This window comes from Pollicipes pollicipes, unplaced genomic scaffold (genome assembly GCF_011947565.3).
Source record: "Pollicipes pollicipes isolate AB1234 unplaced genomic scaffold, Ppol_2.1 Scaffold_4740;HRSCAF=5597_pilon_pilon_pilon, whole genome shotgun sequence".
NCBI classification, from domain to species: Eukaryota; Metazoa; Arthropoda; class Thecostraca; order Pollicipedomorpha; family Pollicipedidae; genus Pollicipes; species Pollicipes pollicipes.
In genome coordinates, this window is record NW_023596545.1 from 19,236,785 (window position 1) to 19,300,283 (window position 63,499).

The window sequence follows — 63,499 nt, forward strand, 5'->3', positions numbered from 1 at the left end:
AAATGTTTTTTTTCTATTCCACACGTTCTCTTTCCCATATTTTTATGTGCATTCACTCACATAAGACGTCTAATGGATGTCTGCGAAAGCGGAACAATAGCAAATCACGTCTCGTTAAGGACTGCTACATCCGGGCAGATAAAGCGCACGAGTAAAGGAGCTTTTAAAACACGGATTTCATCGCGCAACAAAACCAGTGTCCTCATCTGCCCTCCGACCATTGCTTCTCTGGGTCGCCGAGCTCCGGCTAGCACGTGGGTCATGGGTCCACTGGACCAAGTCAGTGACAAATGAGAAGAAGGAGACCAATCGCTACCGCGGAGATCAGGCCATTTGTGGCCAAAGTTTGTGATACAGATGTACCCAATATCGCAGTGGAGCTGATGCCCGCGTTTTCTGAACTGGTCACCGGCGCAGCCATAAGTCTGCTGACAGCCATCAGTCACCGATGTGAGGTTGAGGCTGTGGGCAGCTGTCGGTCATCGGTCACGAAAGGCGTTGTTTCGAGAACTTTATCAAGTTCGGCACCCGTGCTATCTGTTGGCGAGATGGGACGGCGCACTTTTGATGACATTAAATGTTGCTTTCGAGTCTCCAGCTGATGTCAACGCACCGGGCACGGTCTCTGTACTACAACTGCTGTATTGGCGTTGGACGTTTTTGCTGTTGTATCGCCAGCACTTGTGGTGGTATCATTGGGTCTTGGAATATCCTCAACTGTTGCAGCGCCATCAGATATTGATATGACGTCCAGCTGTTGCAGTGTCATCACCCTTTGTTTCTGTGTTACTGCCAGCTACGGCAATACCATCACGTTATTTCTGTTCCCAAACATGTTGTGGCGCCAGATGTTGCTCCTGCGGTCTTCCATGTCGTGCTGCTCTACTGAAATAGCCGGACGTGAGATGTTAAGTGCTATCCCTTGACGTTGCCCAGTGCGCCGAGAGGTGCTGCCACTGCTGCAGACTAGTCAGATGTTACTCTTCTCGTGCTTCCAGCTCGTGAAGTGATGCGCCGCTACAGTGCCCCGCTGGTGGCAGCGGCGGTACCTACACCAAGCATCCAGCTGCTGTGCTGATTGCCTGCGCTGGTAGGAGCGGTGTTGCCTGCACCAGGCATCCAACTGCGGCGCTGATAGTCTACGCTGGTAGGAGCGGTGTTGCCTGCACCAAGCATCCAACTGCGGTGCTGATAGTCACAGTCGAGTGGCATGCCGTTTCAGCCGCGCCTCTGGCTGTTTGAGTAGGGTCAGATCTTGAATCTGTAGTGACGACTGTCGTGAAAAAATCGACCCGGACATACCAAGAGATGCTGTCTACAACAACGTTTGATCACATAATATGATTAAACGTTAGACCCGTGCTGCCACCGCGTTTTGTGGTGAAGGCAGAAGTTGTGTCTGCGACAACTTTAACTGTTGTGTTGGGATCGGACATCAGCCCTGTGCGACCATCAGCAGTTGTGGTTTTGACATCTCTCACCGATAAAGAATTGGCCGATGGAAGTGGTAAAATGACTGCGGAAGCCAGCCCTGTACCATAGATATTGTTGCTTACTACGATGGGATAAAACAAGGAACGTACGTCACTTTCAGCTATGGTGAGATATAATTTTGACCGTGTAATGAAACTGTTGTTGTAGGGATGTTGTTGTAGGGGATGAGGCATCAGCAGAAGTTTTAAATGTCAGTACAAATTCCGATGTACCTGCGGTGTCGGTCCTAGTTGCAACAGGTTCTGTTGTGCCTGCAGTACTGGCATCAGATGTGGCTGCAGGGCTTGTCGCTGCGACAGTCCCAGCTGCAACCGGTCCTGTACTGGCCGCAACAGGGGCCTCAGATGCAGTCACAGAGCCTAATGTAGCTGCTGCGGTGGTCTCAGTTGCTGTTGATTCTGTTGTCACCGAGGTGGCGCCCTTAGATGTGGCCGCAGTACTTGTGGTGACACTGGTGAGCTCGCGTGCGGCAGGTTCGGTGGCAGGACTTGCCACCTCCACCGCAGTAGTCCCGGTTGAGACCGGTTCTGTTATGCCCACAACAGTCGTCGCAGATGTGGCGGCAGGACTACTTGCTGCCAATGTGGGGGTCCCGGTAGCGATAGCTTCTGTTGTGGTTCCAGCAGTGACCAGCAGTGTTGTCGCTGATGGGACCTCAGCTGATGGAGTCCCAGTTGCGAAGAGGCGTGTTGTGCCCAACGTATTGGTCTCAGATGTGGCTACAGAACTTGTGGTATCTGCGCCGGCAGTACCAGTTAAAGCTTGTTCCGGGATGTCTACAGCAGTCATCTCAGATGTGCTTACATGGACGACGGTGGCCGCTGAACTGGTCGCAGTTTCCACATGTTTGGTTGTGCCTACGGTAGTAGTCTCATATGTGGTTGCTGGACTTGCTGTCGCCAGTTTGGTAGATCCAGTCAGCGCACGCCCGTTTGTGCTCACGGAAGAAATCTCTGATGTGGCCAATGGTTCTAGCGCAGCCACAGTGGTAGTCCCGGTTGTAGAAAGCTCGGTAGTTGTCACGGCAGTGCTCTCAGATAAGGTTACAGGGCTTGTTGTAGCCGTGGAGGTGCCAGTTGCAGCAAGTTCCACTGCATTTGCTGTGGCAGTATCAGAGATGGTTTCAGGGTTTGTAGCATTTGTGGCAGTGACAGTTTCAATAGGCTCAGATGTGCCCATAGTGGTAGTAACAGAGCTTGCTACAGGATTTGTGGTGACCACTGTCGTAATCTCAGCGGATACAGGTACATTTGCGCCCACAGTGGTCCCATTAGACGTGGCCACAGGACTTGCGGTGGCGGCAACACTTCCACTCGCAACAGGTTCCGTAGTTTCCAAAGCTGTGGTCTCAAGTGTTCCCAAAGAATTTGAGGCAGTCACTATGGTCGTGCCAGTTGCAAGAGGCCCTGTTGTATCCGAAGTTGTGGTCTCAGACGATTCCACAGTAGTGGTGGCAATCTTCATTGTCACAGATTCGGTTGTGCCCGCAGTCGTGATCTCAGATGTACCCGCCGGATTTGCGGTGACAGTGGTGGTACTCCCAGTTGTAGTGGACTCAGTTGCGCCCGTGGTCGTGATCTCAGATGTGTCCGCTGGAAGTTCCGTGGCAGTGGTGGTGCTCTTAGTTACAGTAGGTTCAGTTGCGCCCGTGGTCGTGATCTCAGATGTCCCCGCTGAACTTGCTGTGGCAGTGGTGGCGCTCCCAACTGTAGTGGACTCAGTTGCGCTCACACTTGGGATCTCAGATGCACCCGCTGGACTTGCTGTGGTAGTGATGGTACTCCCAGCTGTGGTGGACTCAGCTGCGCCCGTGGTCGTAATCCCAGATGTACCCGCTGAACTTGTTGTGGCAGTTGTGGTACTCCCAGCTGTAGTGGGCTCAGCTGCGTCCGTGGTCGTAATCCCAGATGTACCCGCTGGACTTGCTGTGGCAGTTGTGGTACTCCCAGCTGTAGTGGGCTCAGCTGCGCCCGTGGTCGTAATCTCAGATGTACCCGCTGGACTTGCTGTGGCAGTTGTGGTACTCCCAGCTGTAGCGGGCTCAGCTGCGCCCGTGATCGTAATCCCAGATGCACCCGCTGGACTTACTGTGGCAGTTGTGGTACTTCCAGCTGTAGTGGGCTCAGCTGCGCCCGTGGTCGTAATCTCAGATGTGCCGGCTGGACTTGCTGTGGCAGCAGTGGCATCTTCAGTCGTCGCAAACGGTTCAGTAATGCCCGGATTAGTGGTCTCAGATAAAGCTACAGCACTTACTGTAGCAACAGTAGAGGTACCAGCTGCAGCAGGCTCTGTCGTATGCGCAGCAGTGGCCACAGACGGAACAGATTCAGTTAAGACCACAGTAGTTCTCTCGGATATGGCTACGGAGCTTGCCGTAGCCGTGATGGCAGCCTCGGCTGCGACATGTTCTGTGGTGCTCACGGCAGCGGCATTAGAGCTTGCTTCAGGACTTGTAGCTGCTGCGGTGGCACCAGGTTCAGTGGGTTCAGTTGTGCTTACAGTGGCGGTGCCAGGTACTGGTGTAACCTCAGAAGTGGTATCAGTTAGAACAGGCTCAGTTGTGCTTACAGTGGCGGTGCCAGGTACTGGTGTAACCTCAGAAGTGGTATCAGTTAGAACAGGTTTAGTTGTGCTTACAGTGGCGGTGTCAGGTACTAGTGTAGCCTCAGAAGTGGTATCAGTTAGAACAGGCTCAGTTGTGCTCTCAGTGGTGGCCTCAGTTACAGCTACAGAACTTGTGACGGCGTTGTCACCTCCAGCCGTAACATACTTCGTGCTGTGCACAGCAGTGGTCTCAAATGTTCCCAAGGGAATGGATGCAGCCGTTGTTGTAGTCCCAGTTATAAAAGGTTCTGTTGTGTACGGAACTGTGGTTTTAGCTAATGTTACCGAAAGCATTGTGCCTGTACTAATCTCACTTTCCGCAGCTTTTGTGGTGCCTAAGATAATGGTATCGGACGTCGATACAAAATTATTTGTGGATGCAATCATGGTCTCAGATGTGAAGGTGGCGTCTAATGGTGTATCCCCCACGGTGCTACCAGAATTTGTGGTTTCACTATGCAGCCTTGATACCGGGCTTCCTGTTATTGTGGGGTGGGCAGACGTTGCACCTGTAGTACTACTGGCTATTGTTGTGGAATCTGAGCTGGAGCCTAACGTGTCATCAACTCGCGCGGGATCAGACGTTGCCCATATGCTGTTCCCACCTGTTGTTACGGTCGTGCTTACAGTTGTGAAATGAGAGGTCTTTGCAGGAATCGTTATACCTGTTGAGTCGGTCCCAGTTGCACCAGCTCCTGTTGTGCCCACAGCAGCGGTATCAGATGTGGATGCAGGTCCTGTTTCTGTCGCGGTGGTTTCGGTTGCAGCGTGCTCTGTGCTACCCACAGTAGTGGTCTCAGACAGGGCTACAACACTTGTCTTGTCCGGCACGGTAGTTCCAGTTGCGACTGGTGCAGAAGCGGTCGCAGTAGAAGTCTCAGAAGTGATTGCAGGCATCGTTTGAGTCGAGGAAGACGTCGTAGTTTCAACAGGTTCTGTTGTTCCCACAGAAGGGTTTTCAGAGGCTGCAACAGAATGCATTGTCTCCACTGTGGTTGTCCTTGTTGAAACTGGCTCTGTCGCATCTTCAGTAGTAGCATCGGATGTGGCGACAGGGCTCGTTACAATCACAGTGGTAGTCCAGTTTGCAACAGATCCCATTGCTCTCTCAGTGGTGGCCTCAGATACGGTTGCAGGACTTGTTGCCGAAGTAGTGCTCTGAGCTGCAGCTGCCTCTGTAGGCCCCTCAGCAGTGGTCTCAGATATTGTTGCGGGTCTTTCTCCAGCAGTGGTCGTGGTCCACGCTGCAGCAAGCTCTGTCGTTTTTGCAATTGCGGCACGAGGGCTGGATGCGAGACTTGTTGTGACCGCTACGGTAGCAGTAGTTTCCACATCTTCAGTTATGCCCCCAGCAGCAGTCTCAGAGCTGACTTCAGGAACTGGTGTAGCCCCAGTTACAGTCTCAGCTGTGCCTACAGTAGTGGTCTTAGAAATGGCCACAGGACTTGTCGTACCGATGGTGATACTTTCAGATGTAACAGAACCCGCATTGTTCACAGCAGTAGTTTCAAATGTGGCCAAAGGACTCGACGCATCCGCTGTGCTAGTCCCACCTGCAGTATGTCCCGTGGGGGACCCAGTTGCATTAGGCTCTGTTGAGCCAACAGCAGTGGTCTCATATGAGGCTACTGATCCCCTTGTAGTCAGAAATGTGCCTTCAGCTCCAACAGGTGGTGTTGTGTCAACAACAGTGGTCTCAGATGAGGCTGCAAGACTTGTTGCCCCAGCAGAAATCCCAGCTGAAACCTGGCCTGTTGTACCAACAGTCGTAGTCACAGGTGTAGCTGCAGGACTTGTTGCCTCATCAGTGGTCCCAGCCAAAACCTGGCCTGTTGTACCCACAGCAGTAGTCTCAGGTGTAGCTGCAGCACTTGTTGTCCCAGCGGTAGTCCCAGCCGAAACCTGGCCTGTTGTGCTCACACCAGTGGTCTCAGGTGTAGCTGCAGGACTTGTTGCCTCAGCGGTGGTCCCAGCCGAAACCTGGCCTGTTGTACCAACAGCAGGAGTCTCAGGTGTAGCTGCAGCACTTGTTGCCCCAGAGGTAGTCCCAGCCGAAACCTGGCCTGTTGTACCCACAGCAGTAGTCTCAGGTGTAGCTGCAGCACTTGTTGTCCCAGCGGTAGTCCCAGCCGAAACCTGGCCTGTTGTCCTCACACCAGTGGTCTCAGGTGTAGCTGCAGGACTTGTTGCCTCAGCGGTGGTCCCAGCCGAAACCTGGCCTGTTGTACCCACAGTCGTAGTTACAGGTGTAGCTGCAGGACTTGTTGCCTCATCAGTGGTCCCAGCCAAAACCTGGCCTGTTGTACCCACAGCAGTAGTCACGGGTGTAGCTGCAGGACTTGTTGCCTCAGCACTAGTCCCAGCCGAAACCTGACCTGTTGTACCCACAGCAGTGGTTACAGGTGTAGCCTCAGGGCTTGTCCCAACAGTAGTCCCAGCCGAAACCTGGCCTGTTGTACCCACAACAGTGGTCTCAGGTGTAGCTGCATAACTTGTTGCCTCAGCAGTAGTCCCAGCCGAAACCTGGCCTGTTGTGCTCACACCAGTGGTCTCAGGTGTAGCTGCAGCACTTGTTGCCCAAGCAGCAGTCCCAGCCGAAACCTGGCTTGTTGTACCCACAGCAGAAGTCTCAGGTGTAGCTGCAGGATTTGTTGCCACACCAGTTGTCCCAGCCGAAACCTGGCCTGTTGTACCCACAGCAGTAGTCACAGGTGTAGCTGCAGGACTTGTTGCCTCAGCACTAGTCCCAGCCGAAACCTGACCTGTTGTACCCACAGCGGTGGTTACAGGTGTAGCCCCAGGGCTTGTTGTCCCAACAGTAGTCCCGGCCGAAACCTGGCCTGTTGTACTCGCAGCCGTAGTCACAGGTGTAGCTGCAGGACTTGTTGCCTCAGCAGTGGTCCCAGCCGAAACCTGACCTGTTGTACCAACAGCAGAAGTCACAGGTGTAGCTGCGGGATTTGTTGCCTCAGCAGTGGTCCCAGCCGAAACCTGGCCTGTTGTAACAACAGCAGCCGTTACAGGTGTAGCTGCAAGACTTGTTGCCCCAGCCGTAGTTCCAGCCGAAACCTGGCCTGTTGTACCCACAGCAGAAGTCACAGGTGTAGCTGCAGGACTTGTTGCCCCAGCACTAGTCCCAGCCGAAACCTGACCTGTTGTACCCACAGCGGTGTTTACAGGTGTAGTCCCAGGGCTTGTTGTCCCAACAGTAGTCCCAGCCGAAACCTGACCTGTTGTACCCACAGCGGTGTTTACAGGTGTAGTCCCAGGGCTTGTTGTCCCAACAGTAGTCCCAGCCGAAACCTGGCCTGTTGTACTCGCAGCCGTAGTCACAGGTGTAGCTGCAGGACTTGTTGCCTCAGCAGTGGTCCCAGCCGAAACCTGGCCTGTTGTACCGACAGCAGAAGTCACAGGTGTAGCTGCGGGATTTGTTGCCTCAGCAGTGGTCCCAGCCGAAACCTGGCCTGTTGTAACAACAGCAGCTGTTACAGGTGTAGCTGCAAGACTTGTTGCCCCAGCCGTAGTTCCAGCAGAAACCTCGCCTGTTGTACCCACAGCAGAAGTCACAGGTGTAGCTGCAGGACTTGTTGCCCTCAGCACTAGTCCCAGCCGAAACCTGGCCTGTTGTACCCACAGCAGTGGTTACAGGTGTAGCTTCAGGGCTTGTTGTCCCAACAGTAGTCCCAGCTGAAACCTGGCCTGTTGTACCAACAGCAGTGGTCACAGGTGTAGCTGCAGAACTTGTTTGAGCTTTTGTAGTAGTGGTATCCACAGAAACTGATCCAGTTGTGCGCAGAGTAATAGCCTCAGATGTGTTGACAGGAGCCGTTGAAGCTTCGGTTGTGGTACCGACTGCAGCAGTTCCTGTAGTGCTCAGAGTGGTGGACTCAGATGTGGCTGCAATGTCCTTTGCAACCGTGGTGATGCTCGCAGTTGAAACGAGTTCTGTGACATCGACAGCAGTAGTCTCAGATGTGGGTGCGAGACTTGTTGTTGCTGCTGTGCTTGTCCTGGTTGTAACAGGTTCTTCCGTGCCCATGGTGGTAGTCTCAGACATGGCCACGGAACTTGTTAAGTCCGCTGTTCTAGTCCCAGTTGTAACCGTTTCTGTTTCGTCCACATCAGCGGTTTCAGCTGTTTCTAGAGGACTTATTGCTGCTGTGGTGGTGCCAGTTGTAGCAGGTTCTGTTGTACCCACGGCCACAAGACTTGATAATGTTGCAGTGGCAGTTTCAGCTGGTACAGGTTCGGATGCATCCACAGTACTGGCCTCCGTTGTGGCAGCAGGACTTGTAGCCCCAATGGCATTCCCAGTTGTAACAGGTTCTACTGGGCTCATAGAAGTCGTCTCATGCGAGGTAACAGGCCTTGTCGTTGCGGTTGTGATTCCAGTCGTAACAGACCCTGTTGCGCCCATATTAGTGGTCCCATACACTGCATCAGGACTTGTTCCTGCAGCCGAAGTCCAATTTGGAGCCTGTTCTGTGGTTCCTACAGAAGTGATCTCGGATGTAATTACGGGCCCTGCTCCAGCATTGGTAGAAGTTGCAGTTACAGCAGGCGTTGTTGTACCAACAGTGGGGGTCTCGGATGTGGTAACACGATTCAGTGTAGCAGCGGTGGTACTTCCAGTTACGGCAGTTTCGCTTGTATCCCCAGTAGATGCATCGGGTATTGTTGTAAGACCTGTCATCATAACGGTGAAAGTCTCTCCCGTAACAGATGCCACTGTATCAACGGCAACAGCATCAGTCGTTGCGGGCTCAGTTGTAACTACAGCAACGGTCTCAGAGCTGACAACAGAGCTTATTGTTGCTCCTGTGGATGTCCCAGCTGCAACAGATTCTGTTGTGGTCACAGGAGTGGCTTCAGAGCTGGCTATGAGAGTTGTTGTTGCTGCTGTGGTGGTCCCAGTTGCACCACTATCTGCTGAACCAACAGCAGTGGTGTCAGATGAGGCGGCAGGACCGGTAGTAGTTGACGTGCTTATGGCGGTTGTATTCACGGACGCAGGCGCCGTCGGAGAGGGCGTCACGGGAACGATCTCAGTGTTCAGCTCCGCTGATGCTGTCGTTCCTGCAATACACGGTTCACTCAGACCTGTGTTGTCATTGGTATATATGCACTGAGATGCTCAAAATCACCATCATGTTCAACGAAGCGTCTATAATTCATTTTGATCAACTATATCACAATAAGTGTATTGGTGTTTTAATGTATTTTATGCATGGTCTCTAAAGGCGGACGTCGCATCTTTGATTCAGTTTGCACTCAGTTCATAAATCTGGTGCGCAGACCGAAGCATTTTGCCAGTAGAGAAGGACCACACCGTCCCGGCATGTAGGCGTTGAATATAACGATGATGACGGGAGGAAGCAAGATGGCGCATGATTGCAGTTTCCATTCCCAAACGTGTTCGGCTGGACAGCTCTTACTAGTTCAGGTCCAGTAACAGAATGTTTTTATTATTATTATTGCAGTGCCTGAAAACAAACTGCAAGTGGATTTCACTCTAAAACATAATGTAAAAATAGTCTAGCGATCACGTTTCCACGTTTGTAACCACCTATGCCAATCCCAGTGTAGATATTCTGATGTTCATTAACATCTTAAGAAGATCCGTACCACGCATTGCTTTTTCAAGATAGCATTGCTGGGATTAAGATTCAAATTAAGCAAGAAATATGACCCCCATGCACAAAATTAGTTGTTTTAAGTGCCGTGTGAGATCTTTATAGAGGTAAGATGAAGTGCTGTAAAATATAATGTAATGCATTACAAAGAAACGTAGATGCTGCGAGCAGGCGCGCAGAATCCAAATGTTTACTGCAAAGTCGTGGAAATATATTGCAAGGACGGCACTCTTCGACATCAATGCTCTTTCTAAGCATTGTTTGTTGAAAGCCATAAGCTCACCAGCCTATTAAGGCAATGCTGTTGAAACGACAGCGATATGTTATTGGACCACGCTACGCTATAGCGCGCCCTGCCCGTTTCAGCCACGAGGTAATTCTCATCTGAAATCCAGTCCTGGAATGTGACGCCATTGAGATATTTGGTGGTCCTCTGAGACGCAGCACGCTTGCGAGGTCTTATCGCAAGCATGTCGCGAGCGCTGCACATTGTTTGCCATTTTCAGGCACCACCTCGTTTAATCGTAGGCTCTAGTGACGTCACAGAGGAGACACTTCTGAGATCGGGACGGTTTTTCCTTCTTACGTGCGGCATTGTTTGAGCTTGGCTCGCTTGGCCAGCGCTCGTTTGTTGCAGAAACTTTTACAGAAACAGCATCCCCATATTATAAAATAATGGTAATTTATGTCAGAAAAGTTGGCTTCAAGGCAAATGAGGAGAAAATCGGACCACCGGAATCTGATCGGCTTGCAGCAAACAAGCGTATGTCATCACCATCACCGTTCCAGCAATGCCAGTAAAATTGCCAATGGTGATGTCGAATGACATGATGCAATTTATACCTGGATATTCCACCGGACTGTGACTTGTTTTCAAAAATTATCCTTAGTATGGTCACCATAAAAAAATCGAGGACCATTTGCGTAGTTCCCGCCGCACACAATAACCATTTCACAAGGGGTTTCTGTTCTGCACATGCACTGACGTAGCACATTGGCAAACATTATGGCCAGCACTGGGCCAGTTCATTTTAGTGATTGAGTCATAAAACCGTAAGGCCCGCATCCCAGGTTTTTTTGAGAAAAATAACGCAAACGGTACCTCAAACACATCTTGTTTGTTTATGGCTATGAAAGTTAGGTTTAAAGGTGTCTTTCCCGTCCTCGCATTGCTCACCGCCTCCCTACCCTTTTTCTTAATTACCCCGTTTCTAGAGAAATAATATCGCTGGATGGAATGACAGTCGCTATCCTATAACGCCACCGACCAGCCTGCTCTTTTTTGTAAGAATATGTGCGATTAGCTGAACCACGTTTGGAATATTTACCACACCTGATGTTGAAAATCTAATTCTACTGCAAATTCGTCAAAACAGAAACTTGTCAAGATGGGCACGACTTATTTGATCCAAGGAATGAAACAAATGTGTTGTAGTTTTGTTTAAACAAACCTATTCGTGATGTACTTTCTGTTGTATGCTCGTGTGCAACAGTCGTTTTGTGTCATACATACTTGTAGATACGAGCGCAGTGGATTCTTCCGAGGTGGGCACAGAGTAAGGTACATACTCAGATGTTCTTTCCACGGTGGACAAACTGGTGGATACAGGTCCGGTTATGTCTTCGGAGCTGGCCAAAGTGGTAAGTACAGGGGCCATCGTCCCTTCTGTGGCGGCCTCAGGTGAAAACACGGGGACAGTTGTACTTTCTGAGGTGTTCTCAGTTGTAAATACAGGCCAGTTTGAGTTTTGAGAGGTGGTTGCAGTGGTAGACATAGCTGCAGTTGACCCTTCTGAGGAGGCCTCACTTCTCAGCACAGATACAGTTATCTCTTCTGGGGTTTCCACGATAGTAGACGCTGGTGAAGTAGTGCCCTCTAAGGCGGCCGGCGTTGTGGATGCTGCGGCCGCTATCTCTTCTGATGTAACCACAGTGGTAGATGCCGGTGCAGCAGTGGCTTCTGAACTGATTCTACTGGAAGATCCGTGTACAGTGGTATCTTCTGAAATGTCCGCAGTAGTAGATATAATTACATTTGTCGCTTCTGAGGTAGGCTCACGTGTAGAAGCAACGTCAGTTGTAGATGCAGGTAAAGTTGCACTCTCCGATGTGAGCAAACTATTAGATGCATCAACACTTGTTTCATCCCATGCTGCCACAGTTGTAGACACAGGCACAGCCGGGGAGTTGGATGTGACCTCCGCGGTAGATGCAGGCAGAGCTGCGCTTTCTAAGGTGGTCACAGGAAAAGATACTGGCGCAGTCGTGCCTTCCGAGACGGTCTCAGCTGCAGACCCAGGTACAAACAGGTCTTCTTTGGTGACCTCAGAGGCAGATGAAGATACAGTTGTAGTGTTAAATGTGGCCAAGGTGGCCAATGCAGGCACAGTTGTTCCTTCCGAAGAGACCTTTGCTGTAGTTACGGATCCAGTTGTGGTGCCGACATCTGTAGACACAGGCACAACTGTGCCTGCTGAGATAGCCTTAGATGTAGATATGGACGTGGATGTTTCTTCTGAGGGGAATTCAGTGGCAGATACAGGGACAGATGTTCCTTCTGGGTTGACTACAATGGCAGACTCGGAGGCACTTGTCCGTTCCTGGTTGGCGGCAGTGGTGGACACAGGCATAATGGTGCCCTCTGAGCTCATCGGAAAGGTAGCCACAGGCTCAGTAGTGTCTGCCGATGTCACTACTGCTGTCGTTGACCAAGGCCCATTCGTAGTTGTGGCGGCCACACTTGTGGACACACCTCCAGTTGCGCCTTTTGAGGTGCCGTCAGTTGGGGATGCAGATGCAGCAGTGCCATTTACGGTCACCGCAGTGGTGGACTCAGGTACACTCAGCCCCTCTGAGGTGGTTACAGCGCTAGTCGCATGGGCAGTTGACTCCTCTGAAATGGTCTGATTTGTAGATGCAGGTGTAGTTGTTCCCTCGGATGTCACTTTAGTGATCGCTACGGATAAGGACGTCCCTTCTGACGTGACCCCAGCAGTAGATGTTGGCGCAGATGATGTCCCTTCTGAGTCTGCCACCATGGTAGACGCGGGAACCGTTGCGCTTCCTGACGTGGTCACGGTGGTAGACGCAGGCGTCGCTGTCTCTTTGATGCTACCATATCGGTAGAGAGTGATACAGCTGTTACTTCTGAACTAGCTCTAGTGGTCGACACGCTCACAGTAGCGACTCCTGAAATGGTAGCAGTGGTTGATGCGGATGCAGTTGTCGCGTCTGAGGTGGGGTCACTTGTAGATACAATGTTTGTCGCAGATGCAGGTAAACTTGTACTCTCCAAGCTTATCAAACTGGTAGATACACCAATAGTTGTTCCATCCGATGCTGCCACAGTGGTAGATACAGGTACAGCCGCCGGGTCGGATGTGACCCTCGCGGTGGATGCAGGTAGAGCTGTGCTTTCTGAGGTGGTCGCAGTGGTAGATACAGGTACAGCCGCGGGGTCGGATGTGACCTTCACGGTGGATGCAGGTAGAGCTGTGCTTTCTGAGGTGGTCGCAGTGGTAGATACAGGTACAGCCGCGGGGTCGGATGTGACCTTCGCGGTGGATGCAGGTAGAGTTGTGCCTTCTGAGGTGGTCGCAGTGGTAGATGCAGGTACAGCCGCGGGGTCGGATGTGACCTTCGCGGTGGATGCAGGTAGAGCTGTGCTTTCTGCGGTGGTCGCAGTGGTAGATACAGGCACAGCCGCGGGGTCAAATTTGACCTCTGCGGTCGATGCAGGCAGAGCTGTGCCTTTTGAAGTGGTCATAGTGGTAGATAAAGGTGCAATTATGTTTTTCGTGGTGACCTCAAAGGTAGATGAAGATGCAGTTGCGGAGTTTGAGGTGGCAGCAGTGACAAGTACGGGCACAGTTGTTCCTTCCGAGGTGACCTCAGCTGAAGATACGGGTCCGGTCGTGGTGACCACATTTGCGCCTTCTGAGGTGGCTGCAGTGGAAGATAAAGGCAACACAGTGCCTTCTGAGCTTGTCAGAATGGTATATACAGGCAAAGTAGTTGCTATTGAGGTCACCAACGTTGGCGAAGGCCCAGTTGCAGTGGTTGAGGCGACGACACTTGTCCACGCACCTCCAGTTGTACGTTCTGAGGAGGCTTCAGTCAAGAACACAGGTGCACTAGTCCCATCTACGGTCACCACAGTGGAAGAGTCAGGTACAGTCGAGGTGGCCACAGTGGCGTCTACTGAGGTCGCCGTTGCTGACGAACGCCCAGTTGTAGTTGTTGTGACGGCGGTACTTGTCGACACACCTCCAGTTGTGCCTTCTGAGGAGGCTTCAGTCAAGAATACAGGTACAGTAGTCCCATCTGCGGTCACCACAGTGGTAGTGTCAGGTACTTCTGAGGTCACCGTTGCTGGCGAAGGCCCAGTTGTAGTTGGTTTGACGGCGGTACTTGTCGACACACCTCCAGTTGTGCCTCCTGAGGAGGCTTCAACCAAGGTCGTAGGTACAGTAGTCCCATCTACGCTCACCACGGTTGTAGAGTCAGGTGCAGGCGCCCTTTCTGAGGTGGACACAGCGGTGGATGCAATTACAGTTGTCCCTGCTGAATCCGTATCAGTTATGAACGCAGGCGCAGTTGCTCCCCCTGAAGTGGTTTTAGTGGTCGATCCAGGTAAAGATGACACTTCTGAAGTGGCCTCAGCGGTAGATGCTGACACTGCCGTCCCTTCTGAGGTGACCCCAGTCGTATACACAGGCATAGTTATCCCTTCTGAGCCTGCCACTGTGGTAGGCGCAGTGACAGTGGCGCTTCCTGACGTAGTCATGGTTATGGATGCAGGCGTCGCTGTCCCTTCTGGTGTTACTGCATCGGTGGAAAATGACACAACTGTTGCTCCTGAGCTGACCCTGGTGGTCGATAAACCTAAAGTGGAAGCTTCCAGAATGGCAACAGTGGTAGATTCAGCTGCAGTTGTCCGCTTTGATGTGGGCTCACTTAAAGATACATCCTCGGTCATAGATGAAGGTGAAGTTGTACCGCGTGAGGTTATCACATTGGTGGATGAAGTACTCATTGTTCCATCCGACGTAGTTGCAGTTGTAGATACAGTTACAGGCGTGGCTTGTGTGCTAGATGTGGACATGGATGCAGGTCCTTCTGTGCCATCCGAGTTGGCCGCGGGGTCAGGTAAGGGTGCATTTGTTAGTTCTGACGAGACATCGCTTGTAGCTGATACGGTTGTGCTCCTCTCTGAGGTGACCACAGCGGCAGACACGAAGGTAGTCGCGCCTTCTGTTGTGGCTGCAGTCGTATACGCAGGATCGGTGGTCCTTTCTGAGGTGGTGCCAGCTGCGGACACATGTCCAGTTGTTTCGTCTGACCCAGCCGCATTGGTATTTACAGAAAGAGTTACGCCTTCTGTGGTGACCACAATGGTGGCTGCCATGGATTCCCCTTCTGAAGTGGCCGCAATTGTCGATACGGATACCGCTGTTCCTTCTGGGGTGGTCACAGTAATAGACGTAGACGCATTTGCCTCTTCTGGGGTCACCTCCGCTGCAGACTCAGAAAGTACCGGCGCATTGGTCCCGTCTGAGAGGGCCTCAGTTGTGAGCAGCGACGCAGTGGTCCCTCCTGAGGAAATCTCCAGCAAATTTTCAGATACGACTGTACCCTGTGAGGTTGTTTCAGCAGCACCGTCACCAGCAACGTCACTTGTAACTCCTCCCGCTGCCGTACTGTCACCAGTGACGTCACTTGTAACCTCTCCCCCTGCCGTTTCGGCACTAGTAGCTTCATTTCCGACGGAAGTTCCCGCTGTGTTTACGGGGCTGCCGTCTGTTGCTGTTACTGCTCCTGGTGTCGCCGCACTGGTGAGGTGTGGGGGTGTGAAAGCCCCCGTTCCATATGAGTCCGTGTAATCTGGAGATGCCACAGACGTGGAACCGGTTTCATTTGCTGGTGCCGCCGATGTCACGTTTGGCGTCTGCTGCGTCAATGCCGGGCTTGTGGCGGTCAGGACGTCTGGCGAAGCAGCCTCTGCTGTTGTTGCCGCCTCCCCTGAAACGCATGCTTCGATATAGCATATGTCTTCGAAGCGCCGGCCGCTGTGTTTGGAGCTTGAACAGTATGCCGCCAGTTGGTTTCGATGTTTGGCTTGTGGCGATGAGTGTGATTGTGCCAAATGGCTTCATTAGCAGGCTGGCAGTGAGCTTTGGACCATCCTGGTTCCTTGGACAACGCTTTCATGATGTATTGTACTTCTCTGGATGTTTCCATGTCATTTCATGTTTTTGTTTCACATGTCAGGTTTCTTATGTGGCGAAGGCGTCCGGCTGCAGATTAGTTGCACTTCAGAATTGTTTTCACATTGTTAAGTGATAACTGTTCGCTGAAAATGTCTTTTCATGCCAGTAATACGTCTGTCGCTTTGATGAGTGCCTTGAAAGAGGCAGACACATCTCCCGTGCCATAAAGCTTTATCGTGGATATATCAACGGATGTCCAACTGCCATTGTCTTCGGAGGAAATGCGAGACCGAGGGTATTAGATGACCAAAATAAGCACCTTTGTCATGCACATTCCGGTCACCTTGTTTGTCTGCACGTCTGTCTGCCTGTCTGTGTGCGCGCATGTTCTAGCCAGACGCATCCAAGACAGCGGCTGGGATTTCCTTGAAATGTCACGCACACCACTGTGACAGCCTTTGTGACGGTCCACCGACAAAGTTTACGCTCGTCAAATACCGATGTCGTTCACAGCACTTGAGAGAGGCGTGTTTTGACATTTTGCAGGAAGATATTCGTCGTTTGAGTAGGAGTTTTCGATAGACCAGGCTGTCAAAATATTTACCGAAAGCTCGAACAATTAGAATATATCGGCCCCATACGCGAGGGACTCCCAATGGGCGCACGAACCAACATCTTCGAAGAAAAATGTTATTAACACACCCTAGAAGTCGCTGAGATCGGAGCCCCTCTTATGAAACTGAAGATGGTCCTATACAGACGCCTACGGCGCCGGCTCTCTTCGCGCAACCAACCAAGCAAGCAAAGCAGTCACTACTGCATACTACCTGTTTGAAGTCGCGAGTGCGCAGCACAGCACTTCCAGGTATTTTGTACGAGTGATCCATGAGTTTAAGGTATCTTGTAAAGGTTGAGGGTGTGGCCAAAGGAGGGCTGGGGGGGGGGGTCCCATGGTCCCCCTGAGCCGTGAAATTTACACTAGATGTTGACCAAGTACACAAGAGCTCGGTCCAAGTTCGCAGTGGTTGGAAGAAATATCACGCTCGCCTTCCCTCCTGACCCTGAGGAAAGTATGGAGGAAGTTGAAGGGATACCTAGAGTATGCTTTCAGCTCTTGGTAGGAAAAACATATTTTGGCCCGGATTCTATTTACACGAGGCTACTTGCTACTTATCACCTTATTGTCTCAGTCCACACCATGGGACAGATTAGGATTTCATTTGGTGATCCGTCGGATCGATAAGACGTCGGATAAGACGTGCTTGTCATGGATCTTCAGCTGTGGCTGGAGGCTTTTGGTGATCCGTCGGATAAGACGTGCTTGTCATGGATCTTCAGCTGTGGCTGAAGGCCCGAGTTGGACAGTCACTTTATAACCTTATGACTGTTCACGACCGTTGTAAAAGGAGGCAAACATCTCTTCGCATGTTGTTTCACCCACTAGACGTCTTCACCAACATTTTGATGAACTATTTTATTGCATATTACTGTGTTTTAGAAATCGTGCTGGAAAATGATGACTACAGATGTCTCAGCATGTGCAATGTCAGAAATGACTTGTTTGGTGTAGACAACGTTTTAGTTGTGCATGGAGGCTCGGAACGTCAAACAATTGTGATCGAAAATAATCCGCCGTGATCATGATCGAGGTGAATTAAAAATTTCGCAACCTTTCGTTTCTAGATGTCATTCTTATCGTGACGCAAATGACACTTTTACGTCATTCACCCATACGGCCATTATATATGACCTAGGATGGGCCAAGGCTTAAACCGGCCTATCATAACCTTCTGGTACGGTGGTTCACGGGCAGCTGGGGCGACAAGGATATGTCAGATATGATTTTTGGATACAAAGCGTCTGAAGCGTATGTTGAGGGATATTGCAAAGTTCAGACTGCCGGGACAATTTTCTCCAGGCATAATGCTCCAATCACGCCGTATCTTGCTCCAAATGCAAAGATAGGGTGTTAGTGCCTCTTTGTCGAGCAAATGGTGTCTAATCGATATCAGCTTGCAGTTATATATACTCAAGTGAAGGGAACCTTATCGTAAAGAGCTCTTGCATTTACGCTATTTTGTATTTCCATATAACGCCATGAGTTTCATCAGTGGTAAAGCAGCACCACAATAAGAAATCACGTTGCACAACATGAAATCCCGCATAGTTGTCTGATTTCGATAATCAATCGCTGGAACACCCGTGTGAACCTTGCCATTGTTGACATTGGAGGCAATAATGCTCAGACGGTGCTAATTTGCATAATTTTAATGGTTGTGACTTCCAAATGTGTTAGGCGTCGGGCCTATGATCACCTTACAGCTCAACTGGATCACAAGACAGGAGACTACGACAAGACCGCGACAGAGGAGCGGTTCCGCCAGCATATTGTTCAGAGAGTAAGTAAAACTCAGCAGATTCGGGATGCTCTATCCCTACCATTATGCAATTTCTCACATTTTCCCCACCTTTATTAAAGGACCACCGGCTGCCCATAGCGCAGTTAAACCTTCTCGAAGCCTGGCTGGTTTCCCAATGTTTTTAATCGGGACATCTAATCGGAAGAAGATGATCACTTGGGATGGCCGAACTTCCTGAGTTTGCATAGGGTCTTCTCTGCAGCAGACTGAACTTCCTTTGGATCATCTGAAGCCCTCTTTCGGCAAATGGGTTCTGTTGTTGACCACCTAGGGTCTTCTACGGAGCGGTCTCTCCTGAACGCATTTTGAGCCATTCTTTTGATCTGATCGAATGCTCTGTCTCGGTCAGCTGGAGCCTCATGTCGACATAACGGGGACCTCTTGAAATGTCACGGAGGCAAGCATATGTTTTCCCTATTTGGCAAATGACAATGGAATGGCTGTCTCTTAATCGGCTGTTGCCGCCGCGACATAAATATGTGACGAGAGGTAATAATGTCCTGCGACAAAGAAGTGTGCTGCTGCAGCCGCCCACAGCAATTAGCCGTGCACAATGGGTCTCGCCACGTTCTGCTGCCTGCGAGACATTCCTAGTGAAGTGCGGCACGACCGCAAGACCAACAGATCACACTGAGGTGATCTGAAGCACGACCGCAAGACCAACAGATCACACTGAGGTGATCTGAAGCACGACCGCAAGACCAATAAATCACACTGAGGTGATCTGAAGCACGACCGCAAGACCAACAGATCACGCTGAGGTGATCTGAAACGAAGCTTGGGCCGTCGCCAAGACAGCTTCCAGAGGTAACGCCCAGGCAGGTGCTGTATCAGGCCACAAGTTTGCGCCCGCTGGACAGACGGCCTCGATCAGCCCAGGCGGCATCAGCCCACCTGTGGAGACTGTAGTTGGTGACACAGAGGTGTCCGACGATGATGTGGTCCCTGCACCCTCTGGACTGGACGTCGGATCAGGCGAAGCGGCTGAAGACGACCACGTTGTCGATTGATATGTTTGGTCGGTCACGACAGGTGTAAGAGGTGTAGTTTCAGGCAAGTAAGAATGTGTGCTAGTTGGCTGTGAAGTGGGTTCATATGTTGTTGTTGAAGTCGTGGTAGAACTAGACATGTCCCTGGTACCACCAGCCGCTGCGGTACTGGGATCAGGTGTGTTGCCTGGAGTGCGAGCAGTTGTAGGGCTAAAAACAGGCATCGTGACTGTAGTGCCATCAACTGCTTCAGTGGGATGAGACGCCATTTCTGTGGGAATAACAGCTGTTGTGGCATCTGCTGATGTAGCAGAAACGGGCGTCGTTCTTGTGGTGCTGCCATCTGTCGTGGTAACTTCAGGCATTTCCATTTTGGTACTGCCAGTCGTCGCAGTAAGCTCAAATATGGGATCTGTAGTACTGCCAGATGCCCTAGTAAGCTCAGATATAGTTTCTGTAGTTCTAACAGCTGGTGTCGTAGGACTAGAACTTGTGACTGCGGTGCCGGGAATTGTTGCCGAAGTGTCAGATGCTGTCGTCCTACCAACTATTATGGTAGGAACAGGTGTTTTATTTGTAGCACCGACGGTTGCTGTAGTCAAACCAGATGACATCCATGAAGTACTACCAGCTGCTGCAGTGGGGCCAGTTGTAATTGTGGTACTATCAGATGCTGTGGCATGCTCAGATACTGTCTCTGAGGCACTGCTAGCTGAAGCGGTACTAGAGGTACTATCCCGTGTGGTGGTACTACCAGCTGGTGCGGAATCAGAAGTGGTACCTATAGTAACAACAGCTGTTGAGGAAGGACCGGAACCTGCCCCCGTGATATAAGCAGCCGTGGCGGTAAGGTCAGACGCAGAGACTGTGGTAATGCTACTGTTACTGTTAGCTGCTGTGATATCAGACGCTGTGTATGTGGTACTATCAGCAGCTTGTGTTTCTGATGCTCTGTGTGTGGTACTACTAGCTGTTGTGGTGGGAACAGGCGCCATGCCTGTGGTGCTACCATCGTATGTGCTTAAATCAAACTTTGCTGTTGTGGCACTGCCAGCAGCTGTGATATCAGAGGATGGGGTTATAGTATCACGAGCCGTCGTAATGAGTTCAGAAAGGGCTCCTGTGGTGATATCACCTGGTGTCATACGGATGGAAGGTGTGCCTGTGGTGCTGTCAGTTGTTGTCGTAGGAGCAGACGCGGTGCCTGAGGCACTGCTAGCTGTTGTCGTAGGAGTAGAAGTTGTGCCTGCGGTGCTACCAGCTGTTGTCACGGGGGCAGACGTGGTACCTGCAGTACTGCTAGATGTTGTTGTAGGAGCAGAAGAGGGGCCTGTGGTGCTGCTAGCTGTTGTCTTAGGAGGCGTGGTACCTGTGGTACTGCCAGCTGTTGTAGGAGCAGAAGTTGTGCCTGTGGTAGTGCTAGCCGTTGTCGTAGGAACAGATGTGGTGCCTGTAGCACTGCTAGCTGTTGTAGGAGCAGAAGTGGGACCTGTGGTACTGGTAGTTGTCGTAGGAGCAGACGTGGCGCCTGTAGCACTGCCAGCTGTTGTCGTAGGAGCAGGCGCGGTGCCTGTAGCACTGCTAGCTGTCGTCGTAGGAGCGGAAGTGGTGCCTGTGGTACTGCCAGGTGTTGCCGTAGGAGCAGAAGTGGTGCCTGTAGCACTGCTAGATGTTGTCACAGGAGCAGACGTGGTGCCTGCGGTACTGCTAGCTGTTGTCGTAGGAGCAGATGTGGTACCTGTAGCACTGCTAGCTGTTGTCGCGGGAGACGTGGTGTCTGTGGTACTGCTAGCTGTGGTAGGAGCAGAAGCGGGACCTGTGGTACTGGTAGCTGTTGTCGTAGGAGCAGACGTGGCGCCTGTAGCATTACTAACTGTTGTCGTAGGAGCAGAAGTGTTGCCTGTAGCACTGCTAGCTGTTATCGTAGGAGCGGAAGAGAGGCCTGTGGTACTAACAGCTGTTGTAGAAGAAGAAGTAGTGCTTGCGGTACTACTAGCTGTTGTCGTAGGAGCAGACGTGGTGCCTGAGGCGCTGCTAGATGTTGTAGGAGCAGTAGTGGTGCCTGTGGTACTGCCAGCCGTTGCCTTAGGAGGCGTGGCGCCTGTGGTACTGCTAGCTTTTGCTGTAGGAGCCGAAGTGGCGCCTGTGGTACTGCTAGCTGTTGCCGTAGGAGCAGACGTGGCGCCTGTAACACTGCTAGCTGTTGTCGTAGGAACAGACGTGGTGCCAGTAGCACTGCTACCTGTTGTCGTAGGAGCAGACGTGGTGTCTGTGGCACTGCTAGCTGTTGTCGTAGGAGCAGACGTGGTGCCTGTAGCACTGCTAGCTGTTGTCGTAGGAGCAGACGTGGTGTCTGTGGCACTGCTAGCTGTTGTCGTAGGAGCAGACGTGGTGCCTGTAGCACTGCTAGCTGTTGTCGTAGGAGCAGACGTGGTGCCTGTGGTACTGCTAGCCGTTGTCGTAGGAACAGATGTGGTGCCTGTAGCACTGCTAGCTGTTGTAGGAGCAGAAGTGGGACCTGTGGTACTGGTAGTTGTCGTAGGAGCAGACGTGGCGCCTGTAGCACTGCCAGCTGTTGTCGTAGGAGCAGGCGCGGTGTCTGTAGCACTGCTAGCTGTTGTCGTAGGAGCGGAAGTGGTGCCTGTGGTACTGCCAGGTGTTGCCGTAGGAGCAGAAGTGGTGCCTGTAGCACTGCTAGATGTTGTCACAGGAGCAGACGTGGTGCCTGCGGTACTGCTAGCTGCTGTCGTAGGAGCAGATGTGGTACCTGTAGCACTGCTAGCTGTTGTCGCGGGAGACGTGGTGTCTGTGGTACTGCTAGCTGTTGTAGGAGCAGAAGCGGGACCTGTGGTACTGGTAGCCGTTGTCGTAGGAGCAGACGTGGCGCCTGTAGCATTACTAACTGTTGTCGTAGGAGCAGAAGTGTTGCCTGTGGCACTGCTAGCTGTTATCGTAGGAGCGGAAGAGAGGCTTGTGGTACTAATAGCTGTTGTAGAAGAAGAAGTGGTGCTTGCGGTACTGCTAGCTGTTGTCGTAGGAGCAGACGTGGTGTCTGTGGCACTGCTAGCTGTTGTCGTAGGAGCAGAAGTGGTGCCTGTAGCACTGCTAGCTGTTGTCGTAGGAGCAGACGTGGTGCCTGTAGCACTGCTAGCTGTTGTCGTAGGAGCAGACGTGGTGTCTGTGGCACTGCTAGCTGTTGTCGTAGGAGCAGACGTGGTGCCTGTAGCACTGCTAGCTGTTGTCGTAGGAGCAGACGTGGTGCCTGCAATACTGCTAACTGCTGTCCTAGGAGGCGTGGTGCCTGTGGTACTGGTAGCTGTTGTCGTAAGAGCAGGCGTGGTGCCTGTAGCACTGCCAACTGTTGCTGTAGGAGCAGACGTGGTGCGTGCGATACCGCTAGCTGTTGTCATGGAAGTAGACGTGGTGCCTACAGCACTGATAGCTTTTGTAGGGGCAGACGTGGTACCTGTAACGCTGCTAGCTGTTGTGGCAGGAGGGGACGTGGTACCTGCGGTACTGCTAGTAACACCAGTCGCAGCAATAGAGCCGGACGTTGCACTGCTCGACATTGTAGGATCGGATATTGCTCTTGATGTGCCAACATGTGTTGTGTTATGAGACATTGCACCTAAGGTACTAACAGCTGATGTGGTAAGCTCGGATATCGTCCCTGTGACACTAGCAGCTGTTCTGGTAAGACCAGACGGTGTACCCGTGGTGCTGCCAGCTGTGGTAGGGCCGGACGATGTTCGTGTGGTACTACCAATTGTTGTTAAGTCAAATGTTGTTTCAGTAGTTCCACCAGCTGTTGCACCGGTATAAGACGCTGTACTGCTGGCTGCTGGTATTGGACCAGATGTTGCCCCTGTAGTGCGGCCAGTTGTTGCTAAGTGGGTTGTACCTGTGCTTCTACCACCTGCTGTAGTAAGATCAGACCTTACGTTTGTAACGCTACCGGGCGTTGTGATGGAATCAGGCATTATGTTGCTGGTTCTTGTAGCAAGATACGGCGATGTTACTGTGGTGCCAGCGGTTGTGGTGATACCAGACGCTGCGGCTGTGGCACCACCAGGTTTTCTGGTAAGTTCGGATGCTGTCCCTGTGACACTCCCAGCTGATGTGGAAGGTTCAAATATTGTAACCTCGGTACTACCAGCTGTTTTGATAAGGCCAGCTGTGGTGCTACCAGCTGCTGAGGTAATCATTGGTGTTGTGCCGATGATAGCACCAGTTGTAATGTCAGACGTTCGGGCTACAGTACTCGCTGCTGTTGTGATGAGGTCAGATGCCGTTTCTGTCGTGCTGGGACGTGATGTTAAAAGATCGGAAGGAGTACCTGCGGTACTATCAGCTGTTGTCGCGGTATTGGTGGTGGGGCCAGCGGTACCGCTAGCTGTTGCGGCGAGATCGGACACCATTCTTGTAGAAATACCAGCTGAAGTGGTGGAATCAGACGACGCAGTAGCAGCTGTTGTGATAGGACCTGACGTTGCCCCAGTTACCTCACCAGCTGTCGTGATGTCAGACGCTGTGCCGATAGTACTGCCAGATGTTGAGGGATCCGATGTTGTGCCTGCGCTGCTATAAACTGTTGTGGTAACGGTAGATGATGTCGGAGTGGTGCTATCAGCTGGCGTCGTAAGACTGAATGCAGTAGTGGTGGTACTTCCCGGCGCTGTTGTGAGATCATACGTACTCCAGGTGAAACTGCCAGCTGTTGCAGTAGGAACAGACGCTGCGCCTGTGATGTCACCAGCCGTTGTAGTAGGAACAGACGCTGCGCCTGTGATGTCACCAGCCGCTGTAGTAGGAACAGACGCTGCGCCTGTGATGTCACCAACCGTTGTAGCAAAATCAGGTGTCCCACTATCAGCATCATTGGACGTAGTAATGGTGTCATGGGTCGCGCTGCTAGCTATAGTAGTGCGACCAAACTGTGCCACTAAAGTGCCGGTAGCTGTTACGATATCAGGCATTGTGCTGATGGTACTATCGGCTGTTGTGGTAAGCTCAGATGCCGTCCGTGTGACACTACCAGTTGTTTGGGCAGGGCCAGGCGTAGCACCTGTAGTGGTACCAGCTGTGATGGTTGGAACAAAAGTGGAACCTGCAGAGGCACCAGCTGTGATGGTTGAAACAGACGTTGTACCTGTAGTGGTACCAGCTGCGATGGTTGGAACAGACATGGTGCCTGTAGCGGTACCAGCTGTGATGGTTGAAACAGACGTTGCACCTGTAGTTGTACCAGCTGTGGTGGTTTGAACAGACGTGAAACCTGTAGTGGTACCAGCTGTGATGGTTGGAACAGACGTTGCATCTGTAGTGATACCAGCTGTAATGGTTGGAACAGACATGGAACCTGTAGTGGTACCAGCTATGATGGTTGGAACAGATGTTGCATCTGTAGTGATACCAGCTGTGATAGTTGGAAGGGACGTGGCACCTGTAGTGGTACCAGCTGTGATAACTGGAACAGACGTGGCACCTGTAGTGGTGCCACCTGTGATGGTTGGAGCAGACGTGGTGCCTGTACTACTGTCGACAGCTGTTACGGGGGCAGACGTCATTTTTGTAGTCCTACTAGCTGATGCAGTGGGATCAGACGCCGTGCTGCCACTTGCTATTCCGGGACCAAGCGTTGTTCTTGAAGTACTGCCAGTTGTTGTAACCGCAATAGAGGTTGTGCCTGTGATGCTATCAGCTGTTGCAGTCAGGCCAGAAAGTGACCCGAAACCACTGTCAGATGGTGTTGTGACATCAGTCGTTGTGTCCGTGTATTTACTACCTGGTGTAGTAAAGTCTGCTACTGAGCCTGTGGTGGTACCAGCTGGCGATGAAGGATTCCAACTAGTGGCTGTGGTACTGTCAGCTGATGTGAAAAGGCCAGACATTGTGCCTGTGGTACCACCAGCTGTTGCGGTAGGAACAGATACTGTGCCTGTGCTACCACCAGCTGTTGCGGTAGGAACAGATACCGTGCCTGTGATTGCACCGGCTGTTGTGGAGGGAATAGATACGGTGTCTGTGGTAACACCAGCTGTTGTGGAGGGAACAGATACCGTGCCTGTGATAGCACCAGCTGTTGTGGAGGGAACAGATACCGTGCCTGTGATAGCACCATCTGTTGTGGAGGGAACAGATACCGTGCCTGTGATAGCACCAGCTGTTGTGGAGGGAACAGATACCGTGCCTGTGATAGCACCAGCTGTTGTGGAGGGAACAGATACCGTGCCTGTGATAGCACCAGCTGTTGTGGAGGGAACAGATACCGTGCCTGTGATAGCACCAGCTGTTGTGGAGGGAACAGATACCGTGCCTGTGATTGCATCGGCTGTTGTGGAGGGAACAGATGCGGTGCCTGTGGTAACACCAGCTGTTGTGGAGGGAACAGATACCGTGCCTGTGATAGCACCAGCTGTTGTGGAGGGAACAGATACCGTGCCTGTGGTAGCACCAGCTGTCGTGGGGGGAACAGATACCGTGCCTGTGATAGCACCAGCTGTTGTGGAGGGAACAGATACCGTGCCTGTGATAGCACCAGCTGTTGTGGAGGGAACAGACACGGTGCCTGTGATAGCACCAGCTGTTGTGGAGGGAACAGATACGGTACCTGTGGTAACACCAGCTGTTATGGAAGGAACAGATACCGTGCCTGTGGTACTGCCAGCTGTTACGGTAGGAACAGATATCGTGCCTGTTGAATTTCCAGGTACTGCATTTGGATCAGACGTTGTAGTAAGGTCGGGCGTTGTTCCTGTGGTGGCAGCAGCTAACGAATTTAGTTCGGTTTCCACCCGTGTGGTGCTGCTAGCTTGTGTCGTAGGATGATATGTTGTACCTGTGGTGCTACTATCTGGTGAGGTGAGATCCGACATCCCAGTGATGCTGCCAGCTGTTGTGACATCAGGTGGTGTTCCATCGATGCTGCCAGCTGTTGTGACGTCAGGCGGTGTTCCAGTGATACTGTCAGCTGTTGTGACGTCAGGCGGTGTTCCAGTGATACTGCCAGCTGTTGTGATGTCAGGCGGTGTTCCAGTGATACTGCCAGCTGTTGTGATGTCAGGCGGTGTTCCAGTGATACTGCCAGCTGTTGTGACGTCAGGCGGTGTTCCAGCGATACTGCCAGCTGTTTTGACGTCAGGTGGTGTTCCCGCGGGACTGCCAGCTGTTGTGACACCAGGCGGTGTTCCAGTGATACTGCCAGCTGTTGTGACGTCAGGCGGTGTTCCAGTGGTACTGGCAGCTGTTGTGACGCCAGGTGGTGTAATCATGGTACCGCCAGCTGTTGTGGTACGCTCGGATATGGTCCCTGTGGTACTGTCATCTAGAGCAGCGGGACCGAAAGTTGTACCTGTCGCATTGTCACTTGTGGTTTGTGCAGACGCTGGGCCTATTGTGCTACCAGCTGCCTTGGAGGCGTGACCTGTGATACTGGTTGTCGAGGTGAACCTGGATGTGGTTTCTGTGGTACTATCGTTTGTTGCAGCGAGGTCAGACGGCATCATTGTACCATCGTCAGTTGTCGCAGTGAGATCTGAAGTAGTACTTCCACCTGTTGCAGTAAGTCCAGACATCGTCACTGAGGTGTTACCACCAGCTGTGACATCAGATGCTGTAGTTAACAAACTGTTGGATGGTGACGTAAGGTCAGATGTTGTTCCTCCGGTACTACTAGCTGTTGTGGCTGAACCAGATGATGCACCTGTGGTACTACCAGCTATTGTATTTGGAAGAGACATTGTGGTTTGAACAGATGCACTGTACATCATGCCGCTTGCTGCTGTAGTCGGATCAGACGCCATTCTTGTGGTGCTAATTGTTGTAGTAGAATGGGACGCACTTCTACCTATCTCTAAGCGATCAGACGTTGCTACAGTGTCCCCAGCCGTTGTGAGGCTGGACGTTGTGCCTGCGATGTTATCAGCTGTTGTGTACGGCTCAGATGCTGTCCCTGTGCTAATACCAAGTGCGGTCCCCCGATAGGAAGCTGTAGTAGTCGTGTAATGGTCAGGTGTTGTATCTGTGACGCTGCCAGCCGTCGTTACAGGAACAGGTGCTGTGACAGCGGTGCTTCCAACTGATGCGGTTAGATGAGGCGTCGTGGATGTAGTACTACCAGCTGTTGAAGTAGGTTGAGTTGTTCCAGTGGCCTTGCCAGCTGTTGTGATATCTGGCGTTGTTGCCGTGAAATCACCAGCCGCTGCCGGAGCAGTGTGTTGGGACAATTCGCTTGTCGATGTGAATGCGGCCGAATTGAGAGATGACTCTGCAGTACTTTCTGTGTAGTCCGGGGAGGACGATGTGACCCATGTGCTGTTATCATTGCTGACTGACATTGCAGGGGCTTCACTGGACGTTGCTACGGTCTCTTGACTCCCGTTAGGTGTGTCGTTACCTGTAGATGTTGTTGGTCGCGTGACATTCCCGTGTTGCTCTGTATCTTCCATCGTTGTTTGTAACGCCGTTGCAGAAGCTGTTGCTGTCGTCTCTGTGCTGACTGTCGTCTCAGGGGTAGCTGGAGATGCAGCTGGTGTAAGCGATGTAAGCAAAGCTCGGAAGGTCGTGTGGAGGGTTGTCTGGCCTGCGGCCGGATCTGTTCCACCGCCCACTGTCAAGGATGTACTGGAGGTCCACGATCCCGTCGTCACGGTGGGTGGTGTTGTGCGTGACGAAGCTGTCTCAAGACTGGTTTGTCCAGATGCTGGGGGGCTTTGAGCTGATTGTTCAGGCGGTGTTGGGGGCGTTGTTGGTACTGATGACGTTATTGTTGTGACGCCGATAGATGCGGCCACGGTGCCTGCTGTTTCCGATGTCTCAAACAGAGGCGCGCGTGATGATGTACCGGTTGGGCCAGGTGTCGTCTCTTGAGAGTAGCCTGGAGTGATATTGATATCAGACGTCTCGGCGACATGTTCTGTGGTTTCGGATGTGACCAATGCCTGGGATGAAGTTGCCTCAGAGGATGTTGTTGATGCAGGCGAAGCAGCTGAGGTTGACATGGTTGCTGGAAGGACTGTGGTGAAGGCATCGGTGGTGGTGACGGTACCGTCAGCTGTTTGTGTTGCGACCACGGGTGTCGTGAGATCTGCTGCTATGATCATGCTGGTCGACGACGATATGGAGGTCATGGCAGCGATATTCTCCTGAAATCAGCACCGGCCGCGCGTCACATCCTGTTGCGCTTCACTTTGGAAGCCACGTACACAACTTTGCTTCAAATGGCAAATGGCAAAAGTCATCCCGCTAAAACCGTACGAGCCCCTGGCATCGCAGGCCTTTCAGCAACCAGGGGCTACAAAAAGCTTACAGCTTCCATTTAAAGTGTGTGTGGAAAAGTACCGACCTGTCTGTCGCCTCTCACCTGAGACTCAGTGACCGACCGTTTAGACCTGACATAAGTCTCCCTTGAGTCAGCTTGCTGAATCCACTCCTGTTCCTCGTCCACGTCATTCGAGGGCTTTTGCGCTGGAACTTTGACGCCAATGCGTCGTGCATTTACGGCATACGTAGCTGGGAAATGGAGGACCGTGATCATAGTACTCATGCTATGTATACGGCCCAGACCCTTCCTGTGTTTGTGCAGATACTAAAGATAGCTTGAGTTCTCCAGGCCAAGAAATATACTAGAACTATCGATTATGGTGCACTGTGTATCGTTGAAAGGTGGGAATTATTTCCCTTCACTACTCACATTTATAATAACTTGTTCACGCCGCAGGGCAGATCACTACTTTATGTTAAATACACCGCCCATCTCAAATAAAACTGAATCAAATGTATGTCTGGTTTTTTGGCCAGCGGCAGACACCAGTGGTACCGTGCAATGTGTAGCGATTCCGTGGCTACGTGGGCTCCAAAGCCAAGCGACAAGACCACCATCTTACGCTAGCGGACTCCACGCACGAGGAATTCTGGCTGCACATGTATAGGACAGAAGCTGCCCAACTACAGCGAGAAAAAGCAGTGCCAATGACCGCAGGCATCTATGTACGTCAATGGATGTGTCACGGGTGTTTCTTGTGTTGCGTATCGCCTCAAATTAAAAAGGACAGGGATAACTTAGTTAATAAATAACAGATAGCAGATATCAGAGTCTAAATAAAGAGAAACATTTTGATCAAACTCAGCATTTCGCGCGAGCTCGTTTTCCAAATATGTATCAGCGGCCGTCTCTTTTATCTAACGTTACCCTATACCGCTTACCGTAGTGCCGTTCAAAATTATATATCATGATGACTCGATGAGGTGTCAGACACCGGGCGTCAGATGCAATGCTAACCGATCACGCGTTGCCCCTGTGGTGCCACGCCGAGGGCAAATTATGCGTCAGCCCGGCAGAGTCGGGCAGCATGTGTTCCAGAAGTCGGGCAGCATGTGTTCCAGAAGGAATGCGATCCCGTCGTCACGCCCTTTTTGAGGAACACCAGCGAGCGAACTGGCCATGTTAGTTCCCCAAAGGCCATGGCGCATCCGTGATTCGAACCCGGGCCCCAAACATGAGAGTCCGATACGCCAGTCACTCGGCCATCGCATACCGGGGTCAGGCCGCGATGGGCGAACTGTTAAGTACGAAACGCAAGCACCACGGGTGCTCGATGAGCTGTGATCTGTGGTGCGACAGTAAAAACAGAGGCCTCAGCCAGCCTGGATTACTTCCAGCTTTCTTTGATGCCCTCGGCACAACGCTTGTTGCAATCTCGTGTTGGTATCGTATTAACCGCAAATAATTCCGTGCATCTGTTACAATGCACGCACCCTATTGCCAAAATTACGCTTTGATAGAACTTGAAGGTTTTGCCCTGCATCACACTGAAGCTGATTTTTTTAAAGAAAATAGGTGCAAAGTGATGCTTATCATGAAAATGAATTTGACAAATTTCATCGATAATAATGTATATATCAGCATTCTCTTAAAGCACGTCACATCAAACGATTTTCCCTTCTAGGAGGTAAAATGATCAGGCTTATAGCGATCAAGAAATTTCTAGCTTGATATGGGGATTATATACCACTGTCACGGCGTCCATCCTTCAGTGTCCTATTTTGGTGTTCGTTTTGCATCAGCTAACCTTTAAATTGGAGCTAATCCTGAGCCTAAGGCAAAACAGCGATACAGTGAGATGATGCTGGCCTTTGCTGGCGAGCATAAGCCACCAACACTGCTGAACGGCTTTTGGGTGAGAATGTCAGGGTCTGTATGTCCAACGCATGATGCTGGCTGGTGATGTTGCACATAGCTGGTAAGCATTATGCGATATCATTCAAGCCTTCTCTCTTTCCAAAGGGTCCATCTCTTCCGAAACGCTACTCTAAGATTGGTACATTACAGTGGCAATCCTCTGGAAATATAAAAGAAAGCATAATAAAGGCGACGTTTGTCCCTAAACCATGTCAGATGTAACTGATGTTTGGCTTCTCGGTCACCAGCAAAACAATCAGCCCAAGTGAATAAGACTCCTGCATCAGCACCGCGCACACGTAATCACTCTCCACCAACCACATCCCACAAAGTTCCTGGTATCAAGACAGTTATTACCCTACCATGTTCCGAGGTCATCTTCTGGTCCTTCCACGGATGTAACCACGTTTCGCTCCCCAAGGAGTACAGATTGACACCTCCGTCGTCATCAGCAGCTGCCCCATACTCACCAGATGAAGCAATATGATATGGCCACACCACCGATGGATTTGATCGCTGATGACTACAAAAAACATATCCATTTAAAGAACACAACAACCTGGGGGCATGTTTCGAAAATCCCGTGCAGTTAGCTTTACAGATCCATCGTGACTTTAATTGTAATCAAAAATTTAGCAGAGCATTGTTTGTTATAAAGGAAACACCGACATGCTTTATTAACACGCGCCCGGGTGGCCGGTTGGATACCTTTCGCCCGGGTGGCCGGTTGGATACCTTTCGCTCGGGTGGCCGGTTGGATACCTTTCGCCCGGGTGGCCGGTTGGATACCTTTCGCCCGGGTGGCCGGTTGGATACCTTTCGCCCGGGTGGCCGGTTGGATACCTTTCGCCCGGGTGGCCGGTTGGATACCTTTCGCCCGGGTGGCCGGTTGGATACCTTTCGCTCGGGTGGCCGGTTGGATACCTTTCGCTCGGGCGGCCGGTTGAATACCCTTTGCTCGGATGGAGGGTCTGTCGACCCCACTGAGATCTCAGGAACTAAGAAGGCTAGAAACGCTCAATTTACAAAATGTGTTGGCCTGTACCTGAAATCACTTAGGTCAAACCCCGTACCTGAAATCACTTTGGTCAAAGTATGAGGCTCCTAGGTCATGGCCTTCGGGTCAAATAAGGTCAAACAAGGTTATCTCCAGGTTGGTCTTTAAAATGCCCCAGACCCTAGATACCTGTTCCAAGCAAAATATAACATGCTCATTTAAGGTAAGTGGCCTTGTTTGACCCTTTGAAGGCCATTGTGACCAAAGTCATACAAGACTGCTTTGAGGTTTGCATTTTAATAAGCGGCAAAGATTACGCCAGGCAGTATGCTCCTAAAAACGAAATCTTGGCCAGGGCCATTTTAGGTCAGTGACCTATTCTGACCTTCGAGAAGTCCATGGAAGGTGCAAAATCCGGTTCCTGTTATCAAAATATTCGAAATGACCAAAAAAGCTGCCCTATACATGAAGCCCTGGAGTAATAAAACAGGCTGATTTTGACGTTGGTTTAACCTTCAAATCTGACCTTAGGTCAATGGAATATGCTCATCCAGTCATTGTGTTGCCTTAGAAAATATCTCAGAGGTGTATGGCTTTGTCTAACACTCCGATGTAGGCTGGGATTTAGCTATTTCCAAGAAATTGACTTTGCAGAATCCATGGCCTGACTTTGCCCTGCTGTAGGCCAGCCACCTTACAAGGTGCATCTAATATTGTAATGCGAAATGATCCGCTTTTGAGTTATTTACAGTTATGAAGAATTTGGCGCGGCTACGCCACGCCGTTCGGAAACCAGTCCGGAAAACCTTTGGAAGGTCAATTTGACCCCCGCCCAAGCGCACGTGAACTCTGAAAAACTGTGTTGCCACTATTACTTGGAGGCCTCTCGCCAGCGTAGCTAGTACTTCAGAACTTCAGACATTTCCAAAAGGAACATAAAGGGTGCAATTGAAATATTTGCGAGTGAATCGTAGTTGGTTTGATGTGTTATGTTTGCTATGCACGGGGAGGCTACGACATCAAGTAATGAGGTTGCTACCTCCTTGCTGGTAGCAACCAGCAAGGAGGTAGCAACCAAGGCCTGTTATTTACCCGAGGTAGCAAGCAGTCTCAATGGATGAGGCTGCCAAGCAGCGACTAAGGCTTTGAAGGGTAAAATGGGGTATGGAGACTTTTGAGCTCAAAAGTCAGGGGAGGCCGCAAAGCATGTGGATGCATGGTTTTCGCAGCGCGGTGAGCAAAGGACATGGAGCGTTGATTACTCTGCCAAGTTTGCCTTTTTTCCACGTTGGAAACTTTTTGAACTCTTCATGACGTAACTAACACTTTTCCCCCATGAACTATACCGGTTTTCAGCAGCTGGCTTTCAAGTTATTTCAATGTTATCTCAAAATGTATGCACTCACTTTACTCCTTTTCTCCGGCCTTCATTATCCCGAAAAATATTAACAAGACCCTGTTGCTTTTCTGCAATAAATCACTGTATCTACGCAAGCTCTCATAACTAAACTAAGGAAAAGACAAACCTTTACTGCGATTAAGAAAAACTTTGATCTGAAAGCCCAGGTAATGTAATTGCATTAAGGGAAAAGGGCTGTGTGTCAGGATCCTCTGGTCCGGAGGTCTGCGACCAAAAGCAAGTGCAACTATTGGATTCAACTCAGGCACGGAAGGGTATAGCACGTTTCTGACCCAAGCAAATCGCTAAACATGCGGAAATTGAAGTTCTGCGTTTGCAATGTTTGGCAACCGCTGCAATTTGCTCGTTTGCTTAAAATAGGTACACAGAATGTTAAGGTAAGTTGTTGCAATAAACCGATTTTCGAGATAATGAGCTATTAGATGCAAAAATCATGAGTTTAGCAGGATGAATCAGACAAGATTTATTTTGCACTTTTTTGTAATATCTGGATTGTACACTCCCCTTAAAGATCGTACAAAAAGCAGTCATGCAGATTCCTGCCGCCGGAAAACCCCTACATTGGAATCCCTCTGCTACAAAAGTGTGATCATGAAGAAAAAGTTCGAACTGAAACCAAATCCTGGTTTCATGGCAGCAAGGTGCGAAGCCATACACTACTTATTTGTGCTATATGTATTTGTACACGAAAAACAACTTTGTACCACCAGCCCTTGCAGAGTTCTGCGTAAATGACTGCTGTAATGAGACTAAATAAGGCTGCTTGCCCTCTGGCCTGCATTCTTACACGATGTAATAAAGGAGCCGGTGAGCTCTTAGTTTTTCTGTATCACACTGAAGCCAAGCTATCATATCTTTAAACCGTTACTCATCACCGAATCACAAAGAGTTCTCTTTTTCTTGTTGTTTCAAACTCGTCGTCCATGCAGTCACGTGACATTCGCAGCGGGTCACGTACGCGCCAGGTAAGCTCACTTAAACATCCAGTGCCTGTATTGCACTGGCACGTAACATAAGCAAGCTGTTTTAACGATTATTGCGCGATGGATCAAATTTGCATCCTGCACTTTCTTCCAACAATCATCGTTTCATTTAAGACAATTCTTTGAAATTTTATCTATTTTCGTTTGTACACCATCCCATATGCAATTTTTCAGCAGTGGCGATGTACTGTTTGAACCAGGGGCGGATCCAGGATCTAATCAAGGAGCGGGCCACGCGACATTGTGGGGCCCCCTAGAGCAAAGGTTCCCTCAAAAAAAATCCTCGCATTTGGCCACTGAATTATAAAATTCTTATCATGTTATTTGTACACGGGGACCTAGCGTACTTTGCGCTACCCTAGAAAAGTAGGCGTGCTACGTATGCACATACATGGAGCTTATTCGTTTGCTTCAGACCATGGTGAATCCTGCTATTGTGAGGTTAAGCTGTTTGGAGAAAACGTGACAAAGTTAACTAACGCTGGCTGCTAGATGTCATAAAAATCAAACACGAACAGGGTTCCTAACTTATTTACAGTTAGCCGGCTGGTCAATATAATCAGCTAATGGCTGATGACTAATGCAAGGTTTTGTTTTGTTATGAAGGAGTACGGAATGCGACATTTTAGACGTTTTAAGGAGGTGATGCGCAATTACCATAGGCATCGCAAGCTCAATAACCAACGGACGCAACAGCGTCGGCGGCGCGTAAAGTTATGTTCTACAATTGCGCATAAGAATTCCTTTGTGCATATCCGACTGCTGCTCTGAGGCTGAGACAGAGGCCAAAAGGAACGGGTGTCGCGGCAAGCCAGCGAAGAGGATTCCGTCGTCAAGTATAGGGCCCTCATCACAAGTGAGAAAGCCCACGATCAACGAGGTAGGCCCCTAAACGATCGAGAATGTCCCGGCAGGCTGCCATGTAGGAATCCGGCCAGAGCACAGGGCCCTCTGAGCAAAGTGAAATTACCCAAGACCAGTGTGTTTGAATTAATGCCCCTGTGCGATCAAGAGTGTCCGTTTTGGTTCATAAAAAGTCCCGATAGGACTGAAGGGTCCTTCTCAAACGAGATCAAAGAAAAAGTGTCCTAGATCAGTGTAGACCGCCCATTGGGCATCAATTGTCTAGGTGTCCTACTTTATATGAGCCACAGCAATAGCACAAGGCTCTCCGAGCAAGTGCAAATAACCCAATACTAGTGTGCAGGGTCCCTGAGCAACCGAGTGTACCACTGTATATGGAGCCCCGGCAAAGGCGTACAGAGCTTTTCGGTTAAGCAGGAAGAATCCGTGGAGGGCCCCTGATTCATCAGGAGTAGCCAGGTATGTTAGCAGATAGCGCTCCAATGGGAGCGTAGGGACCGACGAGAAAATACAAAGAGATCAAGGGCAGCATGGAAGACGCCTTAACAATTGGATTGACGCGGCAAGTTAACAGGTAGGATCCCGGCAACAGCGTAATGCCTTTGAACAACGTAATGAGCCTCAAAATGTCCCCAAATCACCGCCCTCTCAATCAGCGAAGAATTAACTGTGTCTGCTCACGGGCTCTTCACTTCACTTGCGACTGTTCTCGATCATCTAGAGGCCCAAAGAAGTCCAGATCTGCTGTGTTTTGTGTTCGAAAACTGCTTCCGTTCGGCAGGTCATGGGTCTCTTCGGAACCAATGGGTCCCCTCGAGGCACAAGGGGGCATGGTTCCTTGCCACCTCCCCCTTCCCTCTTGATCTGCCACCGGCCTGAGCAACCTAGTAGATGGGACCCCGAAAAGAACATGGGGTCATCCATTCCAATAATAAGTACCCAACACACGACATGAGGAGCCCAGGAATGATCGAGTGTGCCCGAACAGATTATCGGATGGGGTCCCCGACAAGAGCGTAGGCCCCTCCATTCATATAGCACGTACCCGATACCCAATTTGGAAGGCCAAGAACGACCGAGTGTGCCCAAGCGGGTTGACAGATGGACACCCATCAAGAACGTAGGGCCCTAAGCGAGAGACAGAAAATTGGAAGAGCCCTAAACTAATGTAAAAAGCCCATGAGCATTTGGTGAATGCGTCGTTAGGTTAACCAAGGCCGACGTGAAAGGCCCTTGAGCAACAGAGAATACTCTGGCCGGTTAACACATATGGACCCCCGGCTAAAGCACATAAGAGCATTTCGGGCTAATGGGAAGAATCCGTGGAAGGCCCCTGATTGACAACTGTGCTCCGGCACGCTAACAGGAAGGGTCCCAGCAACAGCGCAGGGCTCTCAGAGCAAATGCAAAGAAATCAAAGGCAATGTAGAAAGCTCCTTAACGATCGGATTTACCTTGGACAGATAAGGCCCTCGGAGATCGTGTAGCGCCTCTGGACGGTGTAATGAGCTTTAAACTTTCCCATCACCACCCTCTCAATCAGCGAAGGAAAGCTTTTGCCTTCTCGGGGGCCCCTGACTTCCTTGCGACTGCTCTTGGTCGCTTGGGGACCCAAAGTCGTTCAATTTTATTGCGTTTTGTGTACGGAACACTGCGTTTGTTTGGTCTGCCATGACCCGTTCGAGCCTATGGGTTCCATGGACCCCTTGGTCCCGTGTCCCCCTCCCCTCCTCTGGACCCGTCCCTGGTGTGAACGCACTATATCCATGTCTAGCCGACATCAGCACCAGCTGTACCTAGCGTGGGATCATCAGAGCTTAGACAACTGTGGCACACGATTGACAAACTCTGAAAAGTTTGTTAAAGGGAACGTTTCATAGATGAAATTATATATATATATATATATATATATTTATATACACCACTATACCAATTGTATACCAATGATTTATATATATGCATATATATATATATATATATATGTATATAAATATTTACATATATATATATATTCATATCAATATATCGATTATATTTGAAGATATTGTAGCAAGTATGAGATATGATGAAACAAGCTCACCTACCACTAAAAATATACTTTTCAAGTGGAAAAACTGCTCTGGACATCACAGTTCTCTGTTTAGTAAATGTGCTAATAAGTGGGTCATGGTTTAAATAAGCCATCGTGCTTTGCACAACATTGATTGAAAGCAAATTGACGGCCGTTTTATCTGGAAACGGCGCTCACGAATGCCAGATATGAACGCCTTGACAATGACATTTTTTGGCCTTGATCGCCGCATGACTCATGGAATGGCAGGATTTGAACAGCTTTACTATGACGTCATAAATGCCAACGTGAATTTGAAATGCTCTCCGATGTACCTTCACCAATTTCGCGGGAGCGTAACTCAGAAGCTAGATGGGCTTAGGTTTTAAGAAGGACAGGTATGTGAACAGCACCGACAGGTCTTCAAGATGGCTATTTCAGTTCAAGCTCCTTATAAATGCGGAACAATCCATTTCAAAGGGAGTATTTGCATGTACATATATGCACTACAAGGGCACTCTTCCGTGCATAGCTTCATTGAAGGTAGTGCTAAAGCGAAGATAAAGATAACCGTTCAAATCACTTGAGTTGAACATATATTTACAGATAAAAGTAGCACAGATTACCTGTAGGGCTGAAAGTTTGGTTATCAATCAGCTTTAGTCGTTGCGAATGTGCGCTATTTTGCAAGATGAAACGCTGCTTTTTAGCAGGATTTGTCGCCGTTAGATTGCGACCAGGTAGCACATAGCTATGTCCTAAAATAAATGTTGTTGGATCCTAACATGAGAATAAATTGACTATTATCAATATATTTTGTAGCCCTCGTAGGCGGGAGCATTTTCACTGAGATGTCCCCTCCAACCTCTACCGTTGTGACCAAAACGCGGGCGCCCAGACCAGTCCATCCCTGACAGCTCGCAGCAGGTCGTCATCATGGCGCCAGTGTGTCGTACACAAGCGGGACATTACGGGCCGGGTGCTTGCGCCCGTCGGCAGTCCGCAAAAGAGTGCGCTGGGCTGGCCTGCGGATCCCCAATATATATATATATATATATATATATATATATATATATATATATATATATATATATATACAGACAAGGGCCAGTTAAAACAAACATATTTTTTTCTAAATAGCCGGAAAGATAGAGGCTCACAATTAATCCGTAGAATGCCATTTAGATTCCATCAGATTGGACAACCAGAAGAGTTTCCAAAAGCGTTTCGCTCATTTCACCCTTTATTCTACTGTTCTTGCGTGTTTAAGTTGTGACGCTCAGCGGTTGACGGCATCCAAACTACTGCTTCTTAACTTCGCACAACGCTTTTTTAGGTACGGATTTTTACAACCTAGCTTCAATTATTTGCCTTCGTTGCGGTGTTATCCAACGCATTGTCCAATGTAGTGTTATTCAATGTGTTGTCCCAAGCTTGTTCCATCATGCCTTGTGCATCAACTCATCACGGGTGTTTCAAGAACAGCCGGGGGCTTGTGTATGCACTAGTACACAAGAACGGACGCGTCATATTCAGCAGATAGAAAAGGCAAAAGGCAAAAGGTAGCAAATAAAAAGGAACACCAAGGCTTCAAAACAGACCTATTCTATTCAATCTCGAACACGCCCCGTATCCAAGAGGCCTTGGCTGTACGACCGAACTATAATAAGAGTTAAATAGTGGCGTGCGATAGCATTTGTGCAAAACGACGTAACGACACTGAAAGATCATTTACGATAAGGACGTTTTGGTTCGTGAAAGTTTCTAGTTTTTCAAGATTATTTGGGGTGATATCGCAAGGTGATATCGTTAATCCGAACACGATTTGAGATCATCAACACGGTGATATATGTGCAAAATTGATATTTATGAGGAAGGTCAGAAATTACAAAAATGATCTTGAATTATGGCTAAAAATATTATCACATAATACCAGGAATATAAACACACTTCGTTTGTTTGCTTGTACAGCTCTCCTGGTTGTTTTCAACTTGAACCACATAAAGTGATGTTTTCTGCTGTATGTCCTGCGTGCAAGGAAATACAGCACTGATATTTGCCTACTAGCAAAAAACCTTTGCATTACACTAAATCTAGACGTCCATAGATCGTACCACCACGCCATTTCTTTTGGTATGGTGCAGCTCTTTACATTGGTTTTCGAATGATCATTAAGTATTTGACGGATGAGAAACGTTTCATAATTCCTGTGTTCAATGTGCAGCCACAATGCATGCAAGCAAAACTTCACCAAAGCATCGCGGGATTTCGAATGTATTCTAGTAGACAACTGGCGTACCGCTCGCAAATCACATCTAGCAGTAATACTTGAGGTTAGTATTAGCCTGCCGAAGCAATGCTACAGTATTAACTGCATTGGGCCTACCGCAAAAGTAGCATGCACACTGCGCAGGAGTTGCACCGTCTCTTCCGGTTACATTCGTTCTCCTCTTCGTCATACTTTCCTGTATCTTTTAAATATCATCCGAAAGTTTTTGACCTCCATTTGGGCCGGATGAGACTCTAAAGCACCAAGACTGCACTAGTCCCTCACTTGTAAACGCTGATGTCGAAGCTCGCAGACCAATCGCACTAGAAGGAGCTAGCAGTTGTAAAGAATACGCTACCATAAAATTCAGGAGGATCATAACTTTCTGCATACGTAACCCATGCATGATATTGGAGCAGCCAGCGGTCTTGCTAAATCCGCTAAGTTCTAACAGCATACAAGCTATCTGATACAGACAACTCTGAAGAGAAAAAAACAAGTGGGCACAAACATCTCAAGGTGTTGACAGGCGACAAAAACCACAAATATATATGTACCGACAACACGACCAGCTTGTCGAACAATTAAATGTATGTCCTAACTACCAGGTCGAGAAAGAATGTTTGGAGGCACCGCTTGGGTTTACAAAACAGATACGGCCCTGATGAATTGCATTTAGTCGTAGCATGACTTACCTCCGGTACAAACCTGGCATTGCCTCGAGGTAGCCCTACATCTCTCTCGCCCAGACCAGCGAACCAGCGCGTGCAGCCGGTCAACGGCTACAACCAAGGCACTGAGAAATCACGCGCTCCCTGGGGTTTCACTTTATTTCACTTCAAGGTCGGCGGAAAGCTGGGTACTCAAGCAGAAAACGCGCGTAAGTGCCAGGCGTAGACATGACCTTCGCCGGCCTGTTCGCCGCCCCACGCCGACAGGCCACGACCTTGGTGCAGGCTGCAGCCATGGACATTGGAATCATACATGTTATGCAATATGGGCTATACTATACTAACTTGGTGTCGATATTCATCAGACTCTTATGCAGCAGATAGTTCGAGCTATTTGTCGGAAATACCTAAGACCATCCTGGTACTAGATGCGCATTTAAACCTTACTGTGAAGCCAATGCGCAAACGTAAAAATGTTATGCCTTCTTTTCCATCAGCTGAGGCGCAAGGGGACGTGCGGCCAGAACTGAAATGAAATGGACGGACGGAATGGCCGACTGAGTTGGTAGGATGGTGGAATAAACATCATCTTTCGAAAACGGCTTACCCAAGATACTTTTAATATTACATACCTTGATGGATTATGGGCCTTGGTAATTACTAATCTCCCCCATATACTGAAGGAAAGCGGAAAACTTGCTGAACGAAACCATAGCTGTGGTCTTCCGTCAACAGGAGTGTTCCAGGCAGCCCTAAGGCTGAAGACTCACGCGAAAAGGGCACCAACGGCCACACACAATGCCTGAGCCGTCATATGTACGCGGGAACTAAAAATAGTAATGATGATCAGCCTAGGTGGATCTGAAACGATCCGCTTACGAGGCGTAAGGGGACAGACGGCCAGAATGGCCTTACGTGGCTGGCCACTGAAAATGGCGAACGATATTGACGATTATGCACCCGACCCGACCTGATTTGCTGATCAACTGACCGTGCGCTGGCCGAAGCCCAGTCTGCACACGGCCAGGCTTCGGCTTTATCGATTCAGGCAGAAGTTAGAAATCTACTCCCCTTTAGAGGTATTTGACCGACCTGACCCGAAGATCAACGTTTTTGGGTTGAATTCTCCAGTTTGGCCGCATTTCAACTGCTTTATTCGGACATGTATGATTCAGCTCATAGGTATTTCGACCCATTCGTTGCACTGCGTTCAGCATGTTATCTTTATCCATCGTTGCTGAAACATGCGTCATAAATAACGTAAAGCAGTTACGAATGCCGATCTCTGTGGGCAGCGAGCTTATGGCACGTCACGACCAGCGCTGATTTGATATATGGCACGTCATGACCAGCGCTGATTTGATGTATGGCGCGTCACGACCAGCGCTGATTTGATATATGGCACATCACGACCAGCGCTGATTTGATATATGGCACGTCACGACTAGCGCTGATTTGATGTATGGCGCGTCACGACCAGCGCTGATTTGATATATGGCACGTCACGACCAGCGCTGATTTGATATATGGCACGTCACGACCAGCGCTGATTTGATACATGGCACGTCACGACCAGCGCTGATTTGATATATGGCACGTCACGACCAGCGCTGATTCGGTATATGGCACGTCACGACCAGCGCTGATTTGATGTATGCAGACATAGGGGGTACAGATAGTCTTCTCCGGTTACTTATCATTGGTATAGCAAAACCCTGGGTCATGGGGAGAAAAATTCAGCGCCGGCGCCGGATATCACAAAATTGTAACAGATCATACTGCTCAACATTCACTTATTTCAGCTCCAGTTTGAAGCACTTCTCCTAAAGGCGTGTCCAGTCCGGCGTTAGCGCTAGTCTGTGTTTACCTACATGCTTTAATTTGTTGGTAGCGCACGCTTCTCGACGATGAAAATCTGCCAGAAATAACAGACCTCTCATAACAGAAAGAAATTGCTCTCAGCCTAGAAAAACGAAACAGGGATGCCTGACAATGAAGAGGTACTCAAACACAGGCACATATACTGAGTTCGAGACGAATTAAATGTACCCCTTTGGAAAAGTCAGACGCAGTGGCAAGGGCGTAGCCAGTGCCTCAAAATGAGTTGGGAGTGGTGGTCCGAACAGTGAAAAGCGGCAAGGCTTGCCCCAAAATAGCCAACAACCCGGTTTTTCCACGAGTGCGATCCACCTCCATCTTAAATTTGTGGGGCTGAAACCCAAGTTAAGTTTGAGGGGGGGGGGGGGGTGCTGAAGTGCCTGGACTGAGTAGGAAATCACATCACTGTCAGATTGGGATGTTGCACAGATTGTGTGGGCTGAACTCTTGCCCCTGTAAGAAACATGACGTGGCAACAATAGTAGTTGATGAATTTCAGGTGTTCACTTCAAACCTTACAGCCCCGTTTTGTTTTCCCTTCTCACTCAGAACCGTGGTGGTCCTGAATCCTTAACAAGCCATCCTCAATTTTATAATTTACTTTTCTGCTTTTTCTACTAATTGTGTTTTCATCTGGGGTGATAACAGGTGGTATGTTTTCGCGACCCACCCTTTCTTCAGCTCCATGTATGGCCAGCAAATTAATTGGCAATCGCACAGGATGAGCCGCCTGATGTAACTGATAAAATCATGACATTGTGAGCTCTCCCGCCGCACGGTGAGAGGGAATGCCATGTGATATCCGACGGGAGCAACAGCCAGGCAACGACCCGCCGCACGGTGAGAGGGAATGCCATGTGGTATCCGACGGGAGCAACAGCCAGGCAACGACCCGCCGCACGGTGAGAGGGAATGCCATGTGGTATCCGACGGGAGCAACAGCCAGGCAACGACCCGCCGCACGGTGAGAGGGAATGCCATGTGATATCCGACGGGAGCAACAGCCAGGCAACGACCCGCCGCACGGTGAGAGGGAATGTCATGTGATATCCGACGGGAGCAACAGCCAGGCAACGACCCGCCGCACGGTGAGAGGGAATGCCATGTGATATCCGACGGGAGCAACAGCCAGGCAACGGAAGCGCGGCATGGATGGAGGGCAAATTTCGAGATTGACATATCTCAGGTTCACCACGGCTGTCCGCGTCTCAAACGGGAAATGCCATATCAGCAACATCACCTCTCGCAGCTCAAGAACGGATCGTTTGCGTGAACGTATGCAGGCGGTTATTTTTGACTCGGTGCTAAAACGATGCTGATATTTGTGGTGGACTGGGTCCTGCGAGTGCGTGAATCAAATATGCCATTTAATATCTGCGACTTTGTTTAGATCTGTTGAGGACTGTGGACCGATCCAAATTTCTTAGTCTGCGCTGTTGTAACTGTGAAGTGTTGTGGTCGGATTTAGCGTTCTCAGCATGCGCTGTTTATATCTGTGCAGTGTTGTGGACCGCTTTAGCTTCTTAGTCTGTGCACGCAGTTACAATCTGGAAACAGAAGCAGACCCGCAATTTGATCGTTCTTACGCATCGAGGTGTTGCGATTCCCGTAGTCTGATAGGGTGAGCTGGACTAGTGATCCGGCGGTACAGGGCATAAAGCCCGGGCTAAGTACGTTACTTTTCCACCTTGGTGGAGACACGTTTGCTGGCAGCTAACCAAACGGGTTACGCGTGACACGCGGATTTCAAGCTAACACGTGTGCTCTTCACATGCTCAAAAAAACGAGGGCTTCTTCGTTGTTTTGGTTTGTATTTCTTCACAGAAATGAAAGAACTTTACATTTCACAGTTAATATGTCCAAACATTACAGCAATTATGTGTCCTCGGATATACCACAATATTTCGAAATCGGTTTCATTTTTTGTCTCACTCGCGAAGCACTCTATAATGATTTCTAAACAATTTCTTTGGCAGTGTGCTTCCATGCACCTGAAGCTGCCTTCCTGCCACAATGTCATTGCTTATGACCTGCATCCACAAAAAAGGCGTAAGGAATAGGCATCTTTTCAACTACAGGTCGCTATAAGTCTCAAATCCCCGCAGGTGTCAACAGATGCCTTCGATCAGTTGTGAAGCCTCAGATCAAAGTCCTTGCCCAAGGCAAACGATCACCATTCACTGTAAACATGCATATGGATTATACCGCCCTGCTACACGTATGCGTTCCAAGTGCCATGGCCCAACTGGTGCCAATTGGGATACCCTGGGCTTTTGCACCCAGATCATGTTGCCGGATACTCTTTAAGTCCGCTGCCCGGTAGCAATAGGTTCCAAAGGGCAAAGACAAGTCGACTTGCTCAAACTGCTAAATTAAAGAGGACTCAACTGTGTTGTATGTCCGACGATGCCAGGTCTGTGCGACACAAAGCGTCAATGCAAAGCAGACAACCAGCTAGCTTCCTCAGCGCCACATTCGCCTGAACATCGGAGCGTACCGGCGTCTGCAAGGCTCGTATAACCAACAAGGTATGTGTGTACATATATCAGCATTCCTGTGTGCACTGTACACTCTGTACACACTGTACACAGTATACAGCCAATCGGCAGGAGTCGCCGCTCAGCGGCCGCCCGGCCGTGGCAGGATCAGCGGCTGCGGCGGTCACTTACCGAGGCACGCCAGCAGCAGCAGGGGCACAGCGGTGCCGGCCAGCATGGTGGCCGCTCCAGCCGCACCTCGGACACCACTGAGGTTAGCCCGGACCCCGGTGCGCCTTATCGCCCCGGGCGGTGGCGTGCTGACCGGAGCCCGGTGTTTCTCGGCCCCGGCATTGATCATCGGCGGGCGGCAGGTGGTCTGCTGCGGAGGCCGTCCAGACTCGGCCCTCTACGCATGACGCTTCGGCAGGCGGTCTGCTGCAGAGGCCGTCCAGACCCGGCCTTCTACGCATGACGCTTCGGCAGGTGGTCTGCTGCGGAGGCCGTCCAGACCCGGCCTTCTCCGTATGACGCTTCAGCAGGTGGTCTCTGCGGAGGCCGTCCAGACCCGGCCTTCTACGCATGACGCTTCGGCAGGCGGTCTGCTGCGGAGGCCGTCCAGACCTGGCGTTCTACGCGTGACGCTTCGGAGGTTTCTCGGCGTGAGCACACCTGCTGCTACGATGCGGCGGAGCGCGAATACCTATCGGTAACTGCAGCGCTTTTCGTTTGATGCTGCGCACTTCTAAATGCAAGCTGGAACGTTGTGAGAGGGATGATATATTAAGTGATCAAGAGAATGGTGAAGGGAAGTGGGCGAAAATGGATGTTCAGTTAGCCTGAGGTTTGCACCCAGTCTTACTAGCCCGTTTGCCGTGCCCGGATATTGGACACGGCGGTGGCGAAGTGGCATGCCAGAAAAAGGTTTGTGGTGAAAATTATGCCCAGCGGGAATTTCAAATTCACTGCGGAGGTCAGATACTAAAGGGTGCCGGCATGCAGCCAACGAACTTCAAGCCAGCAGTTCAATCACGAGCATAATGTTACTATCCCAAACGTTCACGCATGAGTGAAAACAGATAAACAGGCCGGAGGGCACAGATAATATATCGTTGTGGCATGGTGGGACAGTCGTGTCCAGGTGCGCGGCAAGAGCTGGTGACGAGAGATCACCAGGATTTGCAATGAGGGTTAGATTTACGAGCGAGTCCCAGCCCCACTTACAGTATCTACACACTGTGAACAGACTCTAGACCCCACAAACGCTTATAGGTACAGTATCCAACATATCACTAAGTTATCGACGGTGGTTTCCTGGCACAATAAACAACTGCTTCAGCCGCGTTCCCGTATATATTCGCTTCAGCCGCGTTCCCGTATATATTCGCTTGGATGTCCGCTGGTCGTGTTACTACATTACGGGTGTCGCACTCTATATGTCGCTGTCCGCGAGAGACTACCAGCACCGAACAGTTGGTTACGTGTCGTTCTGAGCGCTGGGGGCCTATTTCTCAAGCCGTGCGTCGGTGGCCTAGTCGGGCCGCGATTTCTATTGGTCTTCGCTGAAACAATTAGAGGCTTTGTGTCAGTCAAGGGCTGAGGTGTCCTAAGGAGGTGCCTGAAAGGTCCCTCAAGAATTAAGATCAAGGTCCTGACTGAAAGGCTGAAGGGCCCACTGGTTGGCTGTCGGTCATATTAATGACTTTCACGCAAGGATTCTGACTTCAAATGTCAGTCTGAGTGCCTGTCGCACCGATTGGGCATCCCTGGGACGATACGGGCTCCTATTTTGGCCAGAAAACACCAGCTCCGAACAGGCTGCTCCGTGGCAGCTTGAGCGCTGGGGCCCCATTTCGCAAGCAGGGACGAGGCCGAGACACGCAATTCCCCATGGAACAGAAGACACAAATTTTCCATGCAACAATGCAACAAAAAACTCCTTCCCAGCTCTGAAGGCCCTTAACCCCTGCGACGGTTGAGGGCCTACAGTGCCCAATGGGGGGTCCTATGTGGGCAGGAGGTCCTGATTCGGCCAGGGGAACATCTGCTGAAAAGGGACAGGGATGGGACCCTGAATATTGGAAGGCCACTCATATTGGTCGGGGCCCTCTGACAATGAAAGGAGATACGAGAACTTAAAATAAGAGTCCACAGCGAGGCAACGGAAAGGCCCTGTGTAGGCCAATGCCCGCAGTATGGAACCCCACCTCAGTCAAGGGTTCATTAAACCGAACTGGATTCTCTATGCCAGAGAGCTCCTGTGTTGATCGTGAGCCAACTGTCCGGGTTAGGGGCCCTCCGAATCAGAGAGGGGACCAGCGTATTTTGTACATCTCTGAAGGCCTCCGGGTCGACTAGGGGATTCCGTTCCAGTGTTGCCAGTTTGGCAGCCGGTAGGCACCATGAACTGGGACAGAATGGTCCGTTAGTCCTCAGCTGGAAACACGAATATGTCTCCTATTGTTCTACCCACGGGCCCCTTGCCTGGGAAAGGTTTAGGGGCATCATTAGTGTTTAAAAGAATAGATCAAATGAGGTCAGGCATGTATGTATGTAGGTACTGACGTTTCAAACATTCTCCGTCATAACATCCCCACTCCGGGTGTCGAGTCGCTAAGATGAAGAGGTGATGCACGCTAAAAAAGGACATTCGTAGCAACAATCGCAGAGAGTACATCAAAGGGAGCGCTTACAAAGCACACCTCAGGCTCCACCACCCCCCCTCCCCCACACGCACACACGCACTCACACATGCACACACACATGCAAACGCACACGCACACGCACACGCGCATACATATGCAAGTGCACACGCACACAAGCACACAAGCACACATATGTTAGGGGTGTTTCTTCATGTATGTGAGATGTATCTCACTCGATTTTAGTTTTGAAATGTTTGACAATTCAGCTGTGCGTAGCGGCCAAAGCACGCGCAATGCGCGTCTGAATTTCTCGCAATTTTGGCAACACGGCACTCTCAACTCCCACCGACCGCCTATGGCCGCCTGACCGCCTACCAGACCACCTGACAACAATCCCGTCCCATTCGGGCTTATCTCAGCTCCTAGCGGCTGTTTGTGGCCGCCTGACCGCCTGTCAGACCACCTAACAACAATCCCGCCCCATTCGGGCTTGTATCACCTCCTAGCGACTGCCTGCGGCCGCCTGACAACCCATCAGACCACCTGACAACAATCCCGTCTCATGCGGGTCAGTCCAGTGTCCGGAGATTCTGGGCGCTATCAAAAGGTCGTGGACGCGTCAGTCTTGGTGAACAGCCCAACAAGCCCGTTAAAAATGTCATCCATTATGGAACCCACAGCACCCACCCGCTGACTGTTCGCCGCTTCCCAGTCTAAAGCCACCTTGTACGTCGTCGGGGAGTTCATGTAACAATAGGTAAGACTCACGATGGGGACATACGCCATTCAGTCTCAGATAGCTTAGCGCCAGTTGGCACACTGAACAACTGCCGGTAGTTAAGGGGTCAGCTGCGTTGCAAGATTTATGGATAGGACTGATGTCCACAATTTTCCACGATGATGGCAACCACATAACTTATCCGGTCAGCTCAATCAAAAGACGGTATCTATCCGCTTGAAAATCTATGCACAAGATATCAAAGGCAGTCCCTATCATCTACGCATGGCTAGAAGGATGACATGCCCTTGAGCGCTGCAGATCCCCTGGACAAAGTCGTGTACGCGGCCGGAAGATGCGGCTTAGGACATGTATCCATCGTGGGGAGGGGGAGTCGGTCCGTCTCACCCCGAGCCACCTCCTGTCCCCCTCCCCCCCCCCCCGACCCGCGGACCTCACAGTAACAAATTGTCGTTTAGCCTTCGCGCCCACTGACACTGACTGTCTCGTTGACTGGGCACGGCGGGCGGAACGTCTTCCGTCGGCGGTATCAGGAAATGCCTGACATCTTCCCGTATCGTTTTCCAGGTGTATCGATAAAACAAAAAGCAAGGGTACATCGCCAGATGCTGGATGCTTTCAATCGGATCTTGACACATGTTAGGTTTGTAATCCTGGCTATGGCTCGTCAAACAGCGCTTCGCGAGCGGGGTTTTCTCGCGTGGGAGTGCGTAGACCCTCATTATGACGGCAGAGCGTTTGTTGTGTGCTCGGGTGTCCACACTGCAGCCACGCCAACCACAGGCGTCAACACTGCCCATGGAACACTGGCCTGTGTTCTCTTTCTCCTCGGGTCCCCTGTGCTGTGCAGCGTTGTGCGGTCGGACAGTAGCGGTTCCAGCGACAGCACGTCCGATGCCAGACCGCCTGACCCCCTGACAAGCGGTCCGTGACGTCGGCCGGCCGGCGACGCTGGCGTCTCGGCGCCGCTCCAGCGATCGCCAGGTCATAGTGGCCACGGCAGCAGGGGGCAGCTCGAGCTGCTGTGATGTCATCCAAAGACCGCATAGTGGCCACGGCAGCAGTGGACAGAGCTGGCTGCTGTGATGTCATCCAATGACCGCATAGTGGCCACGGCAGCAGGGGGCAGCTCTAGCTGCTGTGATGTCATCCAAAGACCGCATGGTCTCCACGGCAGCAGGGGGCAGCAGGGGGCAGCTCTAGCTGCTGTGATGTCATCCAATGACCGCATAGTGGCCACGGCAGCAGGGGGCAGCTCTAGCTGCTGTGATGTCATCCAAATACCGTATGGTCTCCACGGCAGCAGCGGGCAGCAGGGGGCAGCTCTAGCTGCCGTGATGGCATTCAATGACCGCACGATCACTTGGCCCATCGGTGATCCTGAAACGGCATGTGTGGACCAGTCACTAGACGCTTAACGTTTAGGTTTTGTGGTCGGTGGGAGCAACGCAACTTCACGTTCAGGTCTTGTGGTCGGTGGGTCTCGCCGGCTGCAACGGAACGAGGCCTGGATCATGCAGCAGACTGCTCGTTTCCTCAGCACCACTGACGTGAGTGCTAGCTAGTCTAGCATGTTGCCAAAGGGTCATAGCTCGGGAGAGTCCGGCGGTCTGGATCCCGATTAGTACCGCAGTGACGCCGTGCGCACGTAACCGCAGAGATCCGCGGAATTCCCCGCAACTAATGTCGCTCTCTGCGCGTGGTGTTTTCCGGTCCACGGAGCAGACGCTCCCCCTCCTCCCTCTCCCTCTTGCCACCATCCTGGCATGGTCTCCCGCCTGCACTGCTTTCTTGCTGAAACCAACCAGAAGCTGCTCCCGATGCTTGATCTGAACTAGGTCTCACCAGGCAGAGAATCTTTTTGTGATTTGCTTTCAATGGAACAACCACGTCATCGATGGAGGAACCGACCAATATGACGTCGAAGCATCCGATGGGTGGCTGGGATCGCATCGAAGTGTCCGGTGGGTGGCTGGGATCGTGTCGAAGTGTCCGGTGGGCGACTGGGATCGTGTCGCACCCACCCGCCGCCCTCCAGCGGGGTCACCGGCTTCACGAGCAGCGGCGGGTCCGGGCAGTCGGCTCTGAGGCGTCCGTTCGGGTCGTTCGGGTCGTACCAGCGTCCGGCGCGATAGGCCAGCCGCCGTCCGAAGACCACAGGCGCCTCCCTCTGCACGATGTCCGCACAGCTGGCCCCGCGGCGGCCGGAGATGGACAAGCTCACTTTGATGTTGATCCCTGACTTGTCCATGAACACTGTGAAACAGAACTGCAAATGGCGTGATGTTCACACAGCGTGATTGGGCAGTTCCTTGGCTGTTAGTCCCGTTTTATGAAACCGCCAGCTCTGGTTAGCATGAGCATTATCGCGAACATACTAAATACTCGTCAGCTCCCACGGGCGTCCGAGATCCTACCAAATCTCACTCTTAAAGTGAGCTCCGTCAATTTGCTAGCAGGCTCCTGCGGTTAAAACTGTAGCTACGCATCAAACATACCCGCAAAACTTATCTCCATCCATGATTCCCACCTTGTGTCATGTGGCCCACAGTCTGAGCCGAACAAGATATCTGTGATGTAACGGGTCGGACAAGAGTCTAACTCAGCCACGGTCTTGCATGTTGCCCTTGCACGTCAATGCAGCAGCCTTAACCTACACAAACGAACTCCGGTCCATGATCATAATCAAGGTATGTGTGTATGTTCTGTATGTTTGGAGTGTCATTAAACAGCGTATATATATATATATATATATATATATATATATATTTTTATATATATAACTGTATGTGTGTGTGTCACTGTATACATGCTGCTGCATGCATACACGTTTGCATACACCGCATCCTATGCCATCGATTGGAGGGCTCATTCTTACCACATCGTTAAGCCTTGCATTAAAGCGCATATAACAGTGGCGCGCATACTGCACGCATTTCTTAACAAACTGATCGCTTACCAGCAGAAAAGTTATAGTGTACTTGAGTTTAAAAGCGCTCTCCCGTCATCACTGAATGACATAGATGCTTTATTAGTGACGTATCACACTAATCAACACTTCCCACTGGACACTTAATGATGCTGGACAATGTTCGACCCAGACTACGGTGATCGGAAATCAAAGATACCATCTCCATGACATGATTTTCGAATCACAAGCGTGGCTCTAGTACCACTGGGAACAATAGCGCAGGCAGGTGGATAAAAGGAGCACACGCTCCCCCCCCCCCCCCCCCCCCCCCGTGAAGTCCCGAGTGGCCCGAGGCACCCTCAGAACTGACGACTTAGGGTCCGATTTTATTCCTCGAAGGCCTCAAAGAACGGCTGGCCGGAGCAGCGGCGGCTCCACCTTTCCGTCAAGGGGAGGCACATAACATTGTGTGGCGCTCCTGGAGTTGAGGGCCCCTGAAAAGGAATCCTCTTATTCCAGCCATTCAAATTGAAAATGATTTTGTATGCTATTTGTTTTACGTAAACCACCCTTCTGTGCGCAGCCCAAGAAAACTAGGTATGACATTTATGTACCTACCTGAATGGGGCGCGCTCATTTTTGCAGTTCATAGTGGATCCGGTCATTTTGAGACAGCATTTTAAATCGAACATTTCGGTAAAAGATGGCATAATGAGCTAAAGCTAGCTACTGAACGCCATCAAATCGAGCACGAATCTTGATTCCAAGGTTATTTGCGGCTTGCCGGCTCCCGGCGCCTAGCCGGCTGGTTGACGTGATCAGCTGATGGCCGATAACTCATGCGAAGTTTTTGCTTTAACGGTATTACAGTGTCACAAACTTTCATAACATTCAAAGTGTTTTGACGACATGATACAAGAGAGTGATACACGTCAAAAATTCAGCAAACAATGGCCATATACCACGTCTGCGGCGCGTAAAATTATCTTCGGCCATTGTACGCCAAAAATTATCGAAGCATATCCGACTGCTGCTCAAAGGCTGAGGTGCCCATGGAAATCTTCATAGTGCAGATCTCGGACTTCTGCATCGTTATTGATTTAGCCATGTCCGTATGCACAAGCAAGCAAAACACCCTGATGCTCGCAGGCACGTGTAGGGCCTTCGGCAACAAAGTGATATTTTTATTTGATCGGAGGAGGCCACAGCCAATATGGACAGCCCCGAAGCGGTCGCATTTAGATCGCTATTAACGGCGTAGACACCCGATAAAGTGGGAAAGCCCAAGACCAATACGGACGGTGTTCGAGTGATTGAGGGTGCCGTGGCAGGCCAACAAAGGTCAGCAGTATAGCCAACAGTGTAGGGTCCTCAGAGCAAGAGAGAAAAACCCGAGATCAACGTTGTGAGATGAACTATCGAGAGTGCCCCAACGGGTTAACATATAGGGCACGGCCAGAGTGCAGAGCCCTCTGAGCAAGCAAGAAGAACCCAAGACCAGCGTAGGTGATTCAACGCCCTTGAGCGATCAAGACTGCCTCGGCGGATAAGCGTATAGGGCCCCGGCCAACAGTGCAGGATCCTCCGAGGACATATAAAGTACCTGAGACCATTGTACCGGGTCCCTGCGCGAGCAAGAGTGTCCGGCAGGTTAAGAGACAGGGTCCAGCATGAGTGAAGGGTCATCTACAAATGAAATCAACTGAAAAAACCTGCGTAAATGTAGAGGGTCTATGAGCATCCAGTGCCTCGATGGGTTAACGTATTTGAGCCCCAGAAATAGCGCAGGGCAATTAGAGCAAATGAAAAGAGCCTGAGACCAACGTGAACTGCCCCGAGAAATTATAAACGCTCCGTTAGGGTAACATATGGGGCATATGACATATAACACACACATATATATATATATATATATATATATATATATATATATATATATATATACATATATATATACATATATACATATATATGTATATATATATATATATATATATATGTATATAACATCTGGGGCATATGACATATAACACACACATATATATATATATATATATATATATATATATATATATATATATATATATATATATATATATATATATATATATATACATATATATATACATATATACATATATATGTATATATATATGTATATAACATCTGGGGCATATGACATATAACACACATATATATATATATATATATATATATATATATATATATATATATATATATATATATATATGCCATGTATCAGATCCATGCACCTTTGTGCATGACTCTTTGGCTCCCAATGATCCCATGGTCGAGCATCGGGGCTTTAGTATTTAAAACATGAGAGCACGCATGTTCAAAGCTACCATAAGGCAACCATGGGTTGGTCACGTCAGTACACATTTCTGACCTCATCGCGATCTGCAATCTACGTTCATCGGGTTCTCACCATCTGCAAAGAATCCGAAGCAATGATGGCAAATCCTCTGAGTGCTATTGGCTTTGAAAGAGTTCACTAAAGCAGCGTGAAATCAATACTGCTGTTGACCGATTCCGGGCAGTCATTTAACATCCTCTTCTTTCAGTTTGTTGACTTCATAACACGACAGAATAGCATCTTCCGGTAGCTTTTGGCTTTTTCCAGGCGAAAACATGTAAAAATAAAAGCCGACGAAGGAAAGCGCCCCCCCCCCCCCCCCCAAGTCAAGTGGGCCATATCCAATGATTTCTTTTCGGGGATCTTTCATCATCGGGACCCTTTGTCAACCTTATGCCCCCCCCCCCCCCGCTTCCATCTTACCAAGGCTCTGGCTGCGCGCCTGACTGGTAAGTTGTATCGTCTTAACGCTTCCTAAAGCCTCACTACGCATGCTCCTTGGGATTAACGCACGCGGTTATCATTCCGGCTCCCGAACATCAGTAAGCCATAGGGAAGACAGAGTGGCTCGTCTGGAGCGTGAAGAGGGTGTTTAATTGCCCCTTGGACTTTTCCCGCTACCTGCCGAATGGGTGAAGAAAGTGATCTATAGTATTCGATAACTGTCAACAAAACTTCCATGCACCTGGTATCGGACATCATAGTTCGATTTAATCTTCAAGTTCAACTACGGCATATAATTTTTTCTGACGCCGTAATGCTTTCAACCCATATAATGTTTAAGTGACGTATGCAGATATGAACTTACGAAAGCGACATGCTTTAACTAAATGAAATATTCCAAAAACAGCAGAGAAGGTGTTCGTAACATTTTTAGCAACGAACTTAAAGCTGTGAAGACATTGGCTTACCTTTTTGAAAAAGCATCATCACCGTACGACTATTTTCACTAATTAGACACATGGTTCTTCGCGCCTTTAACTAATACTCGCTAAGAGCTCTATTTTGTATCATGTAGCCATAGAGGTTTCGTTAGAAGGTGTATTCACTCTAGACACTGTCAAAATAATGTCAGGATTTGGCAGTTTATGCGAAAATCGGTTATCGAACTTCCTTGTTGTATGTACACGTACATTCCTGCGTGCATCGCATTTCTTTTACATTGCAGTTTTGCATCGCTATCTCGCGGTAGATCCACCTGCGCTTCAGTTTGTGCTGGTTTTGCAAAAATAACATCACACGATAAAATGCTGAAAGTGGCTCTTATCTCAGAACTTTTTTCATGTTAACGCATAGCAATTTCAAATCTGGAAGTATAGCTCGTCTGTAAGTGGCACGTCGTTGCAGGTCTATGTCCGTGAGACGTCAGTTCAATTCGTAGGTCGTCCCAGGGCACGGCTCACATTTGAATTGTCGTGATCTGTTCGTAGGTCGTCCTAGGGCACGGCTCACATTTGAATTGTCGTGATCTGTTCGTAGGTCGTCCTAGGGCACGGCTCACATTTGAATTGTCGTGATCCGTTCGTAGGTCGCCCCAGGGCACGGCTCACATTTGAATTGTCGTGATCTGTTCGTAGGTCGTCCTAGGGCACGGCTCACATTTGAATTGTCGTGATCTGTTCGTAGGTCGTCCCAGGGCACGGCTCACATTTGAATTGTCGTGATCTGTTCGTAGGTCGTCCTAGGGCACGGCTCACATTTGAATTGTCGTGATCTGTTCGTAGGTCGTCCTAGGGCACGGCTCACATTTGAATTGTCGTGATCCGTTCGTAGGTCGCCCCAGGGCACGGCTCACATTTGAATTGTCGTGATCTGTTCGTAGGTCGTCCTAGGGCACGGCTCACATTTGAATTGTCGTGATCTGTTCGTAGGTCGTCCTAGGGCACGGCTCACATTTGAATTGTCGTGATCTGTTCGTAGGTCGTCCTAGGGCACGGCTCACATTTGAATTGTCGTGATCTGTTCGTAGGTCGTCCTAGGGCACGGCTCACATTTGAATTGTCGTGATCTGTTCGTAGGTCGTCCCAGGGCACGGCTCACATTTGAATTGTCGTGATCTGTTCGTAGGTCGTCCTAGGGCACGGCTCACATTTGAACTGTCGTGATCTGTTCGTAGGTCGTCCTAGGGCACGGCTCACATTTGAATTGTCGTGATCTGTTCGTAGGTCGTCCCAGGGCACGGCTCACATTTGAATTGTCGTGATCTGTTCGTAGGTCGTCCTAGGGCACGGCTCACATTTGAATTGTCGTGATCTGTTCGTAGGTCGTCCTAGGGCACGGCTCACATTTGAATTGTCGTGATCTGTTCGTAGGTCGTCCTAGGGCACGGCTCACATTTGAATTGTCGTGATCTGTTCGTAGGTCGTCCTAGGGCACGGCTCACATTTGAATTGTCGTGATCTGTTCGTAGGTCGTCCCAGGGCACGGCTCACATTTGAATTGTGATCTCTTGATTGGTCCCGGAAATATTCGGTGGAAGTTTGAATTGTGATCTCTTGATTGGTCCCGGAAATATTCGGTGGAAGTGTTAAACACCGCTCCCCGTACATATAAAGTAGTGAACGCCATAAAAATGCCAGGTCAAGTCCCACCCTCAGGTACGTCCCCAACGGGTGGGAACAGGAGATAACGTCCCCACAGTGATCGCTCACCTATCTAAAAATATTGCAACATCAAATGTTTTCGTTACCTTAAGCCTGTGGCTTTCATAGTAACACAGACATAGAATTTAGCTGTCTTCCAAACACCAATCATGGGTCCGTAATGCTGCCAGTAGCTTAGAAAGCGTAAACATATAAACATAGGCTACATCAAAAACGTAAATTCGATCGTGATCGTGTAATGTTGTGATCATTTGCGTAGTTCATCCGCCGTATCATCTGATTGTGTATCTTCATCCCTAGTTTCTTTTGTAGTACACTTCTGTATTTGCTTTCATCCTCTTTTCATCCTTGTTGTCAGTGCTGCTGTCACTGCGTCATTACGGGATGCCGGCACAGTGAGAGGTAGGGCATCTTCAATTGTCGCGCCCCGCTACGGGTTGTGGTGCCTGAGCCTCCGCCACAGGTATATCAGGTCAGCCCACTCCCCTCCCGTGCTGCCATCTGCTCCTGATAATTACGCAACGCAGGCGTCGATAAATAACCTCATTATATAAGCCCGTATTGAACTAGAGCCAAGGACCTGGCAGATGTCCGTTTGTCGTTCACAACAGGGTGAATGGTGTTCCATAATTCATGGAGTGGGTCATCGGTACTCGGTCTTCACCGCTGTCGCCGGGCCCAACGGGCGCAAGATAGCCCTGAGCACTGCCGACGCAGGACTGATTCCTCACGCACCAGAACAGCGCTAGAGCCCGGTCGCTGCACTCCGGAGAGAATGGGCTGTCTTAGCTCTCCGTCTTGATATCACAGCGTTCAAAGACCAAGTATAAAGTCCGTGCGCATGGTAATGGTCATGCTCGCGTCACCGCAAAGTGAGCGTGGCCATACGAAAGGGGAGGAGGGAAGCGTTTCTTGGTAATCTTTGCGACACTCAAACGATAAATAAAGATATTATCAACTCCCACTTCCTGGAGGAAGACTACGACATATTACCTGGTTCCCACCAAGTGCAAACGCTTCAACACGCGTCGGCGTGAGTCATGCTCCATGTGCCGTATAAAAAGAATGAAACTGTACTGCCTGCAGTAAGTCGCGGGCGATCGCCAAACCGGCTGGCTTCACCGACGGCCTGCCGGACGCCGGCCGGCAACGCAGCTGACCGGCTGCTTCCCTTTAGCCTTAATTGGCGGTTGCCCAGACAATAGTGACCACCTCGTTCAACAAAAGCACCTGGAGGGCCATTATCATTCCAGCTGCCTCTGGCTTTGGAGGGGCTTTGGTGACGTCAATGCTCCATCATGACAGCTACGTACTGCCCGCAATGGAAACGCGTGGGAAAGTGGCGAGCTATGTGTAACCGCCGCCACTTGAAGTTTGCGCCACATCCGTGCTTAGGTCGTGTTTGCCATCCCATACGAGCATGTCCGCGATTAAAAATAGAGCAGCGATTGGCTGGGGCTGAACACCGGCTGAGCCTGGCGGCCGGTAGAAGGCCGGACGACACAATTCCGACGAAACGACCGGGAGCAGACCTACCGCCCAAACGACAGCCAGCCGCCCGAGAAAAGACTGGCCGACTGAGGGAAAACTTACTGACGAAGAGAGGACCGACCAACTAAGAGAAGACCGATCGATCGGCAGAAAATCTACTGACCGAAACATGACCAGCCAGTCAAAGAAAGGGCGACCACATCACATCTACGAGTGCGAAAAGTCGATTACGGCGGCCGACCAAGGCTGCAGGAACGTTTTGCAGTTTTGATCAACCTTCCACTTTATGTCCGAGCAAATATTTGTCGTTGACTTGCGGTGGGAGGCCAGTCCTCCGGGAGCCTGTTACAGCCAATGCCGGGCCGGACCTCTACCCTTCCCTCACAATGCAACGCGCCCGCCCGCCGGCTTATTGCCGAACGGCAATTACACCTGATCGTCGTATCGAGCAGCTGCCGGACAATATCTGTGGCCGAGCTCGCTTGTGATATTGGGTCGGCTTTGATTGGGGGGTTGACGACCGGGCATGCCGTTACTGTCTCGGAGGCGGCCGGCGGCGGTGGCGGCGGCGGCGGTGGCGGCGGAGACGGAGCAGACATGAGCGAAGGCGAGTCGCGCCGGCCAGCATGGGCCTGAGACAGCCGCGGGTGCAGCACGCCCGCGCCAACCAGCGCGGCTCCGTACCCTCGCTGGCCGACAGCGAGGACGGCAAGCTGGTCGAGTTCAACGGCGGTGTGTTCAAGGTGAGCGCCGGCCGCCTGGCCGAGAGAGACGCGCCGGCACCGGGAACGGCCGCCTGGCCGGACCTCACCCGACGGCCGAGACGACTTATGATAAGGAGCTTGTGAAGGTTACCCTGGGTTTACTTAGAATCCAGGTGATCAGACAATGTTTTCTCCTGATAGCATAGAGCGGTCGTCATCGATGATATTTTGGGGAGGGGAGGGAAGCAGGATAAAGAGGTGAGTGTTTTGTAATCGTCACGGCGTGACCTGTAGCAGTATGACGCGAATAGGCCGCTGCGCAGACGACCGCCGGCGCTGGCTGCAACTTAACGAACATCGGTGTAGTTTTATCACGCGACCAATGCAGCCTTATTGTTGGACGTTAAGCTGTTTAGAGCCGTAACTGTGTGCTTCTTCAGGAAATCATCTCTGTGTATTAGGCAGACGCATGCGAGGTGGCAGACGTTATAGCATCCCTGTCATTAATTATGCTGCAGGATCGAAAGCAGATAGGTGCATAGCGTAGTGTATGTTAGGCTTGTGTGTTAACGAAATCACACACGCAACACTGCCTGATCGGACGTCATCCTAACGTGCACGCCGTCCTAACGTTCAGCTCAGTTCGCTGCATAGTGTTCACGAATTATTCCAACAAGCGGCTTATTATTTGATTCGATACAATTACAATAGAAGGCAAAATTAAAACAAGACGACAACGCGACCACATTGCTCGGCGTGGTATGGCGTGGAGCAGTGATCAGCATCACTGATGGTGTGTAAATCATATATTTGAGCCTGCTCGAGTATCGATTTCCAAATTAATCTTCCTCACACGACACCACAGCAGAAAATTAGCTTTCGGGAAGCTGCCTGCTTTAGGCATAAACTGGTCGGACGGGTAACCATTTGCCTCTCATTTAACGCAGCCAACTTGATCTGCTGTTGTATATCGGCAGCGGCGTAAGTCAGAACATTGCCGAGGGGGAGCACAGGGTTGACAAAAGTCTCCCGGGTGGTGATCCACCTCCCCCCCCCCTCCTCTAAAAAAGCGCCGGATATAGCTCACGTTTTACCAACCCATGCTAAAGGGATGCAAGGTTTGCAAAGACACCCGATTGTGAAAGGCCCCCACAAAAAAACGCCGGATAAAGCTCACTTGTTCACAAGGGGCACTGTTCTTCTTTTTATTGTTACTTTTACGTTGCAACCAAAATAGAAACAGAAGCCAGCAGGTACCGCGACATCAATTCTGTTTGTATTTTGGAGTCAATAAACTGCAGAAATCAGGCGTTAAACGACTGCATGAAGTAAATCACTGGCGCTCATCGTTTTACAATGGCTCAGTGAACACTTTCTAAACCGATGGAACCAGGAACTCTGCCGGATTTCAGTCTGTGTTCTTCAGGGGCATCGAGATTGTGAACGTAGATTATGAATCGTAAATTGTGGATCGAAATGGGCCCAAAATATGTATTGGCATGATTAACCTGCGTTCATCTCTAAAAATGTTCAACATTCAACCAGAACTGATTGCTGGGAAAAAAATGTAATAAGATTTTGAGCATGCGCGCTTATAAATCCTGGCACAGCCTTGACGTCCGGCGTTGCAGTCTCCACAGGCCGAGTGACGCTGGCTTCGCAGCTGACACTCAACGGTGGTTAGCGAGCAGACAAAAAAGGTGACGCATCTGAAGGAAGCACTTTTCAACGGTTCATAAACTTAATTTGTACGTTTAGAAAATAACCCGGGGGTATAATTCATCTGTACTATTTTTTAGATTGATAATAAGGACGGATGAGTCATTTTAACACCGCGTGAAGTGATGTTGGGATCTCGTGGTGGACCTGGAGGATTAAAAGTAGGAATGCTATTCATCGTGTCGCTGTATCTGCTAATTTGGCTAGAGAACATCCCCAAAATTGTCAAAAACATGCATCTAGGTGTAATCTTTCAATGGTTCAAATATATTTTTCAACACTTCCAGAAGCATTATTTTACGGTGGTCGTTCTCGCGCACACGCCGCCCACCGTCAGGCGTTACCTGCAGCGGCCAACGACGTTCGGTTTTACCAAACTGCATGCCAGGCCATCGCTGTCTTTACTCCTGAGATTGCAAGTGTAGGATATCAAATTACTTTGTAACATTGGTTTCATTTGTCGATTTTGCAAAACAATGAACGGTCTCAGGCGGACCTGGGTTAGCCGTTTTCATTTTTATCTCATTTCGATCCGCTCCATTCAGCACTCCTGAGACCTCCAACGTTTTCTGGGCAAAGCACCCGTGAGCAGAGCACCAGGGGGCACATCATCATTACCCGTCCAGACTGAAGGGCCGTTCCGTCCCAGCGCGGGCTGCATCCCTGTTGCCATTCTGGTGGCACGCAGCGGGGTCGCTTGATCGATCCGGAAGCTCTTAAAGGGATGCATCATACTTTTTGGCCACCATTTGAAACATCATGAACATGTGCTGTAAGCACCCATTTAAGAGGTCCGAGGCTGTACAGAAAGACGGAACGGAGCCTTCGGCACCAGATGAACTTCGTGTTTGCCCATAATTTTATCCGTTCGTTTGTCGCCATACATGACAGGATAGTATATTGCAATTGTCCAGTCTTATCCACATGAAGCAGCTTTCCACTCAAGCAAATGCCCGGTGCGGTTTAGCGAGGATGGCTGATGAACTAGGTAATCGGAATGCTGTTGAAGGTAGCATAAAAGTAAGCCAAACGCAACTTAAATCTGAAAAGCGGAGAGTTCACATTGCTCGCCCCCTGACTTGAAAAGTAGCGGGCATTGCCCTCCCCCCCCCCCCCCTCTTCCTGTACCAATGGTTGCCACCAACTGTCATATCAATATAGCACTGGCAGCAATATATACCAGCTGTCTCTCTCCCATCCCACCTCACGGGGATGGCTATTCTAAAACGAGCGGCTCTAAGAACAAGTTATTGCGGTTTTGTTATCGCACAAAAACGATATGTAGGTGCCCATTAGCAGCAGTGTTGAAATTCTGGGCTGAAAATGCGTTTATTTGCCTAGATGTACTAGGAGGTCTTCAGAACTTGAGGTCAAGGTTGGGAGTGTGGAGGGGATCCGCCGACGCAGCTTCAGCAGAAACAAGGCTGAAATGCATAATGATTTTAAACAATGAGTTTAGGTTCCTCTTGGCCGCGTCCGACCTGTCGTCAGCACGTTTTTCAGCACTAATCACGGCCCAGTATTCGCCCTACGTCATGTCACGTGACCACAAAGTCACGTGGCCTGTGACGTCCCTCGCTAGCTGACGACGATGCCAGAATTTTTGGTCGCGTTCGATCTATCGTCAGCACGATTTTCAGCTGGAATGCGTGACGTCACGCGTGCTGACGGAGCGTTCGATGTGGGCTGACAGGAAAATTTTGTAGCTTTATTTTCCCTTCTTCTTTTTCTTTTTACATCAGTCCTCACACTACCTCTCGCTAACCGCCGACCATGACACTACGTACAAAGTGGTGTTTGGAAGTGTGGCTTCTATTCCGGTATTATCATCCTCTATCCGATCCGTATGTTGAGTGTTTCTTCCCATTTCCAAGTCATTTCAATGGGCCATGTTAAAACTTTCCGAGAATTTCCCCGACAGGTGGCAGGTCAAACGTTGAAGTCCATCGGTCGGTGGCGCAGTTGTGACAAACTTTGGTTACATGGTAGTTTTGGTATGTATCGCCCTGGTAATTTTTCACGATCCGCTACTGGATTGCGAGTTACTATTGCTATCTGGTCTAGTGATAGCCTCTCATTTTTGCATTTCTGCATCCAGGATTGGAATCCGTGGAGGACTGCTAATTGTTTGTACGGTCAGCAAGTAAAAGAACTATCATAAAGTGCTGCGTCCCGTTCTGCTCTGAGCCTGGTGGTCACAAGTTTCCTGCTGACAAAAAAACTGTGACAGGCATGGATAAATGCGATGAAGAGGGAAGCTCCCATGACAGGGAGACCCTGGATTCCGAACAAATATTAGGTGGTTTGCAGGCACCATTTTAATCCAAACACCGACTGTGTTATGTTATGTTACTGACTGACTTTATTATGTGACTTTGTGATTTTGGCCGGCTAACTGACTTTGTGACTGACTTCGTTATGTTGTTACTGAGTGCGAAATTTAGGTCCGTTTTAATCCCAGGGAGCAGCCGGCATTCTACTCCCACTACAAAAAAGCCAATACCTACAACGTTCTGCAAGGCATTTCATACAGTAGAGCTGTGACATTTTGTTCGGACGCATACACAGACTCAACAATCGACAGGGAGATTTTTGAGAGATGTGACATTATCGACAAATTGCATGCAGGTGACACTGTTTTGGGAGATGGGGGGGGGTTAATGTGCAGGATATTCTGGTTCTTAGAGATGTAAAACTGGTCAAACCTGCATACATGAAGCATCGTGCACAGCTACCAAGTCATTCTGTGTTAGTGTCAGGGAACGTCACCATAAAGCGCATCCATGTGGAGCGGTTGATTGAACTCACAAAGAACTTCCAAATTCTGCATGGCACACTACACAGGCGCCGAGTCCCATTTGCGTCTCAACATATTTATGTGTGCATTTATGTACAATTTGAAGCGCCGGATAGTGTAGCATGGGCGTCTTGTTATCTGTTCCTTCGCGCCTTCCCCGTTCCGGATCACACACACGACGTTCCACAGTTGGCGTCTGTATTTGAACTGTCCCACCGGAATCCAACGGAATCGCGCCCAGGGTTCACGGTGGCGCACAAGGCACAATAGCGATGTGGGGGAACTGGCTCCTAAATTGGGGACGCTATACATTTAACATGGGACATCACATGGCATCTTCCCCCTTAACAAAGGTAGTCAGCGAGGCGTGCCGGTTGATGCGCTGCGAACGTCGGGGAAAGCCCGGACGGTCGCCAGGATCTGCCAGAGCTGCGTTGGGACCGGGCGACAAATCTGGTCCGAGTGACGTCACGATGGTGTCGTCGCGGTTGGGAGATCCCGAAGGACCCAGCGGCGTGGCGCCATTTTCTAGGATGTCTGGAGTTTATATTAGCTGCGTCGGTGCAGCATGAGCGACGTATTTCCTGTTCCTCCGGAACGTTCCCGCTGGTGTTGTCACCCAGTAGGTTCTGGAACCTGGGTCCGAGGCAGTGACGGTACCGGAGCACGACCATCTCTTCTCTTGGTCTGTCTTCAGCAGGACTTGGTCGCCGTCTCTAAGAGGTGGCAGGTCACGCGCTCCGTGACGCCGGTCGTAAGCAGACTTCTATAGCCGCTTTGAACGGTTGTCGCGTTTCTTGAGCTTGGCGTGGCTGACCACTCGTGGCTGGAGCTGTGTTTCCAGCACGGGCAGTCGCGTCCGAAGTTTTCAGGACACCAGCGCCTCAGCAGGGCTGACCCCGGTTGTGGAGCATGGTGTGGTTTCCATAAGGCCTACACCTTTAGCAGTTGTGACTTCATCCAGTCTGGCCACCAGGTCTATCCTGACAGCAGCATCTCCGGCCAGGAGGTTGTTGGCCATTTGGCCCTTCAGGGCCACCACTTTAAATGAGTATGTCTGGCCCTTGTGCAGGGTGGTGGCCCTGCACTCAGCCACACACTGCAGTTCTCCTCCAGGGCTGGTCAGGCGAGTTTGCGGATTGGTCAGGGTTGGCGGCTCCTTCATTGAGCCCCACACATCTTCAGTTATCACTGACACCTCAGCTCCAGTGTCAATTTGGAAAGTTATGGAGGTTTTGTGGATGGTCAGAGGAATGAGCCAGGACTTTTCATTATTTGTCTGGGAGTTCACTGCTCCCATGCAATATTTTGGCATTTGTTCACTCACTTGGGTTTCAGATGCATTGTCTCCAGTCGTTGCTTCTTGTACTTTGCGG

The 63,499-nt window shown here is 50.2% G+C and overlaps 2 protein-coding genes across 2 annotated transcripts in view; one reads left to right on the forward strand and one right to left on the reverse strand.

Moving 5' to 3' along the window:
- Positions 1 to 18,985: 18,985 nt before the first annotated feature.
- LOC119098022 (cell wall protein DAN4-like) lies at positions 18,986 to 27,796 on the reverse strand. The gene is made up of 6 exons (XM_037220952.1): positions 27,745 to 27,796; positions 27,421 to 27,519; positions 23,164 to 23,268; positions 21,250 to 21,411; positions 20,570 to 20,694; positions 18,986 to 19,000 (listed from the first exon to the last, which is right to left on the reverse strand). Exons 1-6 carry the CDS (start codon positions 27,794 to 27,796, stop codon positions 18,986 to 18,988), a joined length of 558 nt encoding a protein of 185 aa, XP_037076847.1.
- A 29,694-nt stretch (positions 27,797 to 57,490) lies between these two features.
- The window catches only part of LOC119098023 (uncharacterized), a 24,561-nt gene continuing 18,552 nt past the window's right edge, over positions 57,491 to 63,499 (forward strand). Inside the window, exon 1 of the mRNA XM_037220953.1 lies at positions 57,491 to 57,646. Coding sequence (XP_037076848.1) covers positions 57,530 to 57,646 — 117 coding nt within the window. The 5' untranslated portion in view covers positions 57,491 to 57,529. The remainder of the gene's footprint in view (positions 57,647 to 63,499) is intronic.

What these genes read in the sequence shown, in the direction of transcription:
- LOC119098022 (XM_037220952.1), bottom strand. Translation starts at nt 27,796, where the DNA reads ATGGAAGATACAGAGCAACACGGGAATGTCACGCGACCAACAACATCT. An exon ending in GCGACCAACAACATCTACAG is followed by an intron (nt 27,520 to 27,744) that starts GTAACGACACAC and finishes CAACAACGCCAG; the next exon opens with ATATCACAACAGCTGGCAAG. An exon ending in TCTAACCGCATCAGTTGGAA is followed by an intron (nt 23,269 to 27,420) that starts GCACCGCTGTCA and finishes ATCTTACTACAG; the next exon opens with CAGGTGGTAGAAGCACAGGT.